Genomic DNA, 66,602 nt, shown 5'->3' with positions numbered 1-66,602 from the left:
TCCTTTTTCCCTTAGTTGTTACTATAAAATAACTTATATTGTAACTTTTTTTTTAATTGACCGTAGGGAAAAAAAAGCCCCACTTTTCTGTGGTTACAAAATAGATTTTTACTTTCAAATTTTAGTTTTTTTTTTAAAGGTATTCTCCCGGGTTTAAGGAGTTTTATTGTGGATTTTAAAAAAAACAAAAGACTTAAAATTTTTTTACTAAAAACCAAAAAATTAAAAAATTTCCATTTGAAAATAAGGGGGCTAGGAAAAGGGAAATTTGCTGTAAACGGAATATTTGTGAAAATTCGGGGCACTCTTTTTTTATTTTTTTTTTTTTTGTTTTTTAAATTTTAAATCAAAGAGCTTTTAAAATGAATAGTCGGAAACTTAAAGGGACATATAGAGCAAATCTCGAAACTAACTAAATTGAGTTCTAAATTTTAACAGTATAAAACGACAGCAGAAGGATAAAAATTTGTTTTATGAAAACTTTATATCAGATTTTTTGTTTAAAAATGATAATGGTGTTTTCTAATTTTTCCCGGGGAAAGGGAAGTTTTTGTAATTGAAAGTTGAGAAATTAACAGTTGTTTTTGGGAAAAATTTGACTCGTTTTGGGTTTTTTTAAAGTGCCAAAATTACCCCCGTTTTAATTACATTTTTATTTAAATTTTCCGGTAAGTGTCTGTTTTTTTTGATCCCGTTTAAATCAAGCCCGCAAGGCTTCAGTGGGGAGGGCACTGAACGGTTTGCGCGGATTACTCTTTTTTGCCATTCTGTGATTTTTATACTTCTTTTTTTTAAAAGAAATATTTGATGTTAGTTATTTGGTTAATAGGCCCAAATGTATGGAATGTTTTGAGTGAAATGTTTTTTAGTTAAATATACAAAGTATAGGGGAGAGCTATCTTACCCCCCCCGGGGTGTCAGCTTTCCTTTCCGTTTTTCCCCAACTTGGTTACAGTTTTTTTTCCCTTTCTTTTTTTACCTCATGTCACATAGGGGAAAGGTGGCTTTTGTAAATCCCCTTCGCCCGTCGTGTGTCCGTGGCCCCTTTTCCGGCAACAATTTTTTTTGGTTGCACGATAGTGGTTTTAATTTAGGGATTTTATTCTAACCAAACTTGCACAAAACTTGTTCCCATAAGATCTTTTCCCTTTTCTTGAACTGGCAGATTTTTTTAGGGGTTTCCCAGGTTATCCCCCCCTCAAAGGCCAAAAAATCAGCTATTTTGCCCTTGTTGCACAATGGCGCTTTATTTTTTGATTTGTTTTTTTTTTACCAAACGGCCCCACAATTGTATCACCTTTAAAAAAACCTCAGTTGCTTTCTTGAAGGGCCAGACCCCGTTGGGGGTTTCCCAAAGGTTAGGGCCCCCTAAAAGGGGCCGGGAATTAGTATTTTGCCCATGTCGGAAAATTACCCAGCTTCATTTTGATTTGTTTTAAAAACCAAACTTGCCCCACAATTGTTTTTACTTTTAAAGATTTTGGGTTTCCCTTTTTCTTGAATGTTAGTTCCCGTTATGGGTTCCGGGAGTGAGGGCCCCCTGAAAGGGCCAGAATTAGCTTTTTTGCCTTGTTTTCCAAAAAGAGCTTCTTTTTTTTTTTAAAAATTTAATCAAACTTGCCCCAAAAACTTTGTTGCCAAAAGGACCCTCGGGTTCCCTTTTGTTGAACCGGCCATTTCCCTAAGGGGTTTTCAGATTTAAAGGCCCCTAAAAGGGAAAAAATTTAGTATTTTGACCTTGTCGGGAAACAATAGAAACTTCTTTTAATGTTTTGGGTTTTTAAAACCAAACTTGCACAAAACTTTTTTTCACCAAAAGGCCCTTGGCCCTTTTTCTTAAAATGGCCGATTCCATCAGGGGTTTCCCAGAGTTAGGGCCCCCTTGGGAAAAAAAAGGTCCCAAAATTTGGGCCCTTTTTTGGGGTTTTTGGCACCCCATATTGAAACTTAAATTTATGGTTCTATTTGATACAAATTTCCCAAAAATATCTTAACAAAAAATTTAAATTTTAGATTCCTTTGGGGAAATCAGATCCAATCGTAGGTTCCAGAGTTTTTTTTATTTTTGGTTTCCCTCCCTGATTGTAGTCAAATTTGGATTTAATCAGAAAAGTACTTATAGGACTTTTTTTGAAATTTCTTTTCTTTAATTAGTTGGACTAAAGTCAATAAGGGTAAAATAATTGGACTGATTTTATGTAAAAATTTCCCCCCTTTATTTAAAATTTTTAAATGGGTATATCTCCTTAACAAATAAAGATACTGTTTCTGAAATTTTTCATTTATGTCAACAGATTTTTTGGGGCGGCCCTTTTTTTGTTCACTTAAAATTTAATTTTCTTTTTAATTACCCCCTTTTTCGTTAAAAAAATTAGCTTTTTTTTAGTAACTTTTTTATTTTGGGCCCGTGGGGGAAAAACCCGAGACCATTTTTTTTGTGGTAAAATTGTTTGGGTACCTCCAATTTTTTAGGTGTTTTTTGCTTTATCTGTCCCTTGTAAGAATTTTTTTTTTTTTTGGTTTAAAATTTTTCTTTCTTTTGTTGTTCCTGTCGGGGGGACTTAGATATTTTTTTCTGAGGTCCTTTTGTCCTCAAGTGCAATGATAACAGGTGGCGTTTAGGGCCATCATTGGCCCTCTTGTTTCTCCTTTTCTCTGAAATTACTTAATGGATTTGCTTTAAATTTAAAAAGGGCCTTTTCAAAGGGGGAAAGTGGTTGGCAATTTTTTTCATACCCAAAGGGCATAGTTTTCTGAAAAAGACACTAAAATAATAAAGGGAACTGGCAGGCCCAAAAATTTACAAAAGGTCTTTGGAATCAAAGAAAGGGTTTGTAAAATAATTTTTGAAATTTCAAAAATCGACGAATGCCCCCAGGTTTTTTTTAAACTTTTTTCCCAAATTTCATAGAAAAAAATTGTACATTTACTGCGATTTACTTGGGAAATTTAAAACATACCAATTTTCTTTTTCCCAAATTTAAAAATAAATTTTAGTTTCTGGGGTTTTTTTAAAAAGGAAATTAAAATGTAAACTTTCCTTGTTTTGGGCCCTTTTTAAAAATAGTGTTTTTCCTCATTATCCCCCACATCTTTAGGGAAACAAGGGCCATAACTCTAAATTTTCCAAATTTCTTGATTACCCCCCCTTTTCAAATTAAAGAATTTCGGGTTTAAAAGTTTTGGTTCACTTTCACTCTATCCATTTTATTATTTAAGGGAAATTTGATTAAAATTTTAAAATAATTTTTTGCCCCTTATCCCCAAATCATATGACACAAGGGGGGCCCCAAATTTTTCCCGGGAAATTATGCCCCTTTTACTTAGATTTAAGGTAAATTTTTGATGCATTTTTTTACTATATCTCATTTTATTACTAAATGATTTGTTTTCAAACTTGAAGTATTTGGTTCTACTCATCACCCACTTTTTTAAACCCCAAGGTGCATAACTTTTGAAACAATTTTTTAATGAATTATGCACCCTTTTTTGCTTAGACTTTTACTTGGGGTTTTTTGTTTACACTTACCCTTTAAAGTTTCTTTTTTTTGCCCAGACTCAAGCGGTTGTGTTTTTTTCTTCACCCAAACCTTTGGAAATCTTTTAAAACCACTCCAGTTTTCTTGATGTCCCCAATTTTCCCCTTTTACCCAGCATCAGGGGTGGGGTTTTAAAACCCAAATTTTTTTTTCACTTGTCCCGGAAAAAATGAGATTTAAAATTTTTTTAAATTTTCCCACAGTCAAAACTTACTTCCCCGGAAATTTTTCAACTTTTTAGAAAGAAAATTTTATTCTTTTTTTTTGGACAGTAATCTAAAGTAGTAACAAAAACGAAAAAATTAAAAAAAGTGTAATACTGTAGCTGTTTCAAAAAATAAGCTTTCGGCACTTTAGCTTGGGGTTTGTCCCCGGGGGGTCGAAAAATTCAAACAGAAATAAATAAAAGGAAAGGTCATCATGCCAAGTGAAACCCTGGAGAAAAGCTTACACTTTTTTGACTGTTAGAAAAAAAAAACATGAAAATTCCTGACTGTAATAGCGAGTTTTGTGCTTTGAAAATTTAAATTCAATTTTTTTTTGGGAGACGAAAATTGTAAAACCCTTGCCCAAAATTTTTCCAAAAAAATTGTGATAATTGTTTTCGTTTCCGGGGGTTTTTATTCGGCAAAATTACCTTGTTTCAAATAAACAGCAAGATCATGACAGGGAAACCCAAACAGGAATGCAGAGAAAGAGCGGGTAAATTTAGGGGCACAGTAGGTTTTTCCAAAATGGAGAGAAAGAGGAAAGAGAGGCCCCTTTGGGGGGTGAAACATTTCCCTTTGTTTCTTAAAATTTTTTATAAACTCCATAAAATTGAAAATACTGTTCAGGTTCCCCAAAATTTTCTTTTCCCTTTTTTTATTTTTAAACCAGAAAAAATTTTTGTTGTCCCTGGACAAAAGGAATGCGGGGAAAATCACTTGGGCCCCAGTTTAAAAAGGGCCCGAGTTTGGACATAGGAATTCCAAAACCCCCCGAGCATTTGAAATAGTGACGCGCTGCTCCCGTGGGCAGCTCTTGTTTTATTTGGTTTTTTTATATTTGTAACTTTGACCCAAATCATTTAAAAAATTTTTTATGTTTTTTTAAAATTTAAGGGAAAAGTTTGGGACATAGTAAAAAGATAAAAAATGAAAATTTCTGTGTTTTTTTTCAAAATTTGCCAAATGTTCTTTTTGGGGAGGTTTAGAGGTTTTTTTTAAAGTCAAGGGGTGTTCCAAAAAAACGTTTTGACTATAAAAATTTAAAGGACAAGTTTTTTTTGGAATGCTGGAACTAAATTTAAACCCCTTTGCCTGTAATTTCTGAAATGAACGTCCTCATTCAATTTGGGAATACCATTTATTATTTGAAAAGGGGTTTTTCACTGAAAAATTTCTGATGAATAGCAAACAGTGCAGCCCTGATCAGGGGCTAACCCAAATATGCAGGCTGATTTTTTGGTCTGGGACTGGTTTGGGAAAGGCAGAAAAAAACTTTCCTCCGAGGCTTAAAGGAAACGTTTATTTTTTTGGCCCCCGAAAAGGGGGGTTTTTTGTTTTCAGATGTCCCTCCCTTTGTTAGTTTGGGCACAACGTTTAAATTTTTGCATGAAGGGGGACTTTACTCGCAAAACCCCTGCCCCAGGACCCTTTGAACTTCCTGCTGATTGTTTCTTCTTGAGTAAACGACCCCTACTGACCCTTTTTGGGGCACCAGGTCAAAGGTCAAGGCGCGCGGGGCATTTGTCACCATTAGTGACAGCTCTTGTGGTTTTCTAGTTTTGAATTCCTGGGTGAAGGGTTTCTTTCCCAAACTTTTGGGATATTAAAAGCGTTAACTTTGGGCCTTGGGTTTTTACGTGTTGTTTCCATACTTGGGTTTTTTTTAAAAAAGTCCGTTTTGAAGGGAAAAAAAATTTGGTTTTTTAAAAGAAAAAGAGTGCTTTTATCCTTTCCCTTACATGTTGTCTGTTTTTAAAAAACTCTGTCCCGTACAGGTGACTTTGAAAACACTTCACCCAAAAATTCACCCTTTAAAGAGCACAGGTGACAACCTTTTTGGGGTCTTCTGTTTGCGACATTTTAGCGATTGCAGCTGCAGTTTTTCTGCAGTTTTTCCCTTAAAACTGCAGACCCTTTTTTTGGTTGCAGATAAGAAACTTATTATTTTTCCACAAGGTTTTCACCTCCACACGGTTTATGGGGGTTTCTTATATTGTGCAATTTAAAAAATTTAAACAGCCTTTCCCTTTGCAAAAAATTTAAAGTTGGGTTAAATATTGTTGGGAAAAAAAAAAAAGAAATTTTGGTTTTCCAAAGTAAAAAGGATTTTGGTTTTGCGAAGTAAAATATTGTTTGGGTTTTTCCCTCTTTTATTTTATTTATTTCAAAGTGAGTTGCTCAGGGTTTTTTTTTTTCGTAAAAATTACTCTGTTTCATCATACCCCAAAAATTTTTAAATCTTTTTTTTAAATTTCTGTGTGAAAAGGTTTTGAACATTTTTTTCCAGGGTTATATTTAAAACAAAAGATTTCTTTTGTAAAAATAAAATTTTCTCTTCTTCCAATAAAAAAGTAAATTTAAAAAAGCTTTTCAAAATTTAAATTTTTGTCAAAACACCCAAAGTATCAATTTTTTAAAAAAACAGTTTTTTGGTTTAGTATTTTAAAAATTTTCTTTTTACAAGAATGATTTTCAAAATTTCTTTTGACACAGTCCCCCAAAATGCTTGACAGAATATTAAAAATCCACAAATTGACCCAAAAAAACCCGAAAAATGACAAGCCAGTCTTTAATGTCCCGGGGGCATGTCAGTAAAAAAAAAAAAAAAAGGGCCCATAAATCCACTTAATGGGTTTATGATATACTCCCAAATTTTATGTTTCCCCCAAACTGTGGGGACGATATGTTTGGAATTTAGCTTTTTCGGGCGGTCTCCCTTTGGGTTTTTATAGTTTAGGACAATAATTTTGAAAGGGTTGACAGGGTTTAAATAATTTTTGGTACCAGGTGTAAACATTATAAAAACAGGTCAAGTTTGACTTTTGGGGAAAACCAAAAAAATTTTGAGTAGTTATGGCCCTTTCCCAACTCAAAAAATTGCCCAAAATCAAAGTTTCCGGGCAAAAGCCATGAAAAAGGGGTTTACGTTAAATAAATTTTTTTTTGGGAACAGGTTGTAACATATTTAAAAAACAGGGGCAGTTCGATTTTTCTTCCCAAAACCCCTATTATTTGAGGTTTTTAGGGCCCCCTTTTAACCCTTTTATTGCCCAAAATGCGATTTTGATTTTTAAAAAATTTTTGTTTCACCCGGTGTTAAAATTTAAACAAATTTCCCACAAGGGTTTGACTTTGCATTGGCTACAAAATAGTTATCAAACCCCTGGCCAAACAATGCAATTTTTTTTAATAAACTAATGGCCCGGTTTTTTATGATTCCCGTGGCCCTTTCTTTCTTAAAGGTTGCCATGCTTATTTTGCAAGGGTGTTTTTGGGGGTTAAATTTTTCATACTCCCTTTACAGTTTTGTTGTAATTGGATAAAAAAATTATCCCCAAAAAAGAAAATTTAAAAAATTCAAAATTTAGATTGAATGTTATCTTTTGTATGGCCCAAAAATCATTTTTCCCGAAAAGATTTTTTTTTAAAGACTTTTTTTTTCATATTGATTTTTTCAGTATTTTTTAAAGCTGTTCCCGGTTTTTAAATTAAATTTAAAAAATAAATTTGTGTTGTGCATATGATTAAAGGATTTTTCCCTTTTATATACTTTTAATAGTTTGTTTCAAGTCTTTTTTTTATACGCCCGTTTTTAAAAAAAAAGGGACGTATTTTGGGAAAAGCCCCGGGGAGCGGGGGGGGGGGGGGTGGGTCCAAAAAGGGCTTTGTCGGGGCTTTTCTTCTTCCCTGTATGGAGGGATTTTGATAAAAAAAGGCACAGTTGTTCCCTTTATGAGAGGAGTGGGGTTTTTTTCCCCGGTCCCTAGGGGCTAAGGTCAAAAAGTCAAATTCAAGAATGACTGTTTGGAGCATTCTTTTTTCATGCATGGAGGGATTTTGATGAAAAAATGCAATTTATAAATCACTGTATAAATCTGATCATTTACTCAATGACAGTCCAAATTGTTCCAGAATCACTTGCCCCTCATCGAAAGTGGGTTCGAGCCTCACTGGGGCGTTTTAATTTTCTTTTGAGGGGAAACCATCCAGCTGGCTTACGGAAGGTCGGTGGTTCTACCCCGTTTTTCCCCCTCGTGATGAAATAAAGCACGGAGGGGCACCCGGGGGGCTTTCCCCCACCAAACCCAAAACTGGGAAAATCGCCATATGACCTATATTGTGTCGGTTTCGGTTTTTTAAACCCCAAAAAAACAAACAAAATTTTTCCCGAAGAAAATAGGAATTAAATTTGATAAAACATTTTGATATTTATATTTGTCCCTTAAAGGTTTCTTTTTTAAAAACATAATTTTGTTATGATAAATTTACATTATTTTGTGAATCATTTATTTTTTTGAGTGTCTAGAATGTTTTTAATTTAAAAAATAGTTTTTAAATTATCTGCCTGGAAAAAAAAACCCGAGATAAACCATTTGTTTTGTTTGAAAATTTTAAAAAAGTAAACATGTTTTTTTTATAATTTTCCAAATTACTTTTTGTTTGTTTTTAGAAAAAAAATTCCCGGGTTTTAGGGCACCCTTTTATGTTTTTCATGACATCTAAAAATTAAAGACAGGCCCCATAGGGCCAAAAATATTTAATATTTTTTTAAATTTTAAAATTTCATTTTTTTTTTCACAAGAAAAACTTTGGGTATTGGGAATTATACAATAACTTACTAGTTATATAACTGTTTTTCAAAAAAAACCCCCTTTATTTAGTCGGTAGCACACAAGCGGTAAAAAAAGAGATGGGCTTTACTTTAAAACTTTCTATAAAATTTCCAAAAAAGAAGGGATGTCTTGTATAATTAACTTGTCTGCAGTTTAGGAAAGAAACATCATTTGCCCGTATACAGGGCTTATTTAGTTTAGGGTTAAATCTGAAAAGTGAATCTTTTTAGTTGAAAATAGGGGGAACCCCCAAAATGTTCATCACAAATTTTTTTAGGTTTTTTGTGAATTTTATATCCGTTTCCTTTTTCACCAAAAAATAGATACGTTCAATAAAAAGTTTGTACAAGTTTTTTTTGAAACCTGTTTACAGAAAGCGTAGGGCAAAAAAAATTTTTTAAAAAATTATCGTTATAGAGAGAAATAAGTAAGTTTTGCGGGGGGACCGGGATTGGGGCTACTTGTTTGTTTTTTTCCACGAAAAGAGATGTTCTATTTCTTAAAAAAAAGCAAAACAAGGTTTGGTCCAAATTTCAATCTATCCCTTAAACTTTTGGCAACAAGGTCGTTTGGAAAATTTGAATTTAAAAGGGTTTTCCATGAAAGGGGCTAAAATTGACAAAATTAAAATTTTGTTTTCCTTTTCTTTTTAGCAAAAAGGGGACAATAGTGCCGAATACTTGGTTTTGGCTGTATCTCTGGCTTAAAAATTTTTTTTTCATACCTTGGGATATCTTTTAAATTAACAGGGTTGGTTTTTCTTTTTTTGTTGAGTGCATTGGTCAAGAAATTTCATTTCTCTCTTACATTTTGTTTTTGAACTATGTCCCCGGGGGCCCCCCGTGGCCGGGGTGGTTAAGGTCCCCTTTACTTCAAATTTACTTCCCCATCATGGGGGGGTTTGGGTTTGAGCTCCTCGGGGGTTTTTAAATTTTCTTTTGGGGAAAAAAAGCCTCCGCTGGCTTACGGAAGGGCGTTTTTTTTACCCCGGTGCCCTGCTCCTGTGAAATTAATGCCGGGGGGCTGGGACGGTTGGACGAAATGGGGACAATAAAAATATCAGATCAAATCACACCCATTACAATATTTACAAATTTATTTACAGAAAATGATTATTTACTTTAAAAAAAATGAAAAGTAAAAAAAAAAAATCTTATTATCAGAAAGAAAGAAAAAAAAGTTGAGCTCAGTAACTTTTATCAAGTATAAAGTTTAGCCTGATGTTCGTTGAGACAGGGTGTTTCCATTAAAATTTGAAACTTTAAGGACGTATGCTAGGAATTTTGGGGCGAAATTTTTCCCAGTAAAAGAATTTCTTTAAAAATTTTGGGTATTGAAAGGGCAGTCATCTAAGAAAAAAAAAATATGCAATTTAAAAAACATAGGGAACCTGCATTGAAAAAAAAAGGTTTTTGCCCCTTTAAAAAGGCCAAATTTCCCCCAAAAATGACCCCTTTATTTTTTTTTCTTTTTTGGGTTTTTTAGATGATTGTCCCTTTTTATCCAAAGTTTGAAAAAATTCCGTTTTGGGGAAAAATTTGCCCATCTCATATACGGGAATTTTTAGCGTTTTGCCTTTAAGTAGCACAAAAATACAACATATTTTTAAATAAAGGGCCCCTTTAAAAACCCTGAATCGTTGACTCCTTTTTGGGTCCCCATGTTTGGTTTGGTGTTTTGGGGGACTGAGTGATTAAATTTGGGTCCCAAAAATCAAAGTCTTTGCGGTTTATGGGGACAACCAGGGACGAAATATCTGCGCTGGGGGGGAAACCCCATCCAGGCGAGTGAAGCAAATGAACCTGGGTATTGTACTTCCCCGGGCGTGACAAACATCACCCTGAGGGAAAAGGGCTGTGGAAAAAGCAAAATAAATAACATAAATTTTTTGGGAAGCACCAGAGCAAAAAAAATGAGTCGGGGCATTTAAAATGCTCCTTTGGGTACCCATACCTCCGTAGGGCTCCCTTTAAAAAATTTCGTGCCCAAATATACAAAATATATGTGCTACTAAAATTCCCTACGTCCCTGTGAAAAAAAAAAATTTCGTTTACATTACTTTTCATTGTTTCAAAAAATTCAAGTTTTTAAAATTTAAAATATGGAAAAAATATGAAAAGGGTTTTTGATGAAAAATTATAGATAAAGGGAAAAGGGTAAAAAGCGCTATTTTTTACAACTTTCCCCCTTAGCACAATACAATGCGAATTAACGTTTTAAAATAGTTTTGGGGGATCACTATAATATAAAAATTTTCCCTTCAACAAAAGGGGGCCTTTTTTAGATTTGCTTTAGACTGGCAAACAAATTTTTTTAAAAATTTCAAAAAAACCCTATTACATTTCAATCTGGTATGGACTTGCCACCCCAAAATTTTAACATTACAATGCAATGCAGTATCGGCGTTCCATAATTAACAACCAAATGTTTGACATATGTTTTTGACAAAGAGTACTTTACAATTATCATGTTACACAAATTTCAGTACAAATGTTACAGCTTATAAAAAACGAAACAATTTAGATTTCTCTTTCGAAATAATTTACAAAAGTCTGAAAAATTTAATAAATAATCCTGACATACCGAAACTAGCCAAAATCACATGCCGAAAAGTAAATGTTGCAAAATTCTGTAGAATGAACAAAAATTCACTAAATAAAAAAATCGTAATTCAAAAATTATACAAAAATCTAACAAATAAACTTCTTACCTAGATCGAGCATAAATTTCTACCAAGAAAAATCAATTTGACGTAAATTCGTCTAATGTCGAATGTGGTGTGCACTAGGCATATCTAGTCGAGTCTATTTGTAGGGTAATGTCCCGCCAAATACTTTAATAATTACATGGGACTCATGGCTTATGCGTGTACTCTGACTATTTGCATTTCCACGGGAATCACGATATAGCCGGGAAATCTGACTACATGTACTTTGGCGCGGATTGAAATTGACAATTTGAGGCCCGTTATAGTGGTTTTGGGGATAAAAACATGAATAACTGAAGTTTATAAAATACAAACTTTCTTATTACTGAACCGAATTCAATAAAATTTACATGGAAATAAATACAGAAAAACATTAGATGTATTTCGTGCATAAAATCTTCAGATGAGGTCATAGGTTTTGTTTTAATTTCTGACGGCCCCTAAAAAGATCCAATGTAACTGTTGAGTGCAAATAACCAATCTGAGCTATTTACCAAACGCGCAGCGCATATAACAAATTTTTGTACGTTGGTTATATGCGCAATCGTTGCGCGGGATAAATTTAACCTGCGCGATTTACCAAATGCGCAGCGCAAATAACAAATGTAACTTTATATATCAGGTATTTGCATTTCGTGTTAGATAAATCATGCAGTTGGTCAATTTATTAATAAATATAGATGTCAAATGCTGAATATCTTGGTACTTAATTATGTGTCATAAATTTGTTTCTACATCAGTAAATTCACGGCAGTCGGTCACCAGGTTTCAATACCTCCGATCTTATACAACATGCAATAAAACCCAAACATGCGTGAACATGAGGAAGAATTGACCTCATGACCTATATTGCAGAAAATCGATATCAGGGGAGACAACAGCTATTTGGTATTGGTAACAGGTGATCGGTATTGCGATGTCGATATCTACTGCCTCCGGGTATTGTCACCTGGATGTTTATTTCAATATCAAGTGTAATAAAAGAGAAGGTTTTTCATAAGATAATTAAACAAGCTTAATTGAAATGTCACTGGAGTTATAAACTATGGAAAAGGGATTTTTCATTAGAAATTAAACAAGTCATTTTTATCAAAAGAATGTTTAATATGTAATTTTCTGAACCATAGCATTTTCAACATGTTATTTTATAATAATTAAATCAATTTTTATATAAATATAACATATCTATCAGCAATAAAAACCATATTTTCATATAAAATTATTTTCATACATATTCTTATATAAGAAGAATGTATATTTTAACATGTTTTCGAAAAACAATGTAACAAATCGGGTGAACATTGCTATCTGTAAACCATTTAGATTCAAGTTAAAGGCAAATATCGATGAAGTCTTTTATTTATTTATTTATTTTTTTTTCATTTTCAACCAAATCTGAAATGTAAATGACCCTTAATCTCTAGAAAAAGGAGGTTCGTACCCATAGACACTTCCTTTTATATTTATATAGCACTAGCATTGATATTTTTACGGCGTCTCCCATCTATAAAATACGCTGTCGTTGAAAAATAAAATCTGACATATATTTAAGAAATATGATCTGATTTTACATTGTTTTAAATAATTCTGTCTTTAAGTATAATATGTGTAAAAGACCTAGGTACCACCGCCCCCTTCCCACCTCCCCCCCCCCCCACAAAAAAAAGAAGATCGAACCAAGTTTTATACGATTTTATAACTTTTTACGGCCATAACACATTCTTGTCAAAAACAAGAAGAAAAAAAAACAACAAAAAAACAAAGACAAATATCAAACAGGGAAGTCACAAAATACAAATAAACTTGACGAATATATTTTAAAATTATCTGATTGATATGTATTATACCTGCTGCCACTACCACGTCCATTCTTATGTCACAAACGTGTATTTTTTTTTCTTTTAAACAGCTGTTTACAATTCATAATTATACAGGTGTAGGTTTTGAATTATTTTATTCTGAAATGGTTGAACATCACACGTATATCAATTCAGTAATTCTCTAAATATTGGCAAAATAGGAAGTTTGTAAAATTAAAAAAAAAGATAGTGGCAATCAGCGTGGTACAGGTATTTTGCCGTATTCAAGCAGACATTATTCATTTTAATATAACTACACATATTCCACCAATATATGAAAACTGCTTGCAAAATAAAAAATGTGCGAAAGATTAAAATCGCATGATAATTATACCTTGTAATTATAAAAAGAAAATACCCGTAATTTCCGAGGAATCACTTTAAATAATATTATATCAAAAATATACTCAAAACTTCTTGTAACACGGCTCACAAACTGGGCTGATAAACACCAAAAGTTAATTGACAATCAGTTTGGATTTCAAAAGAATAAATCTACTATTGATTGTATTTTTATTTTGCATGCTCTCATATCTAAGAGTCTAGCAAGCAAAAAGAAATTGTATGTAGCCTTCTTAGACTGGGAGAAAATGTTTGATAAAATAGATAGAGTTTATTTGTGGCAAAAATTGCTAAATGCGAACGTAAGCACAAAGTTTATTCTAGCAATTAAATCAATGTATTTATCAGTTAAGTCGTTTATACGTTACAAATCAACAAACTCAGACTTTATAAACTCGACCATGGGGGTAAAACAAGGCGATCCGGCCAGTAGCATTTTATGTCTTTTCTTTTTAAATGATATAGTTAATAACGTTAATACAAATATCGATGGTATTTTGAACATTGATGACTTACAGCTATTTCTATTGTTATTTGCCGATGACGCAGTTGTATTTGCACACGACCCAAAGTCTTTACAGTCTATGTTGCATGACATAGAAGAATATAGTAACCTATGGGGTCTACGTCTTAATGTAAACAAGACCAAGGTAATGATCTTTGAAAAGGGTCGACATACTCATTTTGATTTCTACTTGTATAACAATCGCATTGAACTTGTAGACGCATTTAAATACTTAGGCGTATATTTATATAAAAACGGTAATTGGAATCATACACAAAAAAGAATTGCCCAACACGGTTCGTATTCATTACACAATCTTTTTGTAGTATGTAACCAGCTAGATCTACCAATATCACAGAAGTCTAAACTATTTGATTCATTGGTTGCTTCTACGTTAAATTATGCCGCAGAAATCTGGGGTAATCATTCAGGACCGGACGTCGAACTTATACACACAAAGTTTTGTAGAAAAGTACTAGGTGTTAAGCGTTCTACGAATTTAAGTGCGCTCTACGGAGAACTTGGTAGAGTTCCGATGAGTATAAATAGAAAACTTATCATGATTAAATACTGGGTTAAGTTACTAACATCTAAAGAAAACTCAATACTGTTCAAAACTTATAAGATGTTAAAAACTGATGTCGACCAAAATAATACATATAGTAAATGCAACTGGGCATTTCAAATCAAACTTATACTCGATGAGTGCGGTTTGTCGTATATTTGGCAAAATCAATTTAATATGCTGATTAACTATAATATTATAAACCAAAGAATACTTGATATGTTTTATCAAAGCTGGTATGGATCTATTAACAACTCCCGACGCTTAGAAACGTACGTTACTTTGAAATATAATTTTGAGTTTGAAAAATATCTAGATTTTATAAAAGATAAAAGATTCAGAATTGCTTTAACAAGATTTCGAACGTCCTCTCATGACTTGGCTATTGAAAAGGGTAGATATACAGGTATGCCAAGGAATGAAAGAATTTGTAAAAACTGCAATTTTGGACAAATAGAAAATGAATATCACTTTTTGCTTACATGTAATAAGTACAAGGATTTAAGAAAAAAACATTTGAAACACTACTATTATACTTGGCCTACACTACAGAAATTTACCAATTTGTTAATGTCAGATTCAAAAACAGTTGTTAAAGGTTTATCGAAATATTTATATTTTGCCAACTTGTGTAGAGAATGAACATGTCAATTCCGTCGTATGAATTTAGTCTAACCTATATTTCACCATTACTGTGTAGTTTATACTCCTTGTAAATCCATGTCTTCAGCTTATATATATATGTTTTTGCTATAAGCATATAATTGTATGTTTAACGCAATAAACTATTTGAGTTGAGTTGAATTGAGTTGAGTAATTCAAAACGCAATTATAGGCTTATCAGTGTTATAAACGTCTGTGTTGTTTTAACGTTCCTTATTTAGAGGTAATTGGCAAGTTTTATTACAGGTCCAATAAAAAGGATTTATGCGTGATGCATATAACATTTTATTACTTCTATAAACTATCATTCAATAGGATTACAGTATAGAAATTAGTTTTATGTAAAATTATCTTGAATTGAACATGTACAATAAATTATGAAAGTAAGTTAATCACGACGACATTTATGATAACTGAAAAGATCATGAAACCAGGTAAAATTTTCACGAAAACAAAAATATATCATTAAGTTACTGAAGTAAAATTCAGTTCTGTTTTAGATGCAGATATTATTTACATTGCAAAAACATTCTTGTACACAAAAATGCTCCGGACATAATTAAATATTCCAGCTTTAATTTGATTAAGGCGGACATTGAATTTATTTACTAAAAATTATTAAGTAAAATATATACAAAAAAAATCTGTATTTTACTTTTTTACGACAGTTTGCATTTGTGATCCAAGGGTCGTTAGGAAAGCTATCTCTTTTAATGTTTAATTGACATAATTGGCATAATTGACACTGATATTTAAATGTATATGAAATAAGGTGAGAACAACAACATAAGAAGAAATGCGCGTCTCTTTCTTTTTAGAACCGAAATACTAATTGCAATATTTAATTGCATTTCTTATATTGTTAATTTGTGATATTAACACAAAATGTATTACTCGCGAAGTAAAATTACATTAAATGATTAAATCATTAAATCATTACTTTAACGTTTTGATCACAATACCGCATGTTCATGCGGCATACTATAATATCGTCTGCTTATGACGCTACAACAACAACTTCGCGCTGAAGTTAATTTTTCTTCGAAATTAGTGAAAATAAACCGTCTGAGAACGAATCAAATTTTTATTTCACAAAAATGAAATAAATATCATTCAAAAGATAAATTCAATGAGAGTAGGAAAGTTCTTGCACCTAAGCTTTCATATCAATGGTTTTATACAAAAAATGCTTTGAAGAAACGCATGTATGAGATTTTTGCACATTTTATATGGAAAAAGAGAAGGGAAAAAATGACGGAATGATGGCATCAAACTTCATGCGAAGAACGAATCAAAAATTAAGATAAAATCTAATTTAAAAAAACCTTGTGATGAATCAAATGTTGAACTTTGGTAATATTTTTGCACCTAAGGTTTCTTATTTTTAGTAATTTTGTTATTAAGTAAAATGTGTACATGCCCTTCTTATTTCTATATAGAAAATCTGACCGCTATCGATTAGTGGCCGGAGGAATATTCTTCGGTATGGGTGTGATATCCTCCAGCTTGCACACGTGGTATGTTTCAGGCTATTTTTATAATTTTCTACTTCACCCGAGCACACACTTAGCAAAATATCGTTTTTATTATATTGAAATATCTTGAAATTTCACAATAATATTCTTTTTACCAACGGGAGCATATCTCTCAACATGTCTAAGATAAAAGATGAAATAAAAAAGTCACAGAATTAAAAGAAAATTCTTACAGATCTTATCTATATTATTATTATTATTATTATTATTATTATTATTTTATTACCCGAAATTATAATCAGAAGACAAGTAACATTCACATTTTTACATGTTTATTTGTACATTTCAGATATGAATACAGTCACATATTTCAATTACCGGCGCGTAAGATACTGTAAAGAGTGCTAATTCAACCTATGAAATATTCCTTTCAATATAAAAGTTATTATCAATATTTTGGCAGAGTATGGCCACTCCAATGAAAGCTATTTGAAAAACCAGTCGACCGGGAGGAAACCAGACGTACTCGTAAAGCACCACGTCATTGCTCCACGTTACCTGTAGAGCAACAAGCAGCGCCACACGACGCAAGGGATACCACAGTACACCACAGTAAATTAAACATCCCCCAAAACTCGACGTTACCTGCAAAGCAATGAGGAATATTTAGCGGACCAACGGAGCAAGGCAACGTACTGTGGTTCTAAGCAACGAGCAAGGCTACAGTACACAACAATATTTAGCGGACCAACGGAGCAAGGCAACGTACTGTAATTCTAAGCAACGAGCAAGGCTACAGTACACCACAATATTTAGCGGAGCAAGGCAACGTACTGTACTTCTAAGCAAGGCAAATACTATAATGAGCAAGGCTACAGTACACCACAGTAAATTAAATATTCCCCATAACTCGACGTACCTGCAAAGTAACGAGGAACATTTAGCGGACCAATGGAGCAAGGCAACGTACTGTAATTCTAAGCGAGGCAAATACTATATGATGAGCAAGGCTATGACATCAGCAAGGCTATGATACATTTAAGCAAGGCTAGTCAGATATTGCCAAGGCACTAGAGCAATACCTTTAATATACACCGTAACATCCGTACCATCAAAACGTCCCAAAGCACGCCCGATCGCCCCCACGGTCGACAGAATTTTTCCAGGCCCTTACAATTAGGAGTGACATAAAAATAATTGTATATAAATATGGAAACGATTAACTGGAATTTTAGTAATAAAAATTATACATGTATTAATTCTAAATTGTCCTTTTGATTTCTCATAAAGCAACAGTCCGGAAGAATGATATCCTTTTAGATTTGTCTGTTTCACAAATTGTTTGTAGCCAGGAATCCGTTCAATTAATGTCTGTGGAAAGTACCTGGAGTCTGAACACTTCCGGAGTTGGCACCCAGTGGCAGCATATTATCTGCAACATAAATACTTAACAAAACAGTCAGATTGTCATAACAGAATTAAAGATACAAAATATAATGAATTGTAGTATACAACAATTTTTATTATTAGTATTATTATTATTATTAATGGGGTGTGGCGGGTGGGCAATTTAACATCGATCTGAAGCGCTAGCCAATACACCTTTAGTTCAACTGAGAAGATTGCACGTGCTCTCGATTTAATATAACGCTCGAGTGGTTCCCTGACGAATAGGCGTTTATCATTAATCTGTTATGTTTAGACAAGGAACTAGAAAACTGGATTACTTGACAACGACGATAGTTTATAGCTAACACACCTAGCAACGAGATAGCTATAAATTTCGGGAAAAAATAAAAGTAATTATTTTTAGGCAAAATAATTTTTTGTTATTTTATTACCCGAAATTATAATCAGAAGACAAGTAACATTCACATTTTTACATGTTTATTTGTACATTTCAGATATGAATACAGTCACATATTTCAATTACCGGCGCGTAAGATACTGTAAAGAGTGCTAATTCAACCTATGAAATATTCCTTTCAATATAAAAGTTATTATCAATATTTTGGCAGAGTATGGCCACTCCAATGAAAGCTATTTGAAAAACCAGTCGACCGGGAGGAAACCAGACGTACTCGTAAAGCACCACGTCATTGCTCCACGTTACCTGTAGAGCAACAAGCAGCGCCACACGGACGCAAGGGATACCACAGTACACCACAGTAAATTAAACATCCCCCAAAACTCGACGTTACCTGCAAAGCAATGAGGAATATTTAGCGGACCAACGGAGCAAGGCAACGTACTGTGGTTCTAAGCAACGAGCAAGGCTACAGTACACAACAATATTTAGCGGACCAACGGAGCAAGGCAACGTACTGTAATTCTAAGCAACGAGCAAGGCTACAGTACACCAAATATTTAGCGGAGCAAGGCAACGTACTGTACTTCTAAGCAAGGCAAATACTATAATGAGCAAGGCTACAGTACACCACAGTAAATTAAATATTCCCCGTAACTCGACGTTACCTGCAAAGTAACGAGGAACATTTAGCGGACCAATGGAGCAAGGCAACGTACTGTAATTCTAAGCGAGGCAAATACTATATGATGAGCAAGGCTATGACATCAGCAGGGCTATGACACATTTAAGCGAGGCTAGTCAGATATTGCCAAGGCACTAGAGCAATACCTTTAATATACACCGTAACATCCGTACCATCAAAACGTCCCAAAGCACGCCGATCGCCCCACGGTCGACAGAATTTTTCCAGGCCACAATAAATTTGCCAAAATTTATCCCCCAAAAATTCTGTGCAACGATTTCTTAAATTCTAAAAAATACTATCTCAGCTTTACAACAATTATATTTGTTCTTTAAAACCAAACTGGTTCATCCATATAACTATAACATAATCGGATAGGCTATTTGAAAGACAAGTAGAGCAAATCCCATCAACATCAGTTGATCACGTTTTGCCAATGTATGAAACAAGGAGCAGAAGGATTATCGTCTTGAGTGATTCGGATCCTTTGTTCATCATCATGATGATAATCTATAGTTCTATCTTTGAAAGAAATAACTAACTTAAATGCTTACCTAAAATATATTTGTTTGAATACACGTTTTATCTTAAGATTTATGTCCTAATGTAATTCAATTAAAATTCAGTTCCAACCATGTTGATATGTACCCCTTCAAGGCTATACATCAATATCCAGAAAGACCATTATCCCTTTTATCCACAAGTATTATGTTGTTACTGCATTTTGGTTAGCTTTTCAATGAGTTTACCAGGCCTCAATCGGGTCGGGTATGACAACACAATCCAATACACTACGGTACCAATTTAAACATAGTATAGATCAACTTGATACTAATTAAAACGACTGCATATTTATACATTGTATTATCGTTTGCTTGTTATGGTTCTCATGCATCGTTGAAATCAAGAAGATTGTCAATGAAAAAAGTTAAGTGCATACTGAAATGTTTTCTGTATTGAAACGTTTTAATGAAGAAAATCATAATTATCAAACATTTTATCGTTTAAGTTACCATGTGGGATTTATATATCAAGGCATGTCTGCACTATTAATTTATAATAATACTGCGGTAAAATACCGAAGCTAGCGGATGGGTCACACATCTCTAAAAATTGTCGTGCAATTATACATGTATTTATAAATGAATAGATCTACTGCGGAACTAGGTCGATATATTTATCAATAACCGTGTTAAAGTAGTTGTACTTCTGTCGAATCGTATATTAAAAGAAAACCATACTTTACTATGAAGACCCATGTTTCGCTATCGCTTTCTACTTATAAATACGTAATCGTTCTATAAATAGATTGCGCTATACAGCATGAAATATGTCCAGATATTCAACTTACACGAAAACACAATTTCAACCTTATTTTGTAAATGTAATACATAATGACGTTAACATTATCTGTCTTCAGTAAATAATTTCGGCTTGTATTGTCAAAGAAATTTTTTACTTAAATATTAAAAATCCGACTTTAATAATTTATATAACAAACCAACACTGATTTATGAAATCCTGGTTCCGGGCTAAGGTAAAAAAACTACAGAATTTCGTTAACATGATATAGTGCTACATGAGCTATTCGAAGAGAATTCACTTACTGGAACAGGAGAAAAATGAAGACAACCAAAAAATTTTCATTCATACATAACGTAACAAACGACTGGTAGTTTGTTACAGATTTCAACCAAATCCCATGATAACCAGCTCTGAAGTTTTGCTCACTACACATACATACTCCAATGATAAAATCATCAGTCAAGAGTGTTGTAATACAATATGATGACTTCCAAAATTTTAAGAACCATTAATATGATCTGTGATATTGGATTCGGCTAAATATTCGGCAGTATATCTTAACGCTACATATTTACAACTATGATGACCTAATCTTATATTAGTTAGCTTCTAACACCAAACAAAAACGTGACACTATATAATGGGAAACCAAATGTAAAACAGTTCTATCTATTGTTATTTGCAATGTCACGCCATTTTAAAATGTCATGTTAACTGACACCAGTGCCCTTAGAAATAAATACGAACAGCTCTAACTAAATACTATTAAGAATTAATGACAACCAATAAAATATCATAGGAAAGCTAGCCACATATACATGTATAAATTCAATTGATTTCTCTTTAGTTTTAAAAGTTTAGAATGGTGTAAAAAAATAATAATAAATTTTGAGGCCGCAACTTGAATTAACAAAGTTTCCGTGATATCTTATTTGACTCTGGTAACAATAGAATCTATAATAATATAATAGAATCCGGTTCTGTATGGAAAATAAAATATCTACTGTTTTTCAGCCTCTAAATTGACAGACATCACGATTCTGACCCCGTTTCTTCGAAAAATTCAAGTAACAATGTGTTTCGGGAAACGTAATTAATGTACGGAAAGTTGAGCTTCAGCGAAACAGAATTTCCTCACCAGATTAACAAACGTAGTAGTGCAACAATTAACAATCCTCAACACCAAACAAAGAACAAACTGCCCAAATAATACTGTTTAAAAACGTTTGAATCTTATTTTCATAATAGACCACTCGATTTTTTTTTTTTTTTTTTTGTAAAACGTTTGCGAGCATTTAGCCTAAGATAACAGTGGACGAGTTACATAAAATTTATCAACAACATGCCTCACTCTATTTCAAAGATGCACTACAAAGTAACGGTACTCTTTGTAATCTGTGATGACAACTCTACATGATTTGCATGAAAAATACATGAGGCACACAAGAATTTAGTTCAAAATTGACAGTGACATATTAAGCGAAGACAATGTGCATTGCATGAATTAATGTAGCGATATATATGTACGTCGGTGTGTTTAGTTAAATTTCAATCATATTTTGTTTCCCAGCATAAGAAAATTATTCCTCTATACTTGACAAACTATGCTGAAAAGAGATTTAATAAATAAGTCTTCAGATAATGTTGCGAAAACACATTTATCAAAGGAAGGGCCTAAATTACCCACCTGACATGTATATTATACCTGTATTATACAACCTAGCAAGTTCAACATCTTCATTTATTTTGGATTAAATATTGTGGATCTTAAATTTTCGATTCTATGGATGCACGTGTTCCCGTCCAGTGTATTTGAAGATCATTACCGAAACCAATCGGAAGAAAATGTAAGTACATCTAAGTTTAATATTGAACCAGTGAATTTGTTAGTGATATTTGTTTATGATATCGAAAGAGTTAAATGACCTAACCTGATCCAACGTTAACAGGTGCTGATGCCTGCGTTTGCATGCCGACAGATTCTTCTGGTCATGTAAAACTTATCGCAAAGTGAGGGTCGTAATTAATAGTGTTTGAGAAAACCAACTTAAATATCTTACAGTTGCATCCTTGTATAAATATTTTTCCTTACAATCTTTCTGGTTTCCATAACACATCCGATCTTAATCCGTATACTATACCCTTGCAATAGTAAACTATTCGACGGTCCCACAAAGGGGACGTTAACATAAAACAATCCAAAAATTTGCTATTTAAATTGCGGGAAGTAAATGAGCACAACAGTGTCACTGTCTTATGAAATGTGACGTCACCGATGTTACTATTTACTTTGCGAGCACCTTACGAGTAATAAAACGGAAATGCCCTATGTGAATCTCGTGTATTGAAAGTACCACTGCCTGTCGGAATCAAGAAACTATTACGACAGTTGACTGAACTAGCAACATTATTGCTTTGGTTCGAATCTGTAAAATTATTAGAAATAGGGTCGCCACACCCCGTATTAATACAATACACAATTCATAATCGGTGCATAGATGTTAACGGGAAGACATTAACTGTGTATAACTATTTACTGACGTAAGTACTGTCATTATCAAACTGCAGAATTAATTGCGACTCCTTCAAAATTTGTTCGAAATCAATAACAAACCTACCGGCATTTTGTCTGATGCCTGGAATTTCTGGCAAATCCGCCGTCTAGTTCGCCTTTCATTTCCTTCCCTTCATAATTATCTCGACAGGCTGGCTCGCCTCTACCTTTCTGGCGTGCTCTGCATCGACCGCGTGGCATGGCTATTCAATTTAACATCGATCTGAAGCGCTAGCCAATACACCTTTAGTTCAACTGAGAAGATTGCACGTGCTCTCGATTTAATATAACGCTCGAGTGGTTCCCTGACGAATAGGCGTTTATCATTAATCTGTTATGTTTAGACAAGGAACTAGAAAACTGGATTACTTGACAACGACGATAGTTTATAGCTAACACACCTAGCAACGAGATAGCTATAAATTTCGGGAAAAAATAAAAGTAATTATTTTTAGGCAAAATAATTTTTTGTTATTTTATAGTACAAAATCGATTGAATAAAGAGTAGGCCTAATTTTCATCAAAACGTAAACGAAATTTTATATTTTGTAGCTGCACAAGATATGTGTTCGGTGCCCTGCGCTAAATGAAAATCTCGCAATTACTCTGATAACTTGAATATCTTTTATAAATCATATTAACGTTTACTTAGATTTACGATTACAGACTAAAACTATAGTTTTTTTACAAATCTAAATGGATCTATAATGTTACACCTGTAACTTGCGTGGGTCCTGCGCTAATAGCAAAGTTTGAAATTACACTGTATTTCAAATATACTTCATTCATAAAACATACTATTTATGTAACTTTCAAATGAATACTGTAAAAAATGATTAGAAAAAGAGTGACTTCTGTCATAATGAGAACGAAATATTACATTTTTTTTTATCTGCGCAAGATGTGTGTCTGCGCTAATAATAAATCTGGAAATTACTCTGATAACTTGAATTTCTTCTATAAATCATATTAACTTTTAATTTGATTTACGATTACAAACTAAAACTATAATTTTTCTAAATGGATTTATAATGTTACACCTGTAACTTGCGTGGGAGGTCGGTCCTGCGCTAATAGCAAAGTTTGAAATTACACTGTATTTCAAATATATTTCATTCATAAAACATACTATTTATGTAACTTTCAAATAAATACTGTAAAATGATTAGAAAAAGAGTGATTTCTGTTATAACGAGAACGAAATATTACATTTTTTATCTGCGCAAGATGTGTGTCTGCGCTAATAATAAATCTGGAAATTACTCTGATAACTTGAATATCTTTTATAAATCATATTAACTTTTACTTTGATTTACGACTACAGACTAAAACTATAGTTTTTTTACAAATCTAAATGGATCTATAATGTTACATCTGTAACTTGGGTTGGAGTGTTAAAACATGGTTTTGTTATAAATTATTTCGATTCCAGTACTAGTATGCCCTTAATCTAAAACAGTAGATAAACATACAAGCGCTTTTTCTTTGTCGCAACAAAATCTTTGACGTCAACGCACGTTAACGTGACTCATTCTATCGCGAGAGTGTTTTAACAGAGGCAGGCATATTAGAATGAAACATATAAAGTGACAAAAATTTGCACAAATAACACATCCTGATATAGTACAGTTGATTTCCATGTTTACTTGTTTACTATCACCGCTTGAAAATATTAAACTTAACTACATCAGACTTAAGCATACCAGTATTGCATTTAGAAGCAATTTTCATCTGGATTGTAATGAAATGCATTATTAGTTGTACAGGTTACTGAATAAATTCAACAAAACAGAATCTGGTCATTTTGGACGTACGGGGCTACAATAGGAAAACGTAAAAGTGACCTTTTCTAAACTTTATTCTATTTACTATTTTTCACAACTATCAAATGTATTGCTTAATGCTTTGAAAAGTTAAGGAAATAAACACTATTTTCTAATACTGAACATTTACAGGCAGATAACAAATGTAATATTTCGTTCTCGTTATGACGAAAACCCCTTTTCTTTCTAATTATTTTCTACTCTGAAAACATTTTTTTAAGAAGTTACATAAATAGTATCTTTTAGAATTGAAATATGTTTGAAATAACGACGTCATTTCAGGATTTGCTATTAGCGCAGGACCGACCTCCCGCGCGGGATACAAATGTAACAAAATATTCATTTGGCAAAAGCTACAATTTCAGCCTGTAATCACAATACAATGATAAAGTTAGCATGGTTTATGAAAGATATCCAAGTTATCAGGATTATTTCCAGATTTTTTATTAGCACAGGGCCGACATCCCGCGCAGGATACAGATGTAACAAAATATTCATCTACAATTTCAGCCTGTAATCACAAAACAATGAAAAAGTTAGCATGGTTTATGAAAGATATCTAAGTTATCAGGATTTTTATTAGCGCAGGGCAAACACATCTTGCGCAGATAACAAATGTAGTATTTCGTTCTCGTTATGACGGAAATCACGCTTCTTTCTATTTTTTTTCTACTCCGAAAACATTTTTTATGAATTTACATAAATAGTATCTTTTAGAATTGAAATATGTTTGAAATATCGGCGTCAGCTCAGAATTTGCTATTAGCACAGGAACAACATCCCGCGCAGGCTACGGATGAAACATTATATTCAGATTTTCAAAAGCTACATTTTTAGATTGTATTCGAAAAACGAAGTAAAAAGTAAAAAGGTTTATAAAAGATATTCAAGTTATTGGAGTAATTTTCATAGTTCTAATAACGCAGGACACACATCTTGCGCACCTACAAAATGTAAAATTTCGTTCACATTTTGACAAAACTTATTAGTTATTTATCTGTCTCACTATAAAACATTAAAAATGATATAAGTATAAAAGATCGGTAAGAATCGTCTTTTAATTCTGCTTATTTTTGTTTTATTTTTAATCTTGGCCATATCAAGAGATATGCTCACGTTGGTAAAAAAGTTTGCGCTTTTTCAATATGATGAAAAAAATGCGATATGGTGAATTGTGGTAAGTGTGTGGCAATTCAGTCTTTTATGTAAGTCTCCTTTATGTTCTATATCCGGTATAAAATGACTGCGTGTGATCAAATGAAGTAAAAATACTTCAGTTATAAAAAGAATAGAGAAGACAATGTGGCTATCCGAAGGAAATCACACCTTCACGCATGTCTGAGTTTTATTGCATATTGTATCATACTGCAGATATTGAAACCTGATGACCGACTCCCATGAATTTACTGATGTTGAAATAAATTTATGACACATTTTTAAAACCAAGATTTGCAATATCAGTCTTTAATTGTTAAACAATGTAAAAGTTAGCATGGTTTATGGCAGTTATTCATATTATCAGAGTAATTTCCAGATTTTCTATTAGCGCAGGACACATCTTGCGCAGCAACAAAAATTTGTTCACGTTCTGGCGAAAATTACTCTTTTGTACTAGAAAACATTAAAAAAAATATCAATACTATCTGTAAGAAATGATCATTATATATTTGAAATATCGGTGTCATTTCAGGATTTGACATTAGCGCTGGATCGACATCCCGCACAGGCTACGGCGTTTAAAAGTTGAAAAAATATAAAATAAATAAAAAAAAAACTTGTGTTATTAAATATACTTTGGATATTTTGCATCATTTTAAAGTTTTTTAACACCTATGACAAATGACTCTTAATACCGTCGTCAACAGAAATTTTTAGTCCATAAACTACCAGGGACGTGAGCATCTCATTGAAATTACCGAATAAATACGCTCATTTACTTAAAAAAAATAATTTTCTTGTTCTTTACAAATTAAGCACAGTCAATTCACACCTTTACGCGTGCCTGATTACCGTCAGTTTTAAAATTAAACAGTTTTATGTAGGCCTACAAGTCTACAAGTCTAACCCTCTAATGATATTCAATTTATCGGGAGATATCATCCATATGTTAAAAGCGCAGACACATTTACCAAACGCGCAAGACAGTTACCCTGCGCATATAAGAAATATATAAGGTTGCCCGATTTACAAATCGTTGCGCAGATAACAAATTGGTTATTTGCGCTGCGCGATTTACCAAATGCGCAGATTGGCTATATGCGCGTAACATAACCACTTTCCCGACTTTACCAACATATCTGAAAGCAATCTAAACATAAGGTATTATGGTTCATACTTTTTTTAACTACTCGCTTCCCTCGCAGTACCAGAGCGTTTACTATTTGTCGTATACTGTATATCTTGAACGATTCATTTTTAGAAAAATAAAAGGTGTTTTCATTAACAGTATATCTTCGGTGGCTTAAATGATACATTATTGAACTGCCCTTGGACCTCGGGTAATAATTTTAGCTATTGAAACAGCAGTTTATTAATTACTCTTTTATTACATGGTATAAGAATAGAATTCCATGTTTACTTTCGTCCAGTTTTTTTTTGTGACGGACCTGTCGAGCTGAATGTAGTAAGCAATTACTCACAGGAGTGACATAATATGGTTGTTTAAGGCATAACATATCAGTTTGGGGAGTAAGCTGATACCCATTCGGTGTCAGCTTACTCAGTCAACGACCCATTCATCCTGAACATGATCCGTCTTGTTGCTTTTACAAACCGTTGCTTTGAAATACCTTTCAATATCAAATATGTAATACATGAATCACTTAAGTAAACAGAAATTTATATTTTGCACCATCATCAGATGGTGGGCTGTTCAAATCGCTCTGCGTCCGTGGTCCATCCGTCCGTTTACAGTTTCTCGTTATCGCATCTCTTCAGAAACTACTGGGTAAATTTTGACCAAACTTTGTCAGAATGATGTATTGGTACCCTAGTTGTGTCCGCCTTGAAAATCAGACTGGTTCAACAATTTTTGAATGAGTTATGGCCCTTTGTTTATTTTTATGATTTACATAGATTTATTTAGGGAAAAACTTTGAAACACTTCTTGTCCAAAACCACAGGGCCTAGGCCTTTGATATTTTGTATGTGACATCATCTAGTGGTCCTCTATTAAAATTGTTCAAATTATTCCCCTAGGGTCAAACATGGCCCCGCCCTGGGGGTCACATGGTTTATATAGACTTATATAGGGAAAAACTTTGAAAATCTTCTTGTCCAAACCACAAAGCCTAGGGCTTTGATATTTGTAATGTAGCATCATCTAGTGGTTCTCTACCAAGTTTGTTCAAATTATCCCCCAGGGTCAAATATGGCCCCGCTCCGGGGGGTCACATGGTTCATATAGACTTATATAGGGAAAAACTTTTAAAATCTTCTTGTCCATAACCTGCAACATTCAAATTTGGACCACATGTATAGTTTTGAGTGGCAAGATGAACCTTGACATGAATTGACCTTGATCTTGACCTAGTGACCTACTTTCACGTTTCTGTAGCTACAACCTTCAAATTTGGACCACATGCATAGGTTTGTGTACCGAAACAAAGTTTGACCTTGACATTGACCTAGTGACCTACTTTTACATTTTGAAGGTACAGGCTTCAAATTTGGACTACATGCATAGTTTTGTGTTCCGAAATGAAATTTGACCTTGATTTTGATCTAGTGACCTACTTTTACATTTCTCAAGCTACAGCCTTCAAATTTGGACCACCTACATAGTGTTGTGTACCGAAATGAACTTTGACCTTGAGATTGACCTAGTGACCTACTTTCACATTTCTCAAGCTACATGCTTCAAATTTGGACCACTTGCATAGTTCTGTGTTCTGAATTGAAATTTGACCTTGATTTTTACCTAGTACCTAATTTCACCAAAATGAACTTAGACCTTGAAATTGATCTAGTGACCTACTTTCACATTTCTCAAGCTACAGCTTTCAAATTTGGACCACATGCATGGACCATATGCACAGTTTTGTGTACTGAAATGAACTTTGACCTTGATTTTGACCTTGAGCTTGTCTTGAATTTTGGAACATTCAAAAATGGCTCAATGTTGGGCGCCAAGATCACTCTGTGATCTCTTGTATTTTCATGAAACAGTCATAGCTGGCAGATGTTTTAAATACTGATAATTAGGAATTGAAAATTATCATTAATAATAATAATAAATAACACGTCATGTTGCTTGATTTCTGCAGTAATTGGAAGAGTTATATATCCTCTGAATTAAATTATGTCACTCCATATTGGAACGAAAATTACATGCACAAAACAGGAACAGAATAACTTTAAATCAGAATTGATTTTATCAGTTAGTAAGTATCACAGGTACAACAAGGCAAAGAATCATTTTCCCAGCTTCGTCATTGAGTTCATATTTCACGGCCAGTCTCGCCTGAAACAGAATAATTAAGTAGGAGGTACAAAACTAGAATTATTCAGTTACATTATAAGATTGCAGGTATGAGCGGAAATATCTGGCTCATGGGCAAAGTTTTGTTTAGGTGGTAACTAGGCTCTGCCGGGTTTCCGCAAAACAGTTACTCGACAGCCAGATATTTCCATCCGCACCTTCAGCTAGTGACATATCTTTTTTTTGTATACCATTCTCCATTAATTAGAAGGAATAAAATAAAACAAATGCTTTTCTTTTAAGCACTACTTTAATATTATAGTAGCCTATGAATTTATGCATTTATTCATAAATTTCAGAACGTGAGTCATCTTACACACTAGCTTTTCTGGCACCGGTAAAGTACGGGAAAATTCTCTCTGGCATGCAAGCATATTCTTGCATACCAAACAGGGTTTTTACCGTGCTTTTCTGCAGGTGCTAGAAAAACTCGTCTTTCACCCAGGGGTGTAAAATGACATGTGCTGCAATTTTTGAATGAATGCGTAAATTCATACGCGACTGTAACAAAATAGTGCTCAATAGCACGGGGTGGAACTGTTACACGAGCCTCGGTTATTGCGGACATCATATTACAGATTTAGGATGCTGCTGCTACAGTTTTCCTGGATAACGTTACAGCATATGAAGGATACTAATCGCTACCAAAGAAATGGCAAAGATGTATCTCTGTTTTGCAAAATTATAAATTGTATAAATGCACGGTTGGCACCTGGGGTCTTCCTCCACCATCAAAGCTGGAAAGTCGCCATATGACCTATAATTGTTCGGTGTGTCGTTTAACCCGACAAAATGAATAAATAAATTTGGTCAACAAAGCACCATTAGCGATTATTATCCTTCATTTGCTGTAACGTTATCCGGGAAAAATGTAGCAGCAGCATCCTAAATCTGTGACATGATATCCTCCATAACCGAGTCTCGTGTAATAGTCCCCACCTTGAATAGAAAAGCATTCGTCTCCTTCATTTCTTCTGTTGCTTTGATTAATGAATTAATCTGTCACTAGTTGAAGGTGCAGAGCATCGTTACCGCCTGAACAGTTTACCCTCGCGCCAGGTATTTCCATTCCGCACCTTCAACCAGTGAAAGATTCTTATAGTCTAAAAGAACCAGAGCTGGATGAAATTCATAATTTGCCCGCGGAAGCATGCCTCGAACCGTACTTTTTTGTCACTGAAATATTAAGCAAACAATTAAATCTTTACCGTGCTTATAACTTTTTGAATAAATGAAATATTTTGAAAAAAAAGAAGAGAAAAGTATGTCACTTATCAAATCTAAGTCATGTTTGAAACTGGACTTTATTTGGTCTATTTGATTTTGACCACGTGTCTGCGCCATTGATAATGAATATGCATGGCCTAAAAGTAAAATAAACAGAAAACACACGAGTTTGAAAACCGGATATTTTTGAGATTTTAGTGATCAAGTCTAACTTCTTCTACATAAACTTACTGGGTGTAAGCCTATTGGTATATTATATGACAAGGACCACACGGTTTCTTCTCCTGCACGCAAAGGACAATGCAGTCCGTTTGAGCACTGATCACCATTACTCACTAAAGGCAGTGGAGTTCCATTTAGGATGACAACTAAATGAAGGTAAGCGGCAGCATGATTGGTCCCTGAAAAACAAGAGAAAGGATACATTTTGTAATTGTCTGTTGCAGTGTAGGATGGAAACGCAGTTCACCGAGTGATCAAAACAAGCAACACATTTACGAAAAGAAAAGATTAAATATGGTTTTCACGAGTGAACAACAATTAGGGCTTTCATGTAAAATAAACCATTGATTTGAGCTGACCCCTGTGGAGAGTCGAAACGCTAATGCTCATGAAAGCACATAAAGAACGGTTTGGATGGAGTTTAATATGAGAAACAACAGTACTTAAAACCTTCACACTTCAGAAATTATAGATATTCATTTATATTTCTTCCAAATATAGTAAAGACCCTGTCCGGACTAAGTCAAGAGTCCAGTTGTTCGGTTTTCAGAGGATTTTTTCAAAACGTTGTATGCCGCTCACTGTATAATGTTTACATGTCTAGTCTCATTTATTTTATCAGCCGAAATTATGTTGACTGTCTTTTATTTTTCTTGTTTTTAGAATTCGCATGTTATAAACTGAACTAGTATATAGGGTCATAACAAATATATAATCGTAAGTGTATTCAGCTGAGAAATCTTTACAATATCATGTGAAATTACCTGTTTACTTCTATGTAGAGTATTCCTCTCTTTAAATAAGGTAAATACAATATCACAATTCTGCATAAAACCCAACAACCCTCAAAATTCCGTGTGTCAGACTAGGTGGATAGGGTAACAAAAAACAAAACAAACGCCCCACCTTATGGGTTCTTCTCTCAAATCACAATATCGTGTGTGTTTACCACGCGCATTAATCACTTCATGGCATCTGCTAAGAAAGCTGAGAATCAACCAACGGATGTCTGCGATGGGTATCCTATGCCATTCTACAATGAATATGTCTGTTAGCTCCTCTAGAGCCCTTGGTTACCGATCGCGACCGGATATCCTGCGTTGCAGCATGTCCCAGGCATCTCCAGCGTAAGGGCCCATAATAGGGTCTAGGATCTCGTCCCGTACCTAACATCGGTCAGAGCCCCGTCCTAGTGACGTAAAGGTCCGTGCGCCTGGCATAGGATATGCCCGCCCATACAAGCACTGATCCCCTCCGAATCGGTAATGCTCTGCCACACAACAGTCCCGGAAACGTTCGTTTCTCTGTCTCCACACTCGTCTGCGCCCGTCATTGAAATCCAAATTCTTGCATAAAAACTACTTTTTTTACTTGATCCGCCCAAAAAATCGTGTGCAAACAAGGCAATTCACGTGCTGTTAATACATTATTTTTATTTTTGAAATGCTTTGTCAGGGATGTATATATGTATTTCTGCGCAGATTGACATCCGGTATCTGCGTCTTGATTCTTCCATAATATTCTCTTCTTGTAGCATAAAAGATGCAGTCTAATCAATAGTATCAGTTACCAAAACCAAACGCACTACTAATGATTTTTGCAAGTATCAGTCGGATTGTTTTTATCTAATTTCGCGCAGAATTCGGATAAAACATTTGAAAGCTTGTCACTACGTTCGTACTCATCCGTACTCTAAATGTGTACGTACTCAAAATAATTCGAATGTAAAGTTATTATTCTTAAATTTGTGTTCCTGTTAATCAAATATTTAAGTTTATGCACAATTATGGGTAATGTAACGTTTGTAATAACTAGAAATAAAAATAAGATGCTCAAAAACCTTCAAATCACGCTTTTGGTAGTGTTGTTGATATGTGTGCCCCGGTTATGGATATTTAAAACATGTTTACCGTTTCCAAGAATAACCGAATGGTAACTGAAAATGTACCGGAATCATAAAGTCATCACATATGAAAACAATGCATTCAGTCGTCGTGTAATGTTTTTTTTATGCCAGAACAGCGACAATATACGTTTGTTTTGTGTATTAACGTCTGCGGAAGCCGTTGCAATTGGGATATGTTTGTGACTTCGACCTTCGGTCTCGGTCACAAACAATCCCGCGGGCTTCTGCAGATGTTAACACACAAAGAAACGTGTATTATCCCTACATTGAATTTGGACTCGTCAGTCCACAAAACGTTGCGCAAACGTTGACGTCCAAATGACAGCTAGTCGCGGGCAAACACTAGACGACATTCGTTCGGTGATGTGGTGTCAGGAGCGGTCGTACGACCGGTCTTCTAGCCCGCAGGTTTGCAGCATGAAGTTCCTGACGGTCTGAACAGAGATCCTGTACCCATACGTCTGTTCAAAGTCCCTATTTAGCGTAACGGCGGAGTTGAACCGTCGACGTCGTGCCCAAAGCGACAAACGTCGGTCCTGCGCTTCAGTTGTGAGCCGCAAACGACCTTGACCTGGTCCCCGCTGTACATCCCCAGTGTCAAGGTACAACTGTCACAGCCTGCGGATGACGCTCCGGCTAACGTTAAACTCCGTCGCAAGATGACGTTCGGTCTGACCAGCTAGCAGATAGTCAAGAGCACGCTGCCTTTCGTTTTGAGTCAAATGGCATCTTTGAGGCATTATTTTAGAATGTTATTCCAATATGTACTCTACTTTATCGGTAAAGCACAAATCTGCACTCGTTACAATGAAATCAATTGTGTAAAGACTCATTGGAGCATAGACAATAACTTGGTGCGAAAATCCCGTGCAAGTTGAAAACCGGGGTTTTGATACCTGTCCGGTTCAATTCATTCAACCATGACCGTATTTGTTTAGGATCTGAAGACGTGCTATTGATAGCCTCGTTCTGACTACCCTTCCGTTAGCCAATCAGAGCCTTACTTACAACATTTTGTATGTGAAAGTAGAAGTTTAAAAAATCTATATTTAGCCTGGGTTTTTCATATTTACAATTCTTAGGACGACCGCATCGCGGCTACGCCCTCGTGTTTTGAGAGAAATCATATGTCACGGTACGGACTTGGTCACGTAAGGTGTCAAACAACCGGTTAGCGCTGTAAGCGAGGGGTCCCGGGTTCGAGCCCCGGACTGATTACACATTTTTCTCACACCTGACATTCGACGTTATTTTGATGGTTCAGCCAATGTTTGTTGAAACGAGTCGTCTGATTGGTTCAAATAAAAATAGATTTGCGAAAATAAAAATAGCAATTTCGGAAATCTAAATGTACAGAAAGATGAATGTGAATGGGTGATTCTCAGATCTTCGTTTAGAAGATCAATTACTTTAGTCAGATTGTGTCTAAACATCTATTCACTATTGTTATTTTAAAAATATTTGCATTCTCAAAAAGATATATGATCTTATACTTCTGATCCTTTAATTGTTAAATATCTTTTTATAACGTCACTTAAAATAAGACCTTAAGATAAAAATATAGTCATGGAGTCCACTCAATATTTATGAGAAATAGAATTCCGCTAAAGCCGCTGCTGGGGTTTGTGGCGGGGGGAGGGGTATGAGGGGCGTTGCATTTTACACCACCTCTCTTCAATTAAACCGAGTCTGCTATTATTTTTCTTGTTTGCATTCTTTGCATCCAAAAGATTTCTGACAGTTTTTATTAAAATGATTGACAGAGATTCATTTTTAGTTTTCTTTAAAGCTGATTGAATAAAAAAATACAGTACAAAAAATAATGCAGAATGGCCACAGACTCCACAAACATGGAGACTTCTCTTCCTTGAAATTCAATTGTAACCAAAAGCATGTACTTAGTGTGAAGAGCATACGACAAAGCTACTAGAAAAGAATGTATTTCAGTGCAATAGTCATATACGTTGTAATAGATACAAGAGGAAATATTTTCTTCTACTGAATTTGGTTTGACAAAGGTATCACATCTTTGAAACATATTTCTATGCATAGATTAAAAGAAATGTATACATTTGATTTTTCGCAGTTTGTTTAACATATTCCTAATGGTGATTGTATATACCCCTATCAAGTAATAAAAGCAGTGAAAAAGTGCTGGAAGAGTAGGCTAAAATTAGAAGACTTAAGGTTAGAGACCACCAATTGTTTTCTTATAGACTTACATTGTAACATTTTGGCGTGTACGGCCTTCCATACATCGAAACATGTATATCTAATTACAAGTTTTTCAAGAACTATCTTAGTTCTACCAAAATATCGGACGAAAAACAAATGAATAGTGATACTTTATTTAAGTAATTTTCGTGTGAATGAGATGACCCCCTGTTTACACCATTGACATGGCGGGAGAAATTCGTTTGATAAAACTTTTTTTCAATACACATAAAATGTAGCAAATTTTGTCAAAATGTATAATAAAATACTGTAAATGCAGTGAAAAAATATCAATTTTGAAAAAATAATCACTTCCTGGGTTTGTTTACATGACTGACCAATCAGAACGCACAGACAATACCTTATTCCCAGGTATACACTTAGCTCATTCCCAGTAAGTTCCCAGTACTTTTTTGAATTGGTGGTCTCTGACCTTAAGGTAGTTCTGCACGTTTAATAAACCGGAAGTGATGGCGTAACGTCATTTATCCGGAAAACGTAGAATAAAGCCCGGATTCGGCGTACGGAAATGAAAATCGTTTTATGAATTAATAGAAATATGTGAGTAAATTTATTACAATGGCAATATTGCTATATTTCTAAAGTCAAAATATGATATTAAAACATATGACACGTTAAAATAATCAAAATAATGTCTTAAAGTTAGCGTGAAATGTCCGGTGCACTTTAATCATGGTCAAATATCTCAAACATAAGCACACGGCCCTATACATTTTATTTCACTAAATTATAGGCCATGTGTTTATTTACAACTGTGAGAAGTTTCATCAAAATCTACATTGTAGAAAAATTTCTATTCGCGAAAATGTATGAAAGTAATGATTTTCCATAGACTCCCATTATGAATTATTGCGTGAGGTCCAAATTTTTCAAATCAGTCTAGCAAAAAATCAAGCACACGACCTTATCTTTTTTATTTGCTGAATTTTCTAGGTATATTCTAAAGTTTTAAAAATTCAGAGTTTGATCAAATTCTACATTGTAGAAAAAATTCGATCCAAACGCGTGCAGAACTACCTTAACACAGTGGACCAGTACTGACATTCGGTAATTTTCGTTCGATTACGCATTCTCCGGGTGTAATGTATTTCATACGAGCAACCAGTCGGAAAAAGACAAAATCGCAAACGGAGCAAACGTACAGAAATTAAGGGCCCACTACTTTAAAAGCAAGATATTCTAGTAATTATCAAAAATGATAGAATCAAATACAAATGAAACGCTGTATTGTTCGTAACGTAAATATAATAAAAAAAAAAAAACATGTATGGACACCATTTTACAAGCAGTCTTAACTGGAAGACTTCATTAATCATATAAAGTTTAGAAGTGACGCTTAGCTAGGAGCTTGCATTCTATTACAACAAAAATATATAACTTTATGTACGGCTGCGTTCTTTTAGTTAGACTCTGTCCTTGTTTTCTGATAACTTGAATACCACCAAAGATATAGATTTCTCTTCAGATGCAATTGTATCTTTCTGGACACTCTTAACATTTAAAGGCTAAGTTAATTCGTGTATTATATTGATCGACTTACTAGGAGTAAATTTAGTATAACCTGTATAATTGTGCCCTGTAATCATGACACAGGGCTCCTGCTTGCAGTTATCATTGATCACGTCATCTACCTGCGATATTGATCCTGAAATAAGAGGTTGGTAATCATGGAGTTATATCATATGTGCTTGCAAATTAGTCACAGCAAACTAATCCTTAAACAGTTTTCATATTTTTACACACAAAGAGATTTAGTAAATACAATTTCTTAAAGTATAATACGCAGTCTAAATGGAATAAACATTCTAACACGATCCGCAGCAATTGCTATATAAGCATATAGCGAAATCGCCCATACATGAATTAAGAAATAATAAATCTGTTCCTATATTTTATCAGTTAATAAAATATGGGCAGGAGTTTGGATGCGTAATAATTAAATCACGAGTGCGTAGCACGAGTGATTTAATTATTCGCATCCAAACGACTGCCCATGTTTTATTAATTGATAAAATTGTAGGAACAGATTTATTATTTCGATTCTAACAACGCAAATAATTCGCATTTTACAGTACTACATTTTCAGCGTAATACGTCATTCGGGTCATATGCTGTTACAATTTACCCCCTATGGTTAGAAACTGTTGCATAGCCAATGGAACGTATAGATATTTGTTTCTTTTTTATCAGAATTTTGGGAAGTATTTATAAATTAGTAATCTAACAGCTCGCAAACTAATTATGAACATAATCATCAAATTAGGTGAGTTGACCCTGTGTTACGAGTGACGAGCTTATCTTTTATATGACGTCACATCATTATGACGTCATACTTTATGTCATACATTTATGACGTCACAGCTGAATCATAATTGAGCTAATTAATTTCGCTCGTAGAGATCAGAACGTGTTTTACGGTCCTACACATAAGACAGTATTACTTTTTATCATAGTTATGTTTTTGAAATGCTGATTTCAACCGTTTGGCCCTGAAATAATTCGTATGTAATGGAACTGAAGTAGAATCTCTTACGTCACAATCATAGGGGGTGAAATGTAACAGCCAACCATATTTTATCGTAGATTCATGTATAGGCAATTTCGCTATATGTTTATATAGCAATTGCTGCGGATCGTGTTAGAATTAAGAAATAATAAATCTGTTCCTATATTTTATCAGTTAATAAAATATGGGCAAGAGTTTGAATGCGTAATAATTAAATCACGAGTGCGTAGCATGAGTGATTTAATTATTCGCATCCAAACGACTGCCCATGTTTTATTAATTGATAAAATTATTGGAACATATTTATTATTTCGATTCTAACAACGCAAATAATTCGTATTTTACAGTACTACATTTTCAGCGTAATACGTCATTCGGGTCATATGCTGTTACAATTTACCCCCTATGTTTAGAAAGTGTTGCACAGCCAATGGAACGTATAGATATTTTTTCTTTTTTTATCAGAATTTTGAGAAGTATTATAAATAAGTAATCTAACAGCTCGCAAACTAATTATGAATAGAATCATCAAATTAGGCCATTTGACCCTGTGTTACGAGTGACGAACTTAACTTTTATATGACGTCACATCATTATGACGTCATACTTTATGTTATACATTTATGACGTCACAGCTGAATCATAATTGAGCTAATTGAATTCGTTCGTAGAGATCAAAACGTGTTTTGCGGTCCTACACATAAGTCAGTATGACTTTTTGTCATATTTATTTTTTTGAAATGCTGTTTTCAACCGTTTGGCCCTGAAATAATTCGTATGTAATGGAACTGAAGTAGAATCTCAAATGTCACAATCATAGGGGGTGAAATGTAACAGCCAGCCATATTTTATCGTAGATTCATGTATAGGCGATTTCGTTATATGTTTATATAGCAATTGCTGCGGATCGTGTTAGAATCTACGAAAAATATGGTTGGCTGTTACATTTCACCCCCCTATGATTGCAAGATTCTGCTTGGCTATGTAACACTTTCTAACCATAGGGGGTAAAACATGGGCAGTCGTTTGAATGCGAATAATTAAATCACTCGTTCTACGCACTCGTGATTTAATTATTACGCATCCAAACTCCTGCCCATATTTTATTAACTGATAAAATATAGGAACAGATTTATTATTTCTTAAATACATATCATAACGTTCAAGACAAAAGTACCTAAATCAGTACTTGTTCATATGTTACTTTTATATATCTTAAGCTAATTTGTCTCCTAACATCATGTATTCCCGTACTCGTGGAACAAATATGGGAATGTGGAATATTATTTCCGGTGACTTCTAAAACCATATCCTATCTTCAGCTATATAAAGATTTTGAGACTCCAAAAATAGTTCCCATTATCACAAGAAAAGCATGATTAATGAAGAAAAAATATTCAAGGTTTTTAATTAAAATGTACGGAAGATCATTAGTGATAGGTGAATAAAGGAAATTTTGGCTAAGTGTCTCAAAATTTCAACTTTATAACTTAAAATCTAACATCTCAAAAATTTGTAGAAAATCACATTGAAAATTTGGTGTCTCCAAATTTGGCGAAACGTTTCTTAGGAGTGTATGTATAGGTCATGAGCAAAATCAGGTTTCCTTGGCTAACAGAATGTGATCAGGTAGTGATCGCACTATCTAAAGTCTGGAAGACGTAAATCTGGGTTGCAAAATAGTAGTAAACAGAAATATAAACACAGAATTTCGGCACCGAATGCTTAACTGGTGACAAAGATATTATAGTTATAGATTTACTCCAAGATGGATTTCAATTAGATTTGGGTAATACTTATACTCGTGCAGAGACTGCAGAAATCATAAAGATGCAGAAAATTTCCCCCTAGAAGTCAATAGATCTAGTTATCTTAAGCACATCTTTCGTGATGCTGTTTCATCTATGGGTCTAACGAATGCTGCAGCCATATGTCAAAGGATAACTAATGCTGTTACGTTAATTTTATAATGTTCAAGGTAGGAATAGCCATATATTACCTAGATGACTTAGCAGGGGTAGAAACAAAAGACAAAGCTTGGTTTGCGGTCTGTTCTAGCACAGGTTGGTTTACTTGAATCAAAAGCTTGTCCTCCGTCAGAAATAATGATATTCTTGGGTATTTTATTCAATTCTAATTCCATCTAGAAATAAAAAAAAATAAAACACTGGTTATGTTTTGGTTAAATAAATCTAAATCGACTCTTAGAGAGTTGTAGTCATTTATTGGTAAATTAGCAGCTTGTGTCAGACCTTAAATTGATTAAGAACCATACACAATGCAAATCCGGATCACTATATCTCACTTTACTTCAAAAGTCTGTCCGTCCGTCCGTCCACCCATCCAGAGTCTATGAAAAAGATATCATAAGAATAATTTTCATCAAACCAGGGGCAGTAAGAATATATAATTATTAGTTAATTGACGAACAATCTCTCCTCATACCATCTGACTCTCGATAAAAAATGCAGTGAAGTAGACATGAGTTAATACAAACACTCAAACCAGAATACTAAGAATAAGACTAACCATTGCTGGATTAATTACAGGGCTATAGCAGTGGTTATACTATTGTAAGTGATTTTCATAACGCAGATCAAAGAAAATACAGACACCCATATTGAATAACAGCTCAATGTGACAAACCGTGACCAAGATATGGATGCGCAAGGACAAAAGTTTCATTGTGTTAATCAAGGAACTCTGGTCATACTCATCTGATTAACGGACGGATAGCTCAGTGGTTTGCACACTGGCCTTCCAATCCTGGGTTCGATCCCCGGCTGCTACTCGGGAATTTTCAGAAACCGTTCTGAAACGCTTTTCAGTGTTTCCCACCCAACTAGAGGTGTACTGGTCAGGAACCCAGGCAATCCTTGCGTGTATCAGTGCTATACAATGGGCACGTTAAAGAACCAGGCTGTCTATTCGTAACGAGCTAGGCTAAGTTAGCCGGACAAGCCTTTATCTGATTTCTGATCTCTCTGTCGTGGGGGCTTTGTCTCACTCTGTCCCTCTGGTCAGATCGCTCTGTGTCTGTACTAGTGGAGGATGAATTATGCGCCCTGTGTGGCTGCATTTGAACTATGTAAAGCGCCTTTGAACGTGAAATTGATCATGAAAAGGGCGCTATATAAATCTGGTATAATAATAATAATAATTAAACAATCTTGAGTAGAAGCTACAAGTGAATAAAAACCTACTCACAAATGTCAACTTAAGTTGAACCATGACCAAGATAGGACTGTGGAACGACAAAAAGTTTACTACATTAATTGATATGCATAATTCTGGTGTAGCTAATTTGACTTAAAAACATAAAGGTAGTAGCTATGAGTGAATACAAATTCAATATAACTAATTGTTAACTCAATGTAACTTACTGTGGAATAACAGATATACGGATTGACGGACGGACGAACACGTGAACTATATCTGTCCGAATTTCGTGTCGCAGCAGACACTGATATTTGCCAAACTTCCTGTGCCAGACGATAATTTTTACCGTACATACTCACCGCAGTCGACATATGTCAGTTTTATTCCTGTGGAAATATGCATCTCCATGAAAATAAAAAGTATACAAAAAATAAACATTTTCTTTAGTTTTCGCACTGGCACGACTGACGTGAATGCTGCTAAATTGATATCCGAATTCCACCTTATCTGTTCGAAGTCGACGGTAGGAATAGTACTTCAACTAACTTTGACATTTTATGTAACCTCATGTTGTATATTCAGTCTAGGTTATCACAAACACTGCACTATTTCGTTTGTAATAAGCTTTTATTTTCTTGATAGCCAATTCAAAATTGAGTTTAAATTTTGAATACTGTACAGTAACTAGCCTGGCTCCCTGGCTGCATGGTTATTTTTATATAAATACTGGAAACATTTTATAAGAAAATTTTACGCCTCTAAAATAGCATAATTTTATCTGATGGCTGAACCATACATTCGGAGCCAGGGGCAGTAAAAAATCTCAATGTAGAAACAACCTTCTGGAGTTACTTCCCTCTTAATGAAGAAAACAGATATATGTAAATAAGAACAAACAAAGGGACGGGAGCCAGTCTATACAGTAACCTGATATAATATTTGTCCTTCTTTCTGATTAATTAGAATTGCTTACCAAGTGGTTAAGCACCTGTATGGCGCATTGTAAACAATATTGAGTCTTGTAATCTCTTGATATCATAACAAACCGAATGCCTAGAAAGAAATTGCATTCTGTTGCTTCATTTTGAATAAAAGTAGTCGCCCACTCACATAAATATTGCATGTATTATCAATATGTGTTTTAAATGGAGTTATATACAGTCTTCAGTTATGGCCTCCGTATGGACACGAAGAGCGAAAGTACAATGGCGAAGGGCGTCAGCACTATGGCAAAGCGCGACAGTACGATGGTGACAACACTAAAGTACGATGGTAATAACACGAAAGTACGATGGCGATAACATGACAGTACGATGGCGACACGCGACATTACGATGGTGACAGTCCGTCATACTGTCGCGCCTCGCCATCGTACTGTCGCACTTTGTTAGTAGTAATTAAAGGGTGATACGGTACCATTGAAAGGTATCCGGGACAGGGGCGATGGTATAACAACATTGTAACGAATCCGGGCCAGGGGTGATGATATGGCACCTTTTTTCAGGTATCCAGGGGTAATGATATGGCACTCTATGGGGTTTTAACTTAACAGGAGGGTGCCATGTCATCATCCAGGAGGGTGCCATGTCATCATCCAGGCAGGTGTCATAAATGTACTAGTAGATCATAGCACTCTATCAGATTTTAACATGGGGTGCCAAATCATCATTCAGGACAGTGCCATAATTTTACTGGTGGATTATAGCACTCTATAGGATTTTTAACATGGGAAAAGGCCGTTGTATTTTTGGTCTGTTTACTTCTTGGCCTTCTTGTAGTTGTTGATAGATTTCATGTGTGCATCTCACTCTGTTGAACTGGGTCTTTTGTTTAACTCTTTCTCATTCTGATCTTTGTCGTGCGAACTAGGTCGTTCGTTCGACCGTGTACTGTCGCCATGCTCTTTACCCTTACTGCTTTCATGTTGAGTGGTGCATTATGTTGATTTATAGTTTAGTTTATACATAATTTATTTTAGGTCGTTCTACAACTTATATTAATCACTCTCGACACCTCATTCCTGATGGAATCCATCGCCACGAGGGTACGAGAGAAGAGGCCAGTTTCCCTTTTAATGTTGAGCGCTAAGCAAGAGGGCTACTGGTACCATTTTTCACGTCTTTGGTATGACGTGGCCGGAGATCAAACCCACGACCTCCCGCACTCGAAGCGGACAGTAGGCTATCGAGGCGGTTATTTACGGTACATTATGTTGACGTTGTTGCAGAGGTAAAGTGGAGAGGCACTGTAAGTTGAATTTGATATCACATTCCACCGATGTTTTCGGCTCTCATTGATGGTAGAGTTGAGTTTGACAAGATTGATATTAACTGCCTTGATCTCGTCAAGTATGGATGTTCCAAGTGAGGTACGCCATATGCATCTGCTGCTTGCTGTTGCTGTGTTTGTTGCGGATACTGTTTATTCTGTGGTTTAAAATTCGACTGTGATGAAGTATAATATAACTATTTCCCTGACTGCATGGTGTTTTGAGGTACCGATGTATACAAGGGTTGATGATTTGATGTATAGGTATCGGTCTGTGGTACTGTTTGTGTGTATCATTTGCTCTTTTCAAGGTCCCTTAATATTGCATTTTCGGTGTGTTTAGTTTTTCAGTTTCCTAAATTATTTGTAGGCCCAGGCCTGCTGTGCTTAAATAATAGCGGCTACGCCACAGAGTCATGCACATTTAGCCTATTTTTTACGGTGTTCCGTTTGGACAATCGTGACATTTTATTTAATACTAAACCGCGATGCACGATGGTACGATGACGAAAACGCGATGGCCCGATGGCATGGCACGATGATGAAACAACGATGGTACGATGGTGAAAACGCGATGGCACGATGATGAAATCGCGATGGTGCGATGGTACCATGGTGAAATGTCGATGTAATATCGCGTTTTCATCATCGTACCATCGCGTTTTCACCATCGTATCATCGTACCATCGCGTATTCACCATCGTGTCATCGCGTTTTCATCATCGTACCATCGCATTTTCACCATCGTACCATCGCGTTATCACCATCGTACCATCGCATTTTCACCATCGTACCATCGCCTTCCGGTGGTCATGCGCAGTGGTACAGTGTATGTGTCAGTAAAATACAGGCTTGATACAATCTCATTTTCACATTGCACTATGTACCTTCTACAACCTAACAAGAATAAGCTTAGTTTGAATAATACCATGTGACTATTACACCCAGCTTTTTATTTACTTTCATGCATACATAAAATACAAAGGACGTGGCCTTGAAATTTTTACAATTTTGCTGAACTGAGCACTGAACATTTTGTAAAACATTTTGCAAAACAGCGGAATCTAAATGGTTAATGTCTTCTCACAAAATACATTGAGATATATTCATCTATTGTTGACAAAAATACAAGTGTATGGGACTACGCATTTCTAACCGGAAGGCGATGGTACGATGGTGAAAACGCGACGGTCCGATGGTGAAAACGCAATGGTACGATGGTGAAACCACGATGGTACGATGATGATAACGCGATGGCACGATGGTGAAAACGCGATGGTACGATGGTGAAAACGCGATGGTATGATGGTGAAACCACGATGGTACGATGATGATAACGCTATGGCACGATGGTGAAAACGCGATGGTACGATGGTGAAAACGCGATGGCACGATGGTACGATGATGAAAACGCGATGGCACGATGGTGCAATGGTGAAAACGCGATGGTACAATGATGAAAACGCGATATTACATCGACATTTCACCATCGTACCATCGCGATTTCATCATCGTGCCATCGCGTTTTCACCATCGTACCATCGTTGTTTCATAATAAAAAAATGAGTGTCTGATATATTTTCACAAAGAGCTATAAAATAAATGTATTTTATACTTCTTTGATTTTCATAAATTTTCATCGTACGCTGCCGAAACTGAAATTTGTTATATAAATACATGTTTATTCACTGTGACGTCGCTGTTCCGCTGTAGCTTGGAGGTAGTCTTCTCGCTTCACATTCAAGAGGTCGGGAGTTCGAGCCCCACCGAAATATTATTCTTTTCTTTATTTTTTTTTATGAATTTAACATGAATTTTGCAAATATTGTCACAAGAATTATTTGTGTGAAAACGGTTTTGTTTTGAGGTCAAATTTCAATGTTGATCTACTTCCTGTCCAATAGTCTGAGTAGAATCTACATCAAACTATAAAAAAATGGGGGTCCAAATTAACAGGTGTGAAGTTTTTGAAAAGCACATGTTGCTGCTCTCTCCATTCACATATCTTGCATCCATAAATCTTACAAATCATTGACCAATGTTTTACACTTGGGAAAACATTGTTGCTATACAAATGAGAACTAACATTCACAAAGTTCCTACTACCACCCCAACTCAAAAGAGATGAAAAATATAAACCTTCAAAAAGCCCTAGACTGTTAGCAGTTTTGTAAATTAAACATGGGTTTTCAAGAATTTCTGTGTTCAGTGTTTTTCTCTGTGTAAATCTCTGATCAATTACTTTTTAAAAAGTTTTTATTTTGAATCTGAAATAAAAATGTTCATGTAAATGGTTGTTTTTCTTCCCCCATACCAGGATTAGCATTAGCAGTGTTTCTTGACAGACATTTGGTCCCATTCTCCCTTCCAAACTGAACGTAATTTGTATTTAGAAATTATGGATAATCATTAATTGTAATAACAGAACATAAACTCCGTAAATTTATACAGATCTTTGCAGCCATTGTAATAACATCACTTCTTTGAATTTTAAGGGGCACTGGTGATTTTTCAAGGAGCTCTGCCTTTTTAGTAGCACCGAATTTTATATTAAGACAAGTAAAAAAACTAAGTATTTTGAAATATAAAACGGGTACTATATACTTATTTTTTGTATTGTACTCGCACTGAATGTCTGAAGAGTAACATATATTTTTTTCTTGAAATTTCCGAAATGAGCCGCGCCAGAAGGAAACCTACATTTTGCGGAGGATGGGAGACTAGCACTGGCCTTTCCCACGAATGATGTTTCGGTAAACTGTCTTTTTGTGAAACAGCTGAAATATTGTTGAAATCTAAAAGTAACCCAAAAGAACATAATAAAACTAGAAAATGTGTTGCAGGCTATCGTTGATTAATCTGGAGAACATGATAGATCCATCATCGATCTCGTGTAAAGCCGTGAAAGTTCCAAATGTAATAGTATTTTAGTGCCTTGTTAAGTTTAATACAGTTAAAATGTAGCTGTAACTCGGACCAAAAACATAGTCCCACATCTGGTGCGCAATATTCAAGACGAAGTATTTTTGTGTAAGTTTGCTGTTATATAACCTGTATGTTGTTCACATTTTTGTTTTGTACTTGCACTGAATGGGGGTGGTCATATTGGCTAAATTTCCGGTCAAACCACCGGGTGGGGCATGCATGTTTATCGATTGAATACGGTGTATTGTTTCTTAGTGAAACAGAAGAATACTAGAGCTGTGTTCATAAACCATCTTAAAATATATTTACCTAAGTCACTATTTCCTCTAATATTCAAAACTTGTCCCTTTAATAATTTCAATGAAAAATTTCACAGGCATTAAAATGATTTGCATTCACTGAAATCTAGAAAGTAAAAAATCAAGTATTTGTGATTACAGTCTCTCTCAATTGAAAGGAAACAAAGTTAGGAAAACAATTAATTTAAAAAAAAACAAAGATGCTTTAAGAATGTAAGCCCAGCAGTGTAGTGCATAAGATAAACTATTTTGGTAAATGCCTGCATGCTGAAAATCCTATTTCATTTTAGAACACTTTAAACTAGTCAAACATAGTTTTATTACTAAATTTAAGTTTATAGAATATACAATGTTCTTTCTTTTCCCTTATAACCACGTTTGAAATGAGTTTGCTATAGAAGTGGTTAATTCAACCTATATAAAGAATATATATATACAAGCCTCCTAGTGAAATCTTTATTACAGAATACAATTGTACAGACTTTCCCTTAACCTTCTTTTGCGGCAATAGTGTCTAGTGACGAAGCCTTTATCTGTCACTTATGCACCACCAGGAACAATACAAACGTAGGCCTCCTACTGTTCTTTATCTAATTGTTAAATTGAGCTCTAGTGTGACTTTTGGTAAGCATTTACATGTTTAACGCAAATGTTCATTTTTGCTCTGTTTGGACAACCGTCCTTCAGTGCTTTCAGCGCTTTGATTACTTAATTGGATAGGCTATCTGAATAGGAAAATGTCCGAGGTCCTTTATTTAAACATATCTTACAAGTTAAAGCATACCAAAAGTTCCTTCTAGGGCACATCTATATAAATATAAAATGACCATCTTGTAAAATTTTGGTTGCAATGTCTGTTTTATACTGCAAAAAAATATCAGGTAAGTATTTACGCTAGTTATTTAACATAAATTGTTAAATCCAACAACAAATTAAATCTGTTGCCTCTTTCAATAGAGTAAATACGGTACTGAGACATTGACTTGGTATTCATGTGTGAATTTGTTACACATAATTATAGAGGGTTACAATGGAGTTTGTTTTCATATATTAACCATGCATTTGAAGGTAACGATAATATTTGGTTGTTTACATTTAAATTTGCTGATATATGTCTATCTGGTGAATGTACATATGTTATGTTCAGGAGGAAATAAAAGAATCAATTAATCATCCTCGGGTTTAGTATTGTTTAACCCATGGATTCCCCCCAATTGAGAAAGAATAGTTTAACGTCACAGGTTATTTCTAAGGTCACGGAGTTTTATTGGCCGGCTTGTAATGACAAAAGCTTTCGGTATCAGTAGCTCAGTCAAGTGTGAATTATTAAACTGAAATATTCCTTCTCAAGAGAAGGAATAATAATAGCAATTCTATTCTTGAAAAGCATATCCACCACGTGATCTACATTTAAGCTAATCAAGGCTTCTGTGCTAATCACAACATCACACGATTCACAATCAATCTAATTACAGCATCTTTTCTATTGTTGTTTTCTTTGATTATGCTAAAAGCTAATAGCATCATCTTCTTGCACACATGTACCATAAAACTATCGAAATTACCACCTTTTTCGCTGAGTATCAGATTGAATGTACCTTTCAAGATACAGATGCTATCCAAATACCGAATATTCATCTGATAAGAGTTTGTCAATAGTTCTTATGAGAATAAACAAATAATCAAAATACATGTTATGCTATCAAATATTCAACCCCGAGTCAACAATCACTTAAAAAGTGCACTGAAAACATGAGAAAATCGTGAATTGCAGGAAGAAAACGCCAGGGCACTGGAGACTAAAATAGTAAGAAGACGATGGAAAACGTGAATAATTTCATGTATGGTAACTACACCATTATCCTTAAAGACCACAATGATCTAGAGACCTACTTTTTCCTCCCACGAACTTCGTGCAAATAATTCTGATAATACTGGTATAATACAGCTATTCTACAAGATAACAGGTGGACAATTTAGGCCCTCCCTGAATTAATGTGTCTGCAATCTTTTTAGGTCATTCTCTTTTCAGTATCTTACACTGTAGAAACACAGAATTGTCTAAACTCATTTTGATACATCAAGTACAGTGCATACTACCATATTAATTCAATGATATATTCAAACATTAAACACATTGTCTTGGCCTTAGGTATGTTACTGTCAATTTGTTACTATATAGATACTTGTTATTTCGCATTTTCTTCATGCAAAGCATGTATAATTACCATCATGGAAATACACAAGTTATTTTGTGGCGCGTCTTTAAAGGCACTGGCCTCCAGACCGTTCGACAACAAAAAAGAAAGATTCTTTTAGATATCTTGAAATCAATGCTATATTTTAGAAATGCTTTGAAACTTAATTATTGACAGACTATATGTTACGGAAACATATGAGAATTAATTGTTTTTACTACTTTTTTACGATGAAAATCGAAAAGCGTTTGTAACGCTTTACTCAAGGTAAACTGCCTCTATTATACGTATCTTATTTCATACTCATTTTAAAACTTCGTTAAGTTTCAATGGAACCTGAAACGTCAATATTTTTCCATACTGACGTTCAAATTTCATATGGGGTGTGTGACGTCATTTGTGACATCAGTTTCATGTATTCCGTCGCGTTTAAAAGTTCTTTCACAACGATTTTTTCAATTTTACTTAGGCTTAATAACAAATTTGAATCATTCATATAATAATTTTAAGCATGCGTATGTAATAAAAAGATTATTAGATTTGCATCAAGAAATATGCACTCGTTTTTCAGGGAATAATATTGCGCTCCTAAAGTCGCGCTATATTTCCGCCGCAGAAGTCATGCATATTTCTCGATATAAATCTAATAACCTATAAATATTAAACTCGCATTGGACACTAAATTATAGCGCTATTGGTAACGTCGGCGGAAAACTTTTTTATTGCCGTGTTCGATTCCCGACGCGGTCATCATTTTTTCTTGATTTGGCATTTTTTAAAATAGTTTAGAAACAAAAATTCATATTCTAATGTTCCTAATATGACCAAACTTCAATTTGAAAGAAAGATCATTTTTAGCCAAAATTGTGAGGTCAGTGCCTTTAAGTCTGGATATGTACTTATTCAAAGAATAGGTAAGAATTATATTTTAATACGAACAGATACAACTATATAAACTGCGGGTGTGGATATGAAGAGTATCTAAGTTCATTAACAAAGTGTAAACGTACTGCGAATATCTGCCCATAATCTCTGAGTCAAAAAGGGGCGTTATGGGAAAAATAAGTTGGAAAGGAATGAGAGACTTTGTGAATTATGTTATTCAAACAGACACATTGAAGATGGGTACAATTTTGTGATAATGTGCTCTAAATACAATGAAATAAGAAGATAATATATTCCTAAATATTATCTGAAGAAACCAAGCATGTTGAATGTTGTAGAGCTATTAAATTCAAACAATACAAATTAGCCATACATATGTTCTATGCTTTTAAAATAAGAAATTCTAGAATAAATGTATCATTGTAACTTAACTGACGGGATAGTTCATCCTCTATTTATATTTATATAAATGTATGTTGTTATTGCTTTCTTTGCTTGATACTAATAAACTTTGATAATGCGGCAGTTGAGTCCAATAGGTCCAGGGATGTTCAAAGATAATCCGCCATAGATCTATTGCAAAGCAATTATTGGATTTACCTGTATTGGACAATAAACAGTGTCGATTTTATTCAGGTCAACTGCCACATTATCAAAGTTTATTAGTACTGATATTATTGTGTATATTTATGTTGATATATTGACCTTTTGTTATTGTATAATATGTGTGGAAAAGGAACGTAAGTTCGATTCCAAAGTTACGAAGTAAATTATATGTTCTGTAGAGAATAAACCATTAACCATCCACAAAACAATAACAACAACAAAAAAACCCACATTGATTTCCACGAAAAGGCCGACGTGACTGACCTAGTTTCATTTCACATTTTCGGAAAATTCATAACTTCCTATTTTCATTTTAGATTTTCGGAAAATTTATAAAAATACAGTGCTTTCCTACTCGATAACTTCCGTTTGGCGCTACATATCAACCTTGTAAACTATATGCTAAACGCAGCAGATTGTCACATTTGTGTCTTACGTTATTCTTACCTTGTTTCATTTTTTTGGATAACGCATAAAATTACTACACCTGTAAATCTTTGCTGGATAGTTCACGCGCAGGTAAAATTTATAATTTTGCTATTCTTTATGGCTAATATTTTTAATATTTACCGCAGATCGTTGCAATGAACGATAATATAAGGGACCGACCATTTCATATACTGGGGATGGTGGTGGTGGTGGTGTGTGTGTGTGTGGGGGGGGGGGGGGGGGGGGGGGGGAATGGTATTTTTATAAGGAAAAAAATCCTGACTTTGGTTTAGCTTGAAAAATATTCTGGCTTTAACATATTGAAAAAGAACACCCCCAAATCACTGAAAACACTGAAAGACATTTCTGGCTCAAAGTCAGATATTTTTCCATTACTCTTAAAGCCAAATTCTTTGCTTTGAAATTGCTTTTAGATTTAATATTTTACGCCTATATAATAGGGTAAATATATGTATCATAACATAACAATTTTTCTTCATTATAAAAGATACCCAATGGCCATCTTTGAATAACTTTAGATATTTACTTCGAATGTATAAATTGCTTATTAGATGTATTTAACTTTACTAACTATATAAGTTAAGTTTGCATATAGAACTACGTCCATAATTAAATATCATGCAGTAACAATTGATTGTTAAAAACAGCCAGTTGTTTTAGTGGTAGTACACATTTATAAATATTGTGTTTATTTACATCTACATATGGAAAAATTAAACCCATCGACATGACCGTGAAAATAACCACAACATTGGCCCGGTAAATCGGCTGTCGGGTAATAGTTTTGATCATATGGGTTTATCAGGTATTATAACTGCTTGCAAAGATAAATGAGAACGGTTATAAACACAAAATAAATTTGTCCTAAATGTTATTTTGTGGGTTAACCAGAATACTTTTATAACGATATTCTCAACAAACGCATTAATATGATAACGGAATAAATCACTTAGCAAATTTTAGGATTAGATAAAAACACAGCTCAAAGATCGAAATTCAACTTCATTACTTGCCGGATTTCGATCCCAAGATAGCCCTAAAGATCGAAATTCAAATTTTCAGGAAGTCTAATTTCAAAATAGCATTTAATTTCCAGCCAGTTCAATGATCGGAAGTAATAATATTCCAAAAGCCGTATTTCGACCTGGTATTGAATTAGACTGATACTGAAAATTTTTAAGTCGAATATCGAGCTAGCTCGAAACTCATACTTCACATTTTACAAAGCTGCATTTCAAAGTAAAACTGAAACTGGGATCTGCTCATGATAATTCGAAGTTTGAATATCGTGCCAGATCGGATGTATCGAAATTCAAGTTTTTAAAAGCTAAACTTTATATTACTCTACAGTCCCACTTCCTGCAGGGATCTTGCACCCTAATAACAAATTTCTTCACAAAATACCTTTTTTTCCAAGGCTTGTTGACATTATATATTTTAAACCTTAAGTAATCGACCACCGTCAAAATCCTCTTAGAAATCAGGATTTTGCATGCACAACCTCCCCCCGAAACTCCAATTAATGGCAGAAATAGTTTTCTCTTAAAACTCAACAGAAGCTTAAAATACCAAATTATATAACAGGATTTGGTTCCCCCTCGAATAGTCTCCCCTACCCTCCTACACCTTGGTATACTCTTACGCATTTCAAAGTGTAACAGAAATGAAAGAGAAGAGAAAACCCCAACTGCTTCTGCTGTGATTCGAACCTGGGTCGCACGGGTGGAAGGCCAATGCTCGACTGAGCCAAAGAGTCGACTCCCTGACGCAGTTGTCATCAGAGATTGCTTTTTTACGTGAGGAGTCACCATTTATGATGGTTTGAATTCCATTTCGGCATAGCAAGTGCCATTTTAGGCACTAGATAAAGTCCATTCCCGGACGAGCCCCCATCTAACGCATTTCAAAGCGAAACGTAACAGAAATGAAAGAAGAGAGAAATCCCAGCTGCCTCTGCTGGGATTCGAACCCGGGTTGCACGGGTGGAAGGCCACTGCTCTAACCACTGAGCCAAAGAGTCGACTCCCGTACACAGTCAGTCAGTCAGTGTTTAAGTTTAGTTAAGGGTCCATCCGCCCTTTCATGCACAATATAGCTTTCGCTATATAGAGTATAGACCCCCGGCATGTCGCCAGGCATGCCGTTTAAGAAGCTTTTTGAAGCCAAAGTGGTAAAAATTTACCTCTACGCAATTTCCGTAGAGTATATGCCTAAGACAAGTAATTTTGAAGCCAAAAATGGGTCACTGTCGCGGCCAGTGAGACCTAAATGACAGCTCCCCCGTAGTAGCCAATAGACAATATGAGAAGGTAAGGTGTGGCAAGGGTCGCCCTTAAAAGGGCGGTTGATGCCGCAGGTGCAGACTGGTCCCTCGTGGTGTTGGTGCCCCTCCCCGCTCGCCCCTCACGTTGAGCGTGAAGTTTGAGCAGCTCGGGGTCTTCTCTGCATGCCGTGTGTGGATTCGTCAAAGTACTGGCAGGTTCAGTTGTTCATTGCCGTCTGTCGCCATGCAGGAGTTCCATCAGTACCACCCGAGTTGAATGGAGCCGGGTGGCCGAAGCCTATTTGTGAATAAACAACTGAAGTTGAGTTGATGGCTCCCCCGGGTAGAGTCGTTGGAAGTCTGCATGGCCTATCTTCGTCGTCCCATCCTTTGCAGGGCCACTACCTCCGGATTAGTCTGGACACCGTCAGTTGTCTTGGCTCCGTATCTGGCGATGCCCTGTGCCTTTTCCGCGACGTGCACGCTCCGGAGAGAAGGAGAAGTCTCTGACACAGTTGTCAGAGATTGTTTTTAAACGCGAGGATATACGTAAGCGACCGTAGCAATACAGTGCAGTGTTTGAGTCAAGTGTGCGCCCCATTCACCATTGTTCCTAAACACTGCCAGCATACATTTTTATAGCATAGAATCCATACCTCAGGTCATTTTAAAAGAAATTTTCTGCTCAATGCGATCGGAAATTTGGTATCAGTAGCATTATATTAGAGGACAAGGAACCCCTGACAATAAGATATTTTATATGAAAGCCATTCACAAGCCTACCAATTGAAATTTAAGAAAAATGGCTGATTATGGAGGCAGCCATTTTAGTTTGTAAATGACGTCATTTGCACTCGGCTGAATTCTTTATTTTGATTGGATTACTTTCCAATGTTTCTTGAGTGTAAGATGTTGGGCCTTAAGCATGGTCATTTCTTTCATTATTATGTTCATTTTTGCTGGACAAGTTAGAGGAATGATTTTATAATATTATTAATGTTGTAAAACAAAAACGTTACATTCAAATGTTTTATCAGTGATAAAATGATTACCTGTTAAAATATACCAGTTGTTAGCCCGTAAATCTTAAATAAATGTAGTGGAGGAGAGTTTTCGCTACTTGCACATTTACACTTGTTTTAGATATTGTTACTGATTTCCTCCTGTAACCGTAATGTCCTCCATGTATTGATACTTTCTGAGAACGTTTGGGAAGTTTGAATGCGTTTGTTATGTTTGAAAGCCAATTTCCACGGCCCTACAAAATACTTACATGTATTTTAAAATATTTACGACAATAAATGGCAGAGCAAAGACACGAATATTTGACCGTGTATACATTACAGTCAGAACATTTGTTTATATGCATAAAACTGTTGTGTGAAGAGTCAGTATTGAAATTAATTAGATGGTTATGAACACGTACACCGCATTTTCAATGGCAGTTAACACGTACATTTTTAGTGCTGAAAGTAATGAAATTATTTAAAGGCCATTGTACATATGGACCCCATCAGTTTTACCTGACGTCCTGGCGACACTTACTATAGAACTGATCCCAATACACCGAACCGAAACGATGCAGTTTTCTTTCTTTTCGGAATCATTGTATGGAAACAACAACGGTAGCCGTCTGTTTGGATCTGTCCAATATGACCTCTTACGAGCAGAACAGACAAAAAACACCACATAAGTTTTGCTGATTTCTATCATTTAACATAATATATTTACATAAAAAAATATACCGTTTTGTCTCATCATTCTAAGCTCCAGACTATTAATTCATGAAGTGACAAAAACGTGGAAGAAGCGAAAACTAAACCTTTAAACGATGTTATAAAAAATCTTGCAATTATATATCGGTAAAAATTGTAAAGCATTTTTGCATATGTAGTCATTGGTCTCTCGACTGAAAGTTCAGTATTTTTGCGACAAAATACAACCTGAAGTCAACCACAAGTATCAAGTATGTAACGTCTTGAAAAACAGTTAAACGTTTGGATTTTATATGTAACGGTTTAGATAGCATCTAAATTCACATGGTCGGTATTAAGGTAAATAAAACCAGAAACAACTACAGTTATCTTCTTCACTAATTTCTTGTTGGCAAAAAATCTAGTGAGTTGGATTTAACGGCGAATTGACACAAAAATCACCAAGAACAACATCTAGGGAAAGAAGCAAACTGAAGGCAAAAAACCTAAATATCTTAGCTAAAAGGAAACATGTGTGTAAACGATTAAAAAATATAATTGTAACAAATTATTTAGTTACTGATAAGTGAGAATGTGTTAAGTATAATAAAGGATTTCTTTCCGTAAATGAGATATTTACTAAAATGCGTTCATTTACGGTAATTAAAACATATAATTCTTTGTCCGAATTTTTGTCGCAAGCTGGTCTTGTGATAACACTCTTGACTGTCATTCTAGAGGTCCGGGGTTCGAATCTCGAAACAGGCACTGGAAATTTCTGAGATGCTCTGGAGAGTCTCCCATCTAACTAAGAGGCCTGTACTGGTTCTTACCAGAAAAGATGGCTTCACGTGTATCGGGCCTATACAACAGGCACGTTAAAGAACCAGTCTATTCGCAAAGAGCTAGGCTAAGTATCTAAAAAGGATTTCTCTTCTTTTGTTCGGGGGGCTTTGTCTCATTCTGCCGTTCTATTCAGAACGCTCTTTTTAATACTTTTCCAAGAATTTAGGAAAACTTTAACTAAACGTTTCGCAAAGAAAAGAAATTGATGAAAAATAATTTTAGTGAAATATTTGTTTTGTTTGAAGTTTTATATAAATATTTACTGCTAAGTAAATAATGTTGTGCTGTTCTTTTTGTTTTCTCTGTATAGGCTGAACAGAATCTTGTAAGCCAATAAATAAAAAGAAAAGTGATTTTTATTGAAAAGGTACTATTTATGATGCTGAAATAAAAAAGGTGAAATTTCCCGCTATATACTTATACATACAAAGCTTCAGTAATGATATGAGGGGTTCCTAATACACATGGAACAACCAAATTGTCCAGCTCAGTAACAAATACAAGCTACTTTGAGCATTACACATCGGGCATTTGTAGGTAAATGCTCTTTTTCAGCCAAGTCTACAGCTGTGAATAACATTTTAACCCAAGAACGCCAGTATGTTAAACACCTTTAGTATAATATCGGTTACTTGCGGAAAGACAAAAGTAGGAAAATGAAAAAGAAGTAAAACAGAGGTACTACTAATGTAGTGCTAATGACATAAAAGTAGATAAAGGTCGTTTTGATACGTAAATATTATTATTATACCAGTTTTATATAGCGCCCTCTTCATGATAAACACGTTCAAAGGCGCTTTACATATAGCAAACGCAGCCACACAGGGCGCGATATTAATCCTCTACTAGTACAGACATAGATCGATCTGACCAGAGGGACCCCCAGAACAGATAGAGAGAAATCCTTTTTAGATACAGACTTGTCCGGCTCTTTGCGAATAGACAGTCTGGTTCTTTAACGTGCCTGGTGTATATGGTCCGAGAGCTCACGGACTTTTATTGCAACAATTGAGGCCAAAAGAAGTTTATACATTTTTGGAAACAATATTTCATATCCTCCATGAAAACCTATTTCTTAAGTGTCAAAGCCGTGCCTATCTATATTTTGTTCACTTATGTTTGTGATATGGGAGGTTAAACTCACTTGTAAAAATTTAGGGGGTAGGGTAAAGTTTACGTCTACCAGTTTTTTTCACTGTTTAATTACAGTAGCTATTTGATTGTCAGTAAATGTATATATGTCAACCAATGTCAGCAAAAAAAATTCATCAAAAAGGAATGAATGGCAAACTTGATATTTAAGTTCAAAGGTCAAATTTATGTACAAATCACAAAAATTGGCATATTTCAAATTTATTTTTATTCTTAAAAATTAGTTTGTTATCATAAGTCACTCAGCTTTATATATGTAATGTGCATATATCAGTCAAAGTCAGAAATGCAAATCTTATTGCAAAACGTCAAGGTCAACCCTGATAATTGAAGGTCAAAGTTCATTTTCATGCAAAAATACGAAAAATGTTACATTTACTTTTTCTAACATTTTTGATATGTATTCACATTGTTAGTCACTGAAATTAATTTGTTTTTAATGTCTGTATGTCAGGCAAAGTCAACAGTACAAAGGTAACCACAAAACTGCCAAGGGTAAAGCTTATATCAAAGGTCAAAGGTCAAATTTGTGTGAAAAATTGCATGAATAGCTTTCTGTTTGAAATATAAATGCTATTTCCCATCATTATTTGTAATTGCACGTAATTTATTTTAATGTATATATGTCCCACAATGTCAGTAATAACGATATCGTCTAAAATAAGACAAGTTCAAATGTGATATTAAAGGTTAAAGGTCACTTTCAAGTAAAAGAATGAAAAAATAGCTCTTTAACTTTTCTTCTTGTTAATGGTATTTTGTCGATATTAATCAACAATATCAGTTCATTTTAATGTATAAAAAGTAGGTGATGTCTGGTATGCACATATTATTCCAAAACATTCAAGGTCAACCATAATTTCAAAGGTCAAAGGTCAAAAAAAGTGAATAAAATGTTGCAATAATATCACCTGTTTGTAATATTTTTTATTGTTTAAAAGTATTTGTTTTGTCATTTTAGTAACTGATCGTTTTTCATTTTACTGTTTATATGTCAGACGATGTCATGGAAGAGAAAATAAGTCAAGGTAGAACCTGGTATTAAAGGTCAGGGGTCATTTTTATGTAAAAGATCAATTTGTAGCATATTTACTCATTACTTTGTTCAAAAATAATAATTCTTGTTAGAATTTTCTGTTGGCAATTTATTTTAATGTATACATGTCAAGCAAGGTCATGAATGTAGGTCTTATCCAAATAAGGCAAAGCAAAACCTATTATCAAAGGTCAAAGGTCAAATTTGCGTGAAAATTAGCAAAAAAAAACAAACAGTATTTTTTGCAACGATTTTTCATTATTTTTTTAGGGTATTTAAAAACTATTAACTAATTATTATTCATTTTAATGTATTTATAAGAGATGATATCATTCTTGAAATAATAATGAAAAATTAGTCAAGGTCAAATCTGACATTAAAGGTCAAAGAAGAGGGCCTTCAAAAAATCTCGCCACTATGAAAAAAACTGGCTGGAACAAGCTGGGAAGTAAATGCAAAGATCCTCTGCAAGTCTACACAGGCAACGTACGGTACAAAGCAGAGTACGCATCAACCTCATTGGTACCTGCTTCCAAAACCAGTAAAGATAAACTGGACAAGGTTAAATTTCAGGTCTGAGGATAATCCCGGGGCAATGAAAACAACTCAAATAAAATGAATCGAAAAGACAGCCAACCCTGAACAATTAGAGACAAGACGAGAGTACAAAGCTTTTGTCCATGCAGAGAAGGCAAAGAGACTACCATCCCACCCACTCCACTCAAAATTCGAGAGCAGAACCAAGAACAAACTGAAAAGACAGAGTCTTATCCACATCGTCAAAAAACTGCAAAAATAGAAAGCAGCAGCACTGGACACAGAGGCAGAGCCGCTCGAGCCCAATGAATGGTTTCCCAGACAATGTGCTCCCAAGATCAGATTTGAGGTGCCAGGAGTAGAAGAAAAGGGAAAGCAACATCAGGCTTACCAACAATCTCTTATGCTAGAAATGATCAATAACCGCTATCCAGCACACTCTTGCATCCGAGAATATACCAATGGATCAGTGGAAAAGGCAGTTCAGAAAGCTTGGGGTGGTGCCTACATCAAGACAGCTCCTCCTTCGTACTCTCTCATACAGTCGGCAAGAGATGCTCCAACTACAGCTCCAGATGCAAGCCCTCACATCGGCGACACTCGAACAGTATGAGCGAGGAGAAAAGGGACAATATATTCCTAATAGACCCAAAGTCAGCTCTTCAGGCTCTCTCAGCAGGTCCATCAGACAACTTAATCAGACAGCTGTTGAAAAACATTAATCTCCTGCCTGAGAACAACAATGTAGCATTTCGATATATTGCTGCACATGTGGGCATAGCTGGAAATGAAGCTGAGCACAAACTTGCAAAGACAGCAACTAGACAAATACAGCCCAAACCTTCAACTTCATACAGAGAAGCTCAGACTCTGTGAAAGAACAGCTTTGTGTCAGACTGGAAGAACATAAATAGAGGTTACCCGCCAATTCACGGACTGTCTACACAAGCTTACCAGCCAATTAACTGTCTTCCGTCTGCGCACTGAAGACTGTGGCCTGAGAAAACATATGAAGAAGCTAGGAGTTGCAGAGAAAGCTAAATGTCAGTGCGGATCAGAGGAACAAACACCGTTTCACATTCTGCAGAGCTGCTCCTATCTGGAAGAAGCACGCCAGAAAGTTTGGTCAACAGATATCCCATTTGAGACCAAGCCGTGGAGAGATATCAGCGACCTGCAGAATACGGTGCAGTTCATTGCCGCATCTAATCATAAAATATAAAACGGCCATAAGAAGATGGAAGGCAGTAAGGAAGTAAAGGCTAACTTTAAAATGAATTAATATCAAGCTATAACAAGATATGTTGGAACAAAGAAATAAAATAACAGTGCTATCTTTTGTATTTATTACCCGAAAATGAATTTTAAACTTTAACATCAGGGCTGATCTAGACTCATGTTTTATGATATCTCCATTGTAGACATTGGCCCATATATAGATATATACATGTATGAGACTTCAAGGAATAACCATAAGATATTAATAATGACAAAATACTTTTAAACAATGAAAAGTATTGCAAAATGCTACTTTTTGCGATCTTTCACGCAAATTTCACCTTTTACCTTTGATATAAGCTTTAACAATCACTGTTTTTGAAATAAGATCTGCATTGCTGACATTGATTTACAAATAAACATAAGACAAAATTGCTTTCAATGAGCAAAATGACAATATAATTTGTAACGAAGAAGAAATTAAAAATGCTGTATTTTGAATTTTTACATGAAAATAACCTTTGACCTTTAATGTAATGTCAGGTTTGACCTTGACTTACTTTTCATTATTATTTCAACAGTGATATTGTCAGTTGTATATATTTTAAAATGAATACTAATCAGTTTTACTAGTAGCGACAGAAATGACCTACACAATATAGAATCAAAGCCTTGAAATGTCTGATGGTTGCGGGATTTTGGTAGATTTATTTTCTGTTTAAAATGCCAGTCTATGAATATACATGAATGAGAAACAAATACAAATTTAATGTGCCTCATATCTAAGATGAACTCTGCCTGACCCAGCTTGTGATGTTACCATGGGCTGGAATACCTTATCATTGATAGATCTAACATAATCTAAATGGTTAGTGTGAGTGGATACAGGTTGAATAAGAATTGCTTGTTCATTGATAATTCATCCGCACTGTGCATTAATGGGACTATTTTGTGTAGCACATGAACACCTTTTGGATGTGATTCGGGATAAAATAAAGATACTATGATAGTCAGAAATACACTTTAACTTTGGTAGCGGGATAAACCCGTAACCAAAAATCATTGCAAAATTCTTGTTATTTTGCTAATTCTTACTCAGATTTGACCTTTGACCTTTGATAATAGGTTTGCCTTTGACTTATAAGGATAAGACCTACATTGCTAACCTTGCTTGACATGTATACATTAAAGTAAATTGCTAACAGTGAATTATAACAACAAGCTATTTTGATCAAAGTAATGAGTAAGTATGGTAAAGGTTGTGATTTTTTATACAAAAGTGACCCCTGGCCTCCAATGCCAGGTTTGACCTTGACTTTATTTGTCTTCTGTGACATCGTCTGACATATATACAGTAAAATGAACAACGATCAGTTACTAAAATGACAAAACAAATACTTTTAAACAATAAAAATTATTACAAATAGGTGATATCTTTGCAACATTTTACTCACTTCTTTGACCTTTGACCTTTGAAATTATGGTTGACCTTGAATGTTTTGAAATTGTATTTGCATACTAGACATCGCCTAACATTTATACATTAAATGAACTGATCTCGTTGACTAATATCGACAAAATATTATCAACAAGAAGAAAAGTTAAAGAGCCATTTTTTCTTCCTTTTACATGAAAATGACCTTTGACCCTTAATATCACATTTGAACTTTTCTGATTTCAGACGATATCTTTATTACTGACATTGTGGGACATATATACATTAAAATAAATCACGAGCAATTACTAATAATGATTAGGAATAGCATTTATATTTCAAAAAGGAAGCTATTCATGCAATTTTTCACTCAGATTTGACCTTTGACCTTTGATATAAGCTTTACCCTTGGCAATTTTGGGGTTACATCTGCACTGCTGACTTTGCCTGACATACAGACATTAAAACAAATTAACTTCGGTGACTAGTAATGTGAATACATATTAAACAGATTAAAAAAGTAAAGGTAATATTTTTCACATTTTTGCATGAAAATGAACTTTGACCTTCAGTTATCAGGGTTGACTTTGACGTTTTGCAACAAGATTTGCATTTCAGACTTTGGCTGATATAAACACATTACATAAGTAAAACTGAGTGACTTATGATAACAAACTAATTTTTAAGAATAAAAATAAATTTGAAATATGCCAATTTTTGTGATTTGTACATAAATTTGACCTTTGACCTTAAATATCAAGTTTGCCCTTCATTCCTTTTTGATGAATTTCTTTTTGCTGACATTGGTTGACATATATACATTTACTGACAATCAAATAGCTACTGTAATTAAACAGTGAAAAAACTGGTAGACGTAAACTTTACCCTACCCCCTAAATTTTTACAAGTGAGTTTAACCTCCCATATCACAAACATAAGTGAACAAAATATAGATAGGCACGGCTTTGAGACTTAAGAAATAGGTTTTCATGGAGGATATGAAATATTGTTTCCAAAAATGTATAAACTTCTTTTGGCCTCAATTGTTGCAATAAAAGTCCGTGAGCTCTCGGACCAATAGCACCGATACACGCGAAGCCGTCTTTCCTGGGAAGAACCAGTACAGGCCTCTAAGTTAGGTGAGAGACACGCAAGAGCATCTCGAATATTTCCAGTGCCTTGACCGGGATTCGAACCCCGGACCTCTGGATTGACAGTCAAGCGTGTTACCACTAGACCACCTGCCCACCTATACTTAAGTGCATTATATCAGTTTGGTTTAGTTACATTAGCGGATGCTCTTCTTTCTTGCAAAATCCCCCATTTGTTATAAACGTTTATGTACGTGCAAGCTGTCATTGAATGGAATGTACGTGTGACATCTTTTTTATGCACATTTATAAATGTTCTAACTGTATTGCACGCTCATTCACATTTTCATATTATTGCACTGCTATTTAAGGCCGAAAATGTTTTCAAAATTACATTTTCTTTCAAAAATATTGTCGGTTCGCGGAAAGCGTCTTAAATGACAAATGCTTTTAAACTTCCCGAGTGCTCTAATAAAATATGAACACAAGGCGCACATTACGAGTATCCAAAGAAATCGGAAAGTTAGGGGCATATAATAGGGTAACAGTATGTAACACTATATTTATCAATACACCTTCGTGCACATCTTCATTTCAAGTCAAGTCCACATTGCATTGAAATTCTTACATCCAGGAAGTAAACTTCTGCGTGTTGTCATTCTAAATTTATGATAACCCTACGTTTATTTTTCATTTTCTCGCTGCGTGAGTTAAAATGCAATATGGACATAGCAAAAACACTTGCATAATGTACACCTTATTGTTTTAGATAAAAACAAACTCGCATATTATTATACGATTTCCGGCCGTGAAACACTAAGTCTTATGCTAATTTGACTATCAATGCTTCAATCATCACAACGATATTATGTTGGCGCACGTCAACGTAATATTTAGCGCCATTTACGCATCGAGAAATAGCGCTTTCAAATTTGTTCAAATACTTTTTAAAACGAAGTGTCACACAGCATAACTGTCTTAATTAATCTACACACATTTAGCAGTGCAGAATAATTTTCCATCATTTACGCTTTAATGGAACCATTCCTCAAGACGCATTACCGTTTCATACATGCGCCAATAAAAATTTCTATCATATTTCATCTAAATTTTACAATAAAAATATATGGGAATCGAAATGATATATAGCAAAACAATGTTTGAACACTATTTATACACTCGGGCGGTTATACGTCGTACGAAATAATTTCACTAAGGCCATGACATTTACATTTGTCATTCCGTAAATTTGCAGTGTAGAATGATAAATCTCATATTTTCAGATAGAACCAAAATGTCTGCATTTATTGGAGCCCTACTAGATGTCTCTGGATCCATGAAAAGTAGCATTGGAGACGGTATAGACGAAGAAGGCGGAACATGGGCTCATTCAATATTCAGAGTAGCAAATGATCTTGTAAAACACGACATTTCAAGATCCAATCGTGTTTTCGTTATTGGTCTTGGGGCTTTATATTCACAAGAAAGATTCGACATAATCTCCACTGTTGAGCAGTGCCAGAACACAGAAGGCGGCGAAATACCCCTTACGAATTTAGATATAAAGGCTACAGATTCAACGATTGAAAACATTTTTATTTTATTGGAACAGAATGGTGCGCACACTATAAGAAGGTGGGCAGAGGTAAATGTAGTGAAGAATGCGGTGTCTGAATACATGGCGACGATAGTACTCAGAAAACTGAGATCCGACAGAAATTTCACGCAGAAGTTTGTACGCGAGGATTTGCCCACAGCCTGTCGAAGTTGGGAACAGGTGCCTGGTGGGTCTTTCCTGCAAAGTGTTTTTTCTATTGCCGTGACACCATTCCGAAATGCGACAAAGGGAGACATCGAAGAGGTTATCGCGAAGGCTTTAATGAAAGGCGTTTGTGACCAGTCAGTATACAATGTCAAAGATGCCGCTAACGTCCTTCATGGATGTCTTGAGGAAAGAGACCTTACGTCTCGGAGAGTCCGTGAATTACTAAAGCTTGTGGAACCGTTCATTTATGGTAACACGCCGTTGTATTCTGCTTTATATGACGCATTTAGATTATTTCAGAGATTGGAGAGAAGATATCCAAACCATCATAGGTTATTGTTTGTCCTGTCTGATGGTAATCCAACAGATTTCGGAAATATCTCCTCAATACAGTCCGATCTGAAACGAGCAGAGGTAAAAGTCGTGAGCTGCTACATCTCTAGATCGTCTCATGTAGAACCTCGAATGCTACCCAGCGTTGCTGAACGACGCTGGGAAGAAGGCGCGAAGTTTCTGTTTGATTTGAGTTCGTACATTCCAACATCGTTAGTAACTAGGGCGATATTTATTAAGAATGGCTGGAAGATTGAGATAACTAACAACGAGACCAGGTTGTTCATGCATGTTAATCACCCGGACAACTTAAAAGATGTGTGCAACTTGGCACGAAATGCCGTTTGTTGCCAGGATTCCCTGTCAGATGTGCTTGTGTCCATCTCACTTGATATTTATATCAACCAAAGGAACCAAAACATCGAGGTGCATGATCAAGGAAACGAAGGAACTTGCTATGCTCACGCTGCGGCAACTGTTCTCCATTTGGCAATGTACAGAATTCTCGGTCGCGACGATGGGTATCCCGAGTTTGAGGAGCTTCGGGATGATATGATTAACCGTCATGGCAGACATGGTGCGAATACACTTCGAGTGCTAGAGGAAATTTGCCCAATGTATCGTTTACGTTGTCGAGAGGTTGATGTAAATGGAGCCATGGAAGCTATAACAGAGAAACGGCCAGTGGTAGCCAAATTTCGTCTTACCAGGGAAGAATGGAACACGTTCCATCGCTTTTACGAGCGCAACAGAACAGGAATTCTGACAAGTCGCGATTTGGACATCTGTAGACGTAGAAGAAATTCGGACACATCTGGACATGCAGTTGTACTGACAAGTTTTGACAGTGAATGCTTTCGACTGATGAACTCCTACGGAGAAGATTGGGGCGATACAGGTTTCTTTAGAATAGAAAATGCAGAAGTGCTTGACCTGAAATTTATTGACGTCTATTGGGAATCTGGAGACTTGTCTCAAAGAGAAAGGCGCTCTTACTCTCAACATGGAACTGAAGTTGCTGACAAATTGATGAAAACACTGAAAGCTTTGCAAGTTGCGACTTTTACATGTCCGTTGTGTGGAGCGGAATCAAATGTCAACGAGTTTAGGGGAACGTTATCACGAGCCTGTTGTCCAAGATGTAATGGGACTTTTTCCAGCAGTCGTGGAGATGGGAACATCTTGGCACTGAACATATATCTGACGTCCTTGAGCAGGTAGACAAGAAGCATTTAAATGCAACAACAATAGTGTTAATCCATTTATGAAGTGCGTCGTACGTAAATGACAATTATCGGGTTGGTTCGGGGTTTGCAAAGTGGAAAGCTTGCACACTCAATCTGACTAAAGTACTTGATCTTCTAAACGAAGATCTGAGAACGGCCTATTCACATTCGTCTTCTGTATATTTTGGATTTCCAATATTGCTATTTTTATTTAAACCAATCAGACGACTTGATCGAATGTCAGTGAATAAGAAAAATGTGCAGTCATTCCAGGGCTCGAACCCAGGACCCCTCGCTTACAAAGCAAGTGGCCTACCGACTGAGCTATCCGGCTATCTGATTCATTACGACATAAGAATTGTAAATATCAAAAGTAAAAGCTACGGGTAGATTTACAAATTGTTGTAAGTTAAGCTCTGATTGGCTAGCGAAAGGGTTGTCAGAACGAGGCCATGAATAGGTCGTTCTCAGATCCTATGCGTAGCGTAGTAGGAGATGTACTTTAGTCAGATTGCTTGCACACTATGAGGGCTGCTAAAAATAACGTAGATTTTTGCTGTCAAAAGACGTCTATTAGCAATGTGAAGTATGTAGCTGTAATTTGCAATTACTGTTTAATTTAATCATATACTTTTTGTAACATTTTTTGCTAATATGCGAAGCACGTAGAACGTGCTAATTACCATAGCTACTCATAACCGGCGCAGTTGCTTTTTCATCTTGTATAACTTGAATATTCGCATTGATAGTCAACTTGTTTACCTGAAAATATGCCATAGTGCAGCAACACGTCAAGGCGACTTGCTCCAAAAATATGGTGTTATTCGGATTTCGTACCACTGAAAATTAATGAAATGATCTGGAACATTTAAACAGGTTATTTTAATGAGGATTTAGATATTGGCGAACTAGTGATTGTTTGAGCACCACTAAACTAGAAGAATTGTAAATATGCGAGTTGTACGTTTTCAGCTGTTGCGGTACGGTTGGTTTGAGGAAAATTCCATATCAAAGTGCTTGAGCTTCAAGCTGCTATCCTACTAGTATTGACATTGTTAAATAACAACTAAACGAAAATGATTTTTTAGCTCTAAATGCTTATTAGCATGTGTTTTGTATGACTGAGTCTTGAAATTCTACACATGCAAACATTGGGTGTCTTTTTATGTCAGAATGCTTTATATGTAACCTAGAGCTTTCATTCATAGTATCTCGCACATGTAACTGAGAGATGACCATGCAAAACGAAGATTTAGTAATTTGTCATTTGTAAATATTCGTGAATTTTATTTCTATTTTTCCCTTGTAGCAGTAGCATGGAACAATGACGCCTCGCATTTTGGCCAAATTATGTCCCCTGTGAACTTAAAACTTCTTGTTAAAGTTTTGAATGTTTCTATCTCCAACACTAATGCAGATTCCGGGTTCAAACTTGATTGATATTCTTACATGTAGGGTAATATTCCTGCTTCTGTGACAACAATTCGAATAGTTGAGCATTTGCTGTCTTACGGACAGCTCTTGTTTTATTAGTAAATCATTGTCTGTTAGATCATTGCTGAAAGGTTTCTAATTTTCGTTTTCCCAAGATGGAGCTTAAAATGAATTTGTAATAAAATTGTTAACTTGCCTAGACGGATTTTATTTATGAAAATGATAAGATAATACTGGCGCGTACCAGTCCATTGCCGGAATAAGTCATTTATGGATATCCGATCATGATTGAAAGTAAGAAAATCTTGAATGGAATTTTTGATCCATTAGTAAGATCTATAAGACGATTCTTTAGAAGCCTAGAGCGCATCAAAGCAAATAACAAAGTTCGTTTCGCTTAATCTGTTCATGGGAAATGTGTGTGGCCCTGGTCTTCGTTTATTGAGAAGTCCAACATCACACATTCGAATATCAAAAGCGGAAGCTATAGTTGAAATTGGCTGATAATTGACTCATTCCATACAGACATGCTTAAACAGGATAAACATGAGGCCT

At 35.0% G+C, this 66,602-nt stretch overlaps 2 protein-coding genes across 3 annotated transcripts; one reads left to right on the top strand and one right to left on the bottom strand.

Moving 5' to 3' along the window:
• Nucleotides 1-27,236: 27,236 nt before the first annotated feature.
• On the bottom strand, nt 27,237-40,895 carry LOC123532843 (NPC intracellular cholesterol transporter 2-like). Of its 2 annotated transcripts, none has more exons than XM_045314425.2 (4): nt 40,746-40,895; nt 36,262-36,366; nt 30,590-30,759; nt 27,237-29,113 (listed from the first exon to the last, which is right to left on the bottom strand). In XM_045314425.2, exons 1-4 carry the CDS (start codon nt 40,822-40,824, stop codon nt 29,027-29,029), a joined length of 441 nt encoding a protein of 146 aa, XP_045170360.2. In that variant the 5' UTR covers nt 40,825-40,895; the 3' UTR covers nt 27,237-29,026. The 2 variants fall into 2 exon arrangements, with proteins under 2 accessions (XP_045170360.2, XP_045170361.2); XM_045314426.2 differs by having other exon boundaries at nt 36,283-36,366.
• Nucleotides 40,896-49,892: 8,997 nt separating this feature from the next.
• Nucleotides 49,893-66,243, top strand: LOC123531720 (uncharacterized). The gene is made up of 2 exons (XM_045312933.2): nt 49,893-50,086; nt 62,573-66,243. Exon 2 carries the CDS (start codon nt 62,584-62,586, stop codon nt 64,606-64,608), a length of 2,025 nt encoding a protein of 674 aa, XP_045168868.2. The 5' UTR covers nt 49,893-50,086; nt 62,573-62,583; the 3' UTR covers nt 64,609-66,243.
• The last annotated feature ends 359 nt before the right edge of the window (nt 66,244-66,602 follow it).

Source organism: Mercenaria mercenaria, chromosome 11, assembly GCF_021730395.1.
Source record: "Mercenaria mercenaria strain notata chromosome 11, MADL_Memer_1, whole genome shotgun sequence".
NCBI lineage: Eukaryota > Metazoa > Mollusca > Bivalvia > Venerida > Veneridae > Mercenaria > Mercenaria mercenaria.
Note: the sequence above shows the minus strand (reverse complement) of the source record. Positions and strands in the feature narration are given on the sequence as shown.

Bases quoted from the DNA above. Each gene is read 5' to 3' on its own strand.
- LOC123531720 (XM_045312933.2), top strand. From the start codon at position 62,584: ATGTCTGCATTTATTGGAGCCCTACTAGATGTCTCTGGATCCATGAAA.
- LOC123532843 (XM_045314425.2), bottom strand. From the start codon at position 40,824: ATGTTTATTTTTTGTATACTTTTTATTTTCATGGAGATGCATATTTCC. The intron at 36,367-40,745 runs GTGAGTATGTAC...CTCTTATTTCAG, and splicing joins ACTGACATATGTCGACTGCG to GATCAATATCGCAGGTAGAT. The intron at 30,760-36,261 runs GTAAGTCGATCA...CTTGTTTTTCAG, and splicing joins TTATACTAAATTTACTCCTA to GGACCAATCATGCTGCCGCT.